A 72,089-nucleotide genomic window follows, 5' to 3' on the forward strand; every position below is an offset into this window, starting at 1 on the left:
ACCACCATATTGATTTCCAAAGTGGCAGTACAAGTTTGCATTCCCACCAGAAATGGAGGAGTGATACCCTTACTCCATATCCTCACCAGCATAAGCTTTCATTGGTGTTTTTGATTTTAGCCACTCTGACAGTATGTGTAAGATGGTATCCCAGAGTTGTTTTGATTTGCATTTCCCTGATGGCTAAGGATGTTGAACAATTCCTTAAGTGCCTTTCAGCCCTTTGAGATTTCTCTATTGAGAATTCTCTAAGTCTGTACCCCATTTTTAAATCAGATTGTTTGGTATTATGACATCTAGTTTCTTGTGTTCTTTGAAAGTCATAGGCAAATGTATGGAACTAGAAGAAACCATCCCAAGTAAGGTAACCCAGACACAGAAAGACAAACACAGTATGTACTCACTCATAAGTAGATATTACACATAAAGCAAAAGATAGCCAGCCTATAGACCACAACCCCAGAGAAACCAGGAAACAAGGAGGATCCTAAGAGAGACATAGATGGATTCCCCTTGCAAGGAGAATAGACAGGATCTCCTGAGTAAAATGGGAGCTGGGAGTGTGGGGAGGGGGAGGGTGGAAGGGGAGTGGGGAAGGGAAGAAGGGAAGGGGGAGTAGAAGAACATGAGGGATAGGGAAGGTCTAGTTGGGGGAAGGACAGAGAGGGAGAACAAGGAAAGATATACCTTTACAGAGCGAGCCATTGTGGAATTAATGAGAAACCAGGCACTGGGGAAATTTCCAGGAATCCACAAGGATAACCCCAGCTAAGAATCTAAACAGTAGTGGAGAGGTTACTTTTACTTCCCGTCCCCTATAATCAGACTGATGACTGCCTTAAATGCTATCCTAGAGCCTTCATCCAGTAAGGGATGGAAGAAGAAGTAGAGATTCACAGCTAAACACTGATCCAAATTCCTGTATTCGTTGTAGAGAGGTTGGAGTGATAATATGAGCAAAGCAGGCAGGACCATGTTGGGGAAACCCACAGAAACAGCTGACCTGAGCTAGTGGGAACACACTGTCTCTAGACTGGGAAACATTCATAAAACTGAACTGGGTCCCCTGAATGTGGGTGACAGTTGTGGGGCTTGGACAGTTTATGGGACCACTGGCAGTGGAACCAGGATTTATCCCTAGTGCATGAACTTCCTCTTTTGGAGCCCATTCCCTATGGAGGGATACCTTGCTCAGCCTAGATACAGTGGGGGAGGGTCTTAGTCCTGCCCCAAATGATGTGACAGACTTTGATGATACCCTATGGGAGGTCTCACTGTCTCTGAGGAGTGGATGGGGGATGGGGTGGGGAGAGGATGGGAGAAGTAGGAAGGAGGGAGAGGGAACTGGGATTAGCATGTAAAATGAGGTTGTTTTATTTTAAAAATAAAAAAGAACCCTGGCTATAATCCATTTATAATCATTGTGAAAAAAAACTTAGACCTAATGTAAAAGTTCCAATCATTCCTAAACCATGTTTTGAATGCTAAATGTCCCCCGCTGCTTGGTTCCCACCTGGCAGTTACTTTCGGACATTCTGGAAACATTAGGAGGTACAGCCTAGCTGGATGAAGTAGGTAATTGGGATATACCATTGGGGGTTATAGCTGGGTTTTCTCTGCTTCCTGTTCATCGTAAGATAAACAGTCTCATTCACATTTCCTGCTGCCAAGATGTTCTTCTTCATTATGGTCATAGAATCAAGGACCAGAGAATTGAACCCTTTGAAATTATGAACTTTCTCCTTTATGTAGTTCTCTCTCGTGTGTTTTGGTCATAGCTACACAAGTAATGAATACACTACCCTTGTGAGGGCATGAACTTGCATTTGGAGAATTTAGGAAAGTATCTGTCTTACATGGGTTCCTTAAAATACCTATGTTCTAGTATCTTTGGTACAGGAAGGTACTGTGTATGCTACCAGAAGATAAAAGTAAACACCAACCCCTCCACAAACCCTTTTATCTACAATGGTGTACTCTCTGCAAAATATGCTAAGGCAACTGTGGCACAAAGCTTGTGGCATTAACCAACCAATAACTGATTTGACTTAAGGCATACTCAATGAAATGGAATCCATATTTGACATTGCTTGGGTGACCAAGAACCAGAGACTCGATAGCCAAGAGATATAGGGGGAAACCAAATACTGTTTTGCTAAAGGAATGTAACAATAAAATGACTCCTAAGGACATTCTGCTATACTCACAGTTTAGTGCCTTCTGCAGCCATCATCAGAGAAGCTTCCTCCTACAGCAGATAGGAACAAATGTAGAGACCCACAGATAGATATTATGCAGATAGTGAGAGATCTTGGAACACTCAGCCCTAAATGGGATGTCTTTCCATCAAATCTCTTCCTGCAGGGCTCAGGGAACTCTGTGTTAGAAGAGGTAGAAAGATTGTAAGAGCCAGTAGGGATGGAGGACGCCAAGGGAACAAGACCTACTAAAAAGCACATATGAACTCAAAGAGACTGGGATAGCATGCGCAGGGCAGGTTATACACAGGTTTAAGCTATATGGGGTCTTGGCATTGAGACAGAAAGTAGACATGACCTCCTATCCCCACTGCTAGAAGCCTTGCCTGATTATAGAGGATTGTCAGTTCAGGCTTTGTATCCCTAGTTACTAGGAGTCTTTGCTAGGGTCAGTCTTAAAGATCCCAGGGAGTTTCCACTGCACTAGGTTTCCACATCACCCCACAAATGCTCCCAATTCCAGTAGTCTTTCTAAGTACTCCTCCATCTATGCATCTCCTCTCCCTGCCTGATCCCTCCTGTTTCTATCCTCACCTGCCTCCAGTCCACTAACAAAATCTATTCTATTTCCCCTTCCCAAGGAGATCCATGTGTCCTCCCTTTGAGCCCTCCTTGTTACTCAGTCTCTCTGAGTCTGTGGGCTATAGCATGGTTATCCTTTACAGCTAACATCAACTTATAAGTGAGTACATACCATGTTTGTCTTTCTGGGTCTGGGTTACCTTGCTCAGGATTATTTTTTCTAGTTCTGTCCATTTGCCTACAAAATTGAAGATGTCATTTTTTAAACATCTGTGTAATAACCCATCGTGTGAATGTACTACATTCTTCAGTTAAGGGACATCAATGTTGTTTCCAGGGTTTTGGCTATTATGAGTAAAGCCACTACGAACATAGCTGATCAAGTGTCCTTGTGATAGAACAGAGCATCTTTTGGGTATATGCCCAAGAGTGGTGTGGCTGATAGACCAATTCCTAATTTTCTGAGGATTTCCATCATGGCTGTACAAGTTTGCACTCCCACCCACAGTGGATGAGTGTTCCCCTTGAGTTCATTCCAGCATGAACTGTCACTTGTGTTTTTGATCTTAGCTATTCTGATAGGTATAAGAATCAAAGTAGTTTTGATTTGCATTTTCCTGGTGGCTAAGGATGTTGAACACTTCGTTAAGTGTCTGTCTATCATCTATCTATCTATCTATCTATCTATCTATCTATCTATCTATCTATCATTTTTTCTCAGGTATTGCATCCTGTCTGCAGTTTTCCCTCCCTCCTCTTCTCCTAGTTCCTCCCCCAGACATCCTATTTCCCTCAGTTCTCTTCAGAAAGGTACAGGCCTTCCAGGGATATCAACCACACATGGCATGTCAAGTTATAATAAAACTAAGCACATTCTTGATATTAAGGCTGGATGAGGCAGCCCAGTAGGAGGAAAAGGGTCCCAAAAGTAGGTAAAAGAGTCAGAGGCAGCCCCTGCTCCCACTGTTAGTAATTCCACAGGAACCCTAAACTACACAACCATCATGTATATACAGAGGATGCAGGTCATGTCCATATAGGCTCTCTGATTGTTGGTTGTGTCTCTGGAAATGGCTATGGGCCTTGGTTAGTTGATTTTGTAGGCCATTCTTGTAGTGTCTTGACCCCTCTGGCTCCCACCATCCTTCCTCCCCTCATCCACAGGATTCCCTGAGCTCTGTCTAATGTTTGGATGTTGGTCTCTGCATCTGTTCCCATCAGTTGCTGGAGGAAGCGTCTCTGACGATGATTATGCTAGGCTCCAGTCTACAAGTGCAGTAGGATATCATTTCACTGACATTTTTTTCTGATCAAGTTTTGTTAACATGTCTGTTTTCATGCTAATACCATGCTGTTTTTTTTTTTTATTAGAGATCTGTAGTACAACTTGAAATCAGGGATGGTGATAACCTCCAGAAATTCATTTACTGCACAGGATTGTGTTAGCTATCCTGGGATTTTTGTTTTATTCATATGAAGTTGAGTGTCATCCTTTCAAGGTCTGTAAAGAATTGCATTGGAATTTTTATGGGGATTGAACTGAATCTGTAGATTGGTTTTGGTAGGATAGCCATGTTTACTATGTTGATCCTTCCAATCCATGAGCATGGGAGTTCTTTTCATCTTCTTCATTTTCTTTCTTCAAAGACTTGAAGGATTTTATCATGCAAGTCTTTTTTTCACTTGCTTGGTTAGAGTTATTCCAAAATAGTTTATATTATTTTAAGCTATTGTGAAGATTGTTGTTTCCCTTATTTCTTTTTTAGTCTGTTTGTCATTTGTATATAGGAGGGCTATTGATTTTTATTTTTAGTTCATCTTGTAGCCAGCCACTTTGTTGAAGGTGTGTATCAGTTGTAGGTGTTCTTTGCTAGAACTTTTGGGGTCACTTATGTATTCTATCATATCATCTGCAAATAGTGATATTTTGGCTTCTTTCCTTCCAATTTGTATCCCCTTAATCTCCTTCAGTTAGTTGTCTTATTGCTTCTGCTAGAACTCCAAGTACTATATTGAATAGATATGGAGAGAGTGGACAGGTTTGTCTTGTTCCTGATTTTAATGAACTTGCTTTGAGTTTCTCTCCATTTAATTTGATATTGGCTATAGGCTTGCTGTATATTGTCTTTATTATGTTAAGTATGTCCCTTTTATCTCCAATCTTTATAAGACTTTTATCATGAAGGGGTGTTGGACTTTGTCAAAGACTTTTTCAGTGTCTAATGAGATGATCATGTGGATTATTTTCTTTAGTTTGCTTATGTGGTAGATTACATTAACTGATTTTCATATGTAGAACTATGTTTGCTTCTATGGGATGAAGCCTACTGGGTCATATAGATGATCTTTTTGATGTATTCTTGTATTCAGTTTGCAAGAATTTTATTGAGTATTTTTATATCTATGTTTATGAGGGAGATTAGTCTGTAATTCTCTTTATTGTGGAATCTTTGTGTGGTTTTGGTATCAGGGTAACTGTAGCCTCATAAAAAGAATTTGGCAATATTCCTTCTGTTTCTATTTTGGGGAATAATTTGAGGAGTATTGGCATTAGCTCTTCTGTGAAATTCTGAACTGAAACCATCTGGCCCTAGGATTTTTTTGTTTACCTTCATTTTTTCCTCTTTCTCTCTCTCTCTCTTTCTCTCTCTCTCTTTCTTTCTTTCTTTCGTTCTTTCATTCTTTCTCAATTTTGGGTTTGGAGATTTTTGATGACGCTTCTATTTCCTTAGGGGTTATAGTTCTATTTAAATTATTTTATCTGATCTTGATTGAACTTTGGTAAGTGGTATCTACCAAGAAAATTAGCCATTTCTTTTAGATTTTCCAATTTTGTGGAGTACAAATTTTTTAAAAGTATGAGCTAGTGACTCTTTGGATTTCTTCCGTGTATGTTGTTTATGTCCCCATTTTCATTTCTGATTTTAATTTGGATATCCTCCCTCCATCTTTTAGCTAGTTTGGATAAGGATTTGTCTATCTTGTTGATTTTCTCAAAGAAACAACTCTTTGTTTCATTGATTTTTTGTATTGTTCTCTTTGTTTCTGTTTTATTGATTTCAGCCTTCAGTTTGATCATTTCCTTCTATCTACTCTTGGGTGAGCTTGCTTCTTTTTATCCTAGAGCTTTTAGGTGTGCTGTTAAGTTGGTAGTATGAGATCTCTCCAATTTATGTATGCAGGCACTTAGTGCTATGAACTTTTCTCTTAGAACTACTTTCATTGTATCCCATAAGTTTGTGTATGTTTTGCATTCATTTTCATTGAATTCTGGAAAGTTTTCAACTTCCATCTTTATTTCTGCCTTTAAACAATAGCCATTCAGTAGAGAGTTTTTCAGTTTTCAGGTTTTCAGTTGTTTCTCATGTTGAAATCCAGTTTTAATCCATGGTGGTCTGATAGGATTCAGGGTGTTATTTCAATTTTCTTGTGTCTTTTGAGACTGCCTTTGTGACTCAATATGTGGTCAATTTTGGGGAATGTTCCATGAAGTGCTGAGAAGAAGGTATATTCTTTTGTGTTTGTGCAAAATGTTCCATAGATGTCTGTTAGTTTCATTTGTTTCAAAGTGCCTGTTACTCCAGTATTTCTTTTTCATTTTTGCCTGGGTGACCTGTCCACTGGTGAGACTGGGGTTTTGAAATCTCCCACTATAAATGTGTGAAGGTCGATGTGTGATTTAAGCTTTACTAGTGTTTCTTTACAAGTATGAGTGCTCTTGCACTTGGGGCATAGATGTTAAAAATTGAAAGGTCATCTTGTTGGTTATTTCCTTTGATGTGTATGAAATGTCTTTCCCTGCCTCTTTTTTAAAATTATTTTTGTTTGAAGTCTATTTTGTTAGATATTAGAATGGCTGCAACAACTTGTTTCTTAGGTCCCTTTGCTTGGAAAATATTTTTCAAACCCTTTACTCTGAGATAATGTCTATCTTTGATGTTGAAGTGTGTTTCTTGTATGCAGCAGAAGGATGGATCCTGTTTTTGCATCCATTCTGTTAGTCTGTGTCTTTTTATTGGGGAATTGAGTCCATCGATATTGAGAGATATCAATGATGAATGATTGTTAATTCCTGTTATTTTGTCTTGGTAGTGGTTTTGGTAGTGGAGTTGTGTGTATGCTTCCCTTATTTTGGTTTTGCTATTGTGAGATTATTTCCTGTGTTTTCATGGATATAGTTAACCTCCTTAAGGTTGGAGTTTGCCTTCTATTACCTTCTGTATGTTAGCATGAGTTTTCTGTCACAGCAGGGTCCTGCTGTCCTTCTCTGTCCCCCAGAAGCACACAGATGCTATATTAATTATGAAACTGTTGGCCACTAGCTTCTTATTGGCTAGCTAGGTCTAAATTATTAACCCATTTCTAATAATCAAGTATTTCCACGTGGTCTTTTCTTGCTACAGAAAGGGTCCAGACCTGTTACTCCTCTTCCGTTTTACATGGTGACTGATGCTGCCTATGTTTCCCAGAATCCTCCACCTCTCCGAGTCCCACCTATCTTGCTACCTTACTGGCCAACAGTGCTTTATTCATTAACCAATAAGAAAAACATATTTACAGAATGACATTTCCCATCATCTGTAGGACTATCATGGATGGATAGATACTGTTGAAAATTGACAGTTATCATAGAGTATTTTGTTTTCTCCATCAATGGTGATTGAAAGATTTGCTGAGTATAGTATTCTAGGCTGTGATCTCTTTGGGTCTGCAGGACATTTGTTCAGGCCCTTCTGGTTTTCAGCATCTCTATAGAGAAGTCAGGTGTAATATTAATAGGTCTGACATTACATGTTACTTGGCATTTTCCCCTTGCAGCTTTTGATATTCTCTTTCTTTAGTGTTTTGATTATTATGTTTTGAGGGGATTTTCTTCTTTTGGTCCAATTGGTTTTGTGTTCTGTAATCTTAGTGTACATTTATAGACATATCCTTCTTTAGGTTAGGAAAATTTTTTTCTATGGTTTTGTTGAAAAAGTCTATTCTTTTAAATAGATTTCATATCAGTTATATATTCACAACAAAATTGAGCATAGTAGAGAATTCTCATATACTCACTGTTTCCTCATGTGCACAGTTGTCATCTCTATTATCATCATCAGCCCACATGAGGATGCCATGTTTGTTATAACTGATTAATCTACATGGACACATCACATCATTATCAACAAGAGTCTGAAGTCTTGAAGTCTGCATTAAGTCCTGCATTAAGGTTCACTTTGTTATGTGGACTCAGACACATATAATCAATCTCTCTCTCTCTCTCTCTCTCTCTCTCTCTCTCTCTCTCTCTCTCTCTCTCTCTCTCTCTCTCTCTCTCTCCCTCTCTAAATTCCTCTTATTTGCCTATTCTTCTGTCCTCTGCTTCCCAATCCCTGGAAACCAGTGATATTTTTTAAAAATACTGCCTCCATAGTTTTGCCTTTTCAACAATGTTATATGTTTGCAATCATATAATATGTATCCTTTTCAGATTGACTTTATTTACTTAGTTAATATGCACTGAAAAGTCTCCATGTCTTTTTATTGTTTAATAGTTCATTTGCTTTTAGCATAAACATCCCATCAATTGGATGTTTTTGCTTTATTCATTCTTTTACTAAAGATCATCTTGGCAGCTTCCAAGTTCTGAAATTATGAATAAAGCTGCTATAAACATCTGTATACAGGTTTTCATGTGTACATAAGTTTTCAAGTCTTTTGGAAAAGGATCAAGGAATAGAATTTCTGGATCATATTATAGGGTGCTTAGTGGTGTAATAAACTGCCCAAGTGCTTGTACATTTTTACATCTTTGGCAGCAATGAGTGAGAGTCTCTGTTGTTCTGTATCCTGTCCAGGATTTGGTATTGCCAGTTTGTTGAATTCAGCTACTCTAATTGGTAAGCAATGATATTCACTGCTTTAGTTAGCAATTCCCCGTGACATGTTATATTAAATATTTTTTTCATATACTCATTTCATTCATGTGTCTCCTTTGGTGAGGTGTCTGTTGATGTTTATGCTTACTTTTTAATCAAGTTATTTAGTTTCTTATTGTTGAGTCTTAAGAATTCTTTATATATTCTCTTGATAGTATCTTTTGTAAACCCCAAATTTAAATTTGAATTAAACCAATTTTCAGCTATCACCATACCCACTTACCCAAGTGTGGTATTTGAATGAGATGTCTCTCATAGTCTCCAGTATTTGAATACTTGATCTTCAGTTCTTGGAAGTGTTTGGGAAGGTTTAGTAGTGTAGTATAACTGGAGACAGTATGCCACTTGGAGTAAACTTTGGAGTTTCAAAATCCATGTACCATTTTCAGTTCTCTCTTTGCTTCCTCTCCATGGTTCAAGATGTGAGCTCTCAGCTGTAGTTGCCATGCTTGCCCAATGCCGTGCTTCCCCACTGTGGTGGTAATGGACTCTTATCCCAAATAAATACTTCTTTTTATAAGTTGTTTTGGGCATGATGGTTTATCATAGCAATAGAAAATTAACTAAGGTCATCTAGAGTTGCATGGTTTTGTATTTTACATTTAGTTCTATGACTTACTTAGAGTTGATTTTATGAATATGAATATATATAATATTACTCTTATCATTACTTTTTACATACTTTCACCACACACACACACACACACACACACACACACACACACACACACACACACATTTTGTACTGATGTGGTGGGCATTTGTTTTTTTCCCCCTCTGTGTTTTGATATTCTAAGCACTGCTTCATCCTTGTCCACATCTTCTTATGAATGTGTACAGGTGTCTATCTAAGGGAAGAGACTGGAAGTAGAACTGCTGCTTCACTGTATAGTTTCAGATTGCCTTTCAATTCCAATTCATCTTGGCAGAGTGAGTTCTGTCCAAAGTGACTGAACCAAATTGCTCCCATAGGCAGAGGTTGAGAGTATCTGTTTTTTCCTGACCTAATCAGCTTTTGATGTTGTTTAACTTTAACTTTGCCAGTCTTATGGTTGAAAAATAGCATCACATAAAATTACTTTCCTCTGACTATTGGCAAGGATGAATATATTTTTACATGACTATTGACTTTTCAATATTTCATTTTCAGGTGGGTATTTTTTATCCATTGCTTATTTTTTCTTGTTGAGTTGTTTGTCTTCCTATGATTAATTTGAAGGGGGTCTTATACTAAATATTAATATTTGACAGGTATGTTTATTGCAAAAACTTTCTTCTAGACTCTCTGTTGTCTTTTAAAATTGTGGTATTTTTTTTCTATATGGAAATTTTTACTGGTGCTGTAGTCACATAAATTTCCCCAGTGTTGTGTTCTGATATTTGATTAACCCCTGACTTTTGTATCAGATGGAAGTCACTGGTTCTAGACTGGAGAAAGTATTCTTCAGAATTCCTTTAGAAAGGTAGGGCATCTTCTTTCAATTAGACAGGGTGGTCTTTGATTTCTGCTGGTTGGGTAGCTCAAACATTTTCATCTGTGTGACCCTGGGTAAGTCTGTTAATCTTTGCAGACTCAATTTCTCTATTTGTAATAAAGCATAGTGCTTGTTTTGTGAGCAAGTGTGAAGACCTGAGATGGTACTTATAAAGATCTTGGTACATGTTTGGTGCTCACTTATAGTAATCATTTTATTTCTGGCTATGATAATGTTTTTTTTTCTCAGGGATGTAATGTTTGTGAATGGGTGGCTAAAGCTGATGGGGGTGAGGAATTGAGAAATTGCAGTCATTCTTGAATAACTAAGGTGGGAGGGAGATGAGATTTTTGGCACCTTCAGAGGCAGTCAGGAGAGGTGTTGGAGATGACAACAAAATTATTAAAACACCCATGCTAGACCAACTAGACTGTTGCTTTAAAGAAAATGATGAGCAATGGACTTGGCAAAGAGTGTGGGAACACAGAGAAGGAATTCATGCACAAAAGATCCATTGTCTGAAAGCAAACAAACTGAGGATATCTTCAGGTAGAGATGGAACAGGTTATCACATGGGAATAACTTAATGCAGGCAGATAGATAGCTGTCTAGAAACAAAGCTGGGAGCTGAAAAATAAGAGCACAAAGGGATGGAAGCTGTGGCACACCTGGGAACTAATAGGTACAGTTTAAGCCTCTATGTCTGGAACTAGGAAACCCTGCATTATTTTTCAGTTTGAAACATAGTGGTAGTCACTTTGTTTGTTCAGGATGAAGTTCGTCAATTCAGATGTAGTACACAAAATCAAAGAAAATGTAATAGGCTTTGGGGAATGTGGCCATAAGGCACCTTGGTCACCTGTGTATAGACCCATTGTACTTGAAGGAGAGATCATAGGCCAGCCACTTAGGACTCACTTGGGAATTTAGAGACTCTTGGGTTCCACCCTACACTCACTGGATCAGGATCTGCATTTCATGACACCCTCCCCAGGTGATTTGAATACCTTCTCAAATTTGAAAATTGTTTATCCAACCCCTAAAATAACCAAATAAGATTTGGGGAAAGGAGAAATTGATTAGAAGATTTATATATTATAATTCTCAAAACCAAATACATGCAATTATGCTCTCTAAAATATTTTTTACTCTTGGACTTTAAATAGTTATATCCTGACCTATTGTTCCTTTAGCTTGGTGAGGTCATAACCTTATGGTTTGAGATTACTTTGTTGTTTTGTTTTCATGAGTCAGGGTTTTGCCCCATAGCCCGGCATAGTAAAGAACTTACCCTGTGGCTTAGGCTACCCTCAACATCATAACCATCCTGTTTCAGCCTCCCAAGTACTGGGGCTATAGTCATAAGCCACTGTGCCTGTCTGGTTTAGCATTGATTTTAATACTTAAATAACCAAACTATTTCTTACCTTAGATAATCCAGAAATCCTACTTCAATTTTTCCATAGGGCAAAAGGCTTATCAATATTAGCAAGCACTATCTTTAATTCTTTTGTCTCCAGTGAGACTCATGCTTAATTATCAATCTTCTGAGTGAGAAAAAAGAATTTTTTATTAGATATTAACTGAGATAATTAAATCTACTCATTTGAAGCATTCTGATCACTTGGGATCACCTCAATTGTCATCTCTTAACATTAAAGAAACTTTTAGAGTTTTCTTTTCATCTTCATAGTTCCACAGAAAAGTGCCTGGCTGAAAATTCATTTTATTCCAGTTGCCACACTTTTGGACAAAACTAAAACTTTACTTGGCTCATTATCAGCTCAGAGAGCATTCTTGAAGTGTGGTCCCTGGCCCAGTAGCACAGTCATCTACAATGCAAATGCCTTAGCTAAAACTAGAGGAATCAGAACCACAGTCTGTATGACAGGCCTTCCAGATAATTCTCACTCATTATAAAGTTTGAAGTTTTTCTAGAACCAGGTCTTCTATCCTATGCTGACCTCGAATTTCTAACAACTATGAAGGAACCAACTTTGCTCCACAGCATGTTTCCTTGGTGATATTCTGCCTTGACATAGGTCCAAAATAATTGGCATTAAGTCACTTTGGCCCAAAACCTCTGAAATCATGAGCCAAACGAGGTGTTTTCTCTTTTTAGTTGATTACCTTAGGTCTGTTGTCACAGTAGTGGAAAACAAACTAACACATTTTGTTAGAAAAGATTTTGTTGTATTCTTTTGTTTTGAGGGTAGGTTTAAATCATGTTTAATTCAAACAGGCTGAATACTGTTCAGTTTCCCTTTTAGGAGATGAAGACAAGTATTGAATGTTTAAAGACATTCTAAATAAAAGCGATGACATCATGAAATATGCCGACAAATGGATGGAACTAGAAAAAAAGATCATCCTGAGTGAGGTAACCTAGACCTAGAAAGACAAACATGGTTTATATACACTTATAAGTAGATATTGGCTGTTAAGTAAGGGACAACCATGTTATAGCCCACAAACTCAGAGAAGCTAAGTAACAAGGAGGGCTCAAGGGGGATGCATGAATCTCATTGTGAAGGGGAAGTAGAATAGATATTGACAGTGGATGGAGAGAGGGGTCTAGATAGGGGGTGGGGATGGGAGCAGGAGGGACCAGGTGGGAAGAGGAGGGAGGGACAGAGTACTGGGAAAGAAAAGTGGACTGGGGGCCATCTCTGGGAAGAGCTAGAAACCTAGTGTAGTGGAAACTCTCAGGAATCTATGAGGGTGACCCTAGCTAAGACTCCTAGCAACGGTAGATAAAGAGTCTGATCTGGTCATCTCCAGGCAAGACTTCTAATAGAAGGATTGGGCCACAAACCCAGGCATAAAACCTGTGACCTATAATTTGTCCTGCCTGGAAGGTGTGCTAGGGTAAAGGTGACGTAGAACTTATGGGAGTGGCCAACCAATGACTGCTCCAGCTTGAGACCCATAGCATGAGAGGAAGCTAAAACTGATACTGCCTGGACCCAGAGGTGGAGTATCCAAAAGACCTAGGGTAGAGCCAAAGATGGCTGGCAAAAAAATCAATGAAATTATTCCAAATGATATTCTTCTATACTCATAAGATTGGTGCCTAGCCCAACGGTCATTAGAGAGGCTTCACCCAGCAACTTATGGAAACAGATGCTAAGACACACAGACAAACATTAGGTGGAGCTTGGGGAATTCTGTGGAAGGGGAGGAGGAAGGATTGTAGGAGCCAGAGGGTTTATGGACACCATAAGAATACAACCCACAGAATCAACTGACCCAGTCTCAAAGGGGCTCACAGAGACTGAACTGATAACCAGGGAGCTTGCATGGGACTGAACTACAACCTCTGCATATATGTGTAGCTTGGTCTTCCTGTGGGACTCCTAACAGTGAGAGCAAGGAGTGTCTCTGACTCTGTTGCCTACTTTTGGGAACCTTTCCTCCTTCTGGGCTACCTTGTCTACCCTTAATAGGAGAGGAAGTCTCACTGCAACTTGATATGCCACAGCTTGTTGATATCCATGGGAGGCATGCCCTTTTCTGAAGACAAATGGAAGAGGAGGAGTGGATGGGAGTAGGGTGGATGGAGGTGGAGGAAGGGACTAGGAGGAGAGGATGGAGGGGAAATTGTGGTAGGGGTATAAAAACAAAAATATATTAATAAATAAAAACGATTCTAAATAAAGCCTTATTCTTCAAATAAGTTTTACGTTTTGGTTATCTGGCAGATGACCTCAGGTAGCACTGTATTTTTCATAACAATGATGGGTTAATGAATGAGTCCTGTACACAGAGGTAAAAAGCAAATTATATAGGCAGCACATGGAAACAGTCATCAAGCAATTATGTAAAGTGCTTAATTTATTACTTAAAATTAGTATTTACAGAAATACTTAAAATATAGTTGTAGAGGTGGATGGATTCTGGTATAGTCAAGGCTTTGTGGGGCGTTATGTTTTGTTTTCCTATGCAGAGACATGAAAAGATGATCCGTTTACTGTCATATTTTACTTCATATTTTTTGGACAGATGAGGATCAGGAATAAAAACTTAAAAATATAAGAGAACATTATCACCTGGGTTCGGGGAAATGGAATATGGTCATTGCTATCCCTTTCTAAGTTTAGCATGAAAACTTTACCCCATGTTTCTAAAAGCCAGGGCATGTGGGCTCTTACTGGGGACTCATTGTATGACTTTAAGAAATCTCTTTCCCCATTGATAGAATGATGAGGACTAGGTACAATGTAAGAATAGACTAGATTTCATGAAATGAGACTAGATCTATGATGAGATGGGGAGAAGAGGAGGGGTAAGGAGGACATGAGGGAGCAGGAAGGTTGAGTTGGGGGAAGAATAGAGGAGCGCAAGATAAGCAATACCATAATACAGGGAGCCATTATAGGTTTAAAGAGAGATTAGGCACTAGGGAAATGTCTGGAGATCTACAAGAATGACACCAACTAACAATCTAAGCAACAGAAGAGAGGCTACCTTAAATGCCCTCCCCTGATAATGAGAATGATGACTAACTTATATGCCATCCTATAGCCTTCATCCAGCAGCTGGTGGAAGTAAAAGCAGACACCCACAGTTAACACTGGAGTGAACTGGAATCCAGTTGCAGAGAAGGAGAAGTGATGAGCAAAGGGTTCAAGACCAGGATGGTGAATCCCACAGAAACAGCTGGCCTAAACAAGGGAGAGCTCTTGGTCCCCAGACTGATAACTGTGAAACCAGCACGGGACTGATCCAGACCCCATGAATGTAGGTGTCAGTGAGGAGGCCTCGGAAATCTATGGGGCCTCTTGAAGTAGACCAGTACATATCCCTAGCTTAGAAATGGACTTTGGAGCCGGGAGGTGGTGGCGCATGCCTTTAATCCCAGCCCTCTGGAGGCAGAGGCAGGCGGATCTCTGTGAGTTCGAGACTAGCCTGGTCTACAAGAGCTAGTTCCAGGACAGCCTCCAAAACCACAGAGAAACCCTGTCTTGAAAAACAAAAAACAAAACAAAACAAAACAAAAAACAACAACAACAACAAAAAAAAGGACTTTGGAGTGATACTCCCTGAGCCTAGACACATGGTGGAAGGCCGAGGCCCTATCCCAAAGGATATGACTGACTCTATGGATGTCTTCACCCTCCCTGGGGAGCAGAAAGGGTATGGGATAGGTAGGGTGTTAGTTGGGAGGGGTCAGGGGAGGAGGGGAGGGAGAGGGAACTGGGATTAACATGTAAAACAATCTTACTTCTAATTGAAATAAAAAAGACTAGATCTATGTTCTGTGTTCTGTATAAGATTATAACTTATATTTGGGTCAGACTAGGGAAAATATAATTGGTTCTCTTCAGGGCTGGAATTCTGTACATGATGCCTATGATTCCATCTTAGCCACCATCTGCCATCATCATATTTAATGGCTTTATTTTTTCTAACTCTTAGTCTTAAGCATGTCCATTCTTTTTAGAAGTAAGGTCTCATTCAATAACCCAGGCTAGCCTGGAACTTGAGAATCTCCTGCCTTAGCTGCTCAAGCGTTGGGTTTCAGAACTGTCCCATCATATCTGGTTACATAGCTTTCTGACCACTACCCTCTATATTTTCAGCTTACTTCTTTAAATATTCCCATTCCTAAAGCTTTGTAACTACATTAGAACCACGTTTACCACATTCCATTATCACCTCCTACTAAACCTTGGTTAGAATCCATGGTGCACTATTACAGTTTTTCTGTTGCTTAAACCTTCAGTTCTCTCACTTCCTCTTCTTCTACCACAATGACTTAGTTAAACTTAAAAATCGTCTCCCCTGGGCCTGGAGAGATGGCCTTAGCAGTTAAGAGCTCTTGTTGCCTTTCTAGAGGGTCTGAGTTCAGTTCTCAACACTTGTAGCTGGGGGTTCCCGACTGCCTGTAACTCTAGCTGCATGGGGTCTGAACCCTCTTCTGGACTCTTCAAGCACCTGAGCTCACACATGCACACCACCTCACAGTAGGTACATATAATGATAAAATAAAAAAGGAAATCTCTAATGGAAAAAAGTGTTTTCCCAGAAACCCAGTTTGCTCTCACGTTGCTACCTGCTTTCTGCTTCACTTTGAGAAAATATCACTGACCATCTTCCCTGTACTTCCTAACTTGCTTTTTCTGCATGTCTCGTGTTCTCTCATTCTTTCTTACACTGTCTCCTATAACTCCTACTACTTTAATGACTCCATGTGATCTTACCTTATTATGTTTGCAGCTTTGGCCATAAATAACCAGTCACTACTTAATACGCTCCTCTCACTTGATTGTGAGGATACCATCATTTCTGCTTTCTTTCTCATTTTGTTGGCTGCTCTTTCTAATCATTAGTTTGGGTGTATTCTATTCTTTTTTTCTTTAAATTAGAAACAATCTTGTTTTACAAGTCAATCCTAGTTACCTCTTCCTCCTCTCCTGCCCCCCACTGAACCCCTATCCCATCCCCTTTCTGCTCCCCAGAGAGAGTGAGGCCTTCCATGGCAGATCTTCAAAGTTTGTCATATCATTTATAGCAAAGCCTAAGCACTCCCCCATGTGTCTAGGCTGAGAGAGTATCCCTCTGTGTGGAATGGGCTCCCAAAGTCCATTCTTATACTAGGGATAAATACTGATTCACTACTAGAGGCCCCATAGATTTCCGAGGTCTCCTCACTGACACCCATATTCATGGGGTCTGGATCAGTCCCATGCTGGTTTCCCAGTGATCAGTCTGGGAGCCAAGAGCTCCCCCTTTTTCAGCTCAGCTGTTTCTGTGGGATTCACCAGCCTGGTCTGGATCCCTTTGCTCATTACTCCTCCCTCTCTACAGCTGGATTCCAGGAGTTCAGCTCAGTGTTTAGGTATGGGTGTCTCTTTAAACCTACAATGGCTTCCTCTATTATGGTATCTCTTTTCTTGCTCTCCTCTATTCTTTCCCTAACTCAATCTTCCTGCTCCCTCCTGTACTCTTCTCCCCTCCTCTTCTCCCCTTCTCTTTCTCTTAACTCCCGCTCCCCTCCCCCATGCTCCCAATTTGCTCAGGAGATCTTGTCCCTTTCCCCTTCTCCAGGGGACCCTGTATGTCTCTCTTAGGGTCATCCTTGTGTCCTAGCTTCTCTGGCGGTGTGGATTGTAGGATGGTAAGCCTTTGCTCTATGTATGATATACATATGTGAGTGAGTACATATCTTGTTTGTCTTTTTGTGACTAGGTTACCTTACTCAGGATAGTTCCTAGTTCCATCCATTTGCCTGCAAATTTCAAGATTCCATTTTTTTTTCTGCTGAGTAGTACTCCGTTGTGTAAATGTACTACATTTTCTCTATCCATTCTTCAGTTGAGGGGCATCTAGGTTGCTTCCATGTTCTGGCTATTACAAATAATATTGCTATGAACAGGGTTGAACAGTTGTCCTTGTATGAATGTGGATCCTTTGGGTATATGCTTAAGAGTGGAATTGCTGGATCTGGTGGTAGATTGATTCACATTTTCCTGAAGAACTGCCATACTGATTTCCAAAGTGGCTGTAAGAGTTGGCACTCACACCAGCAGTGGAGGAGTGTTCCCCTTTCTCCACATCCTCTCCAGCATAAACTGTCATTGGTTTGATTTTAGCCATTCTGACAGGAGCAAAATGGTATCTCAGAGTTGTTTTGATTTGCATTTTTCATGTTTAGTTTGTTCCTGTTATCCCTGATCTCTCCAAGACATTTATCATGAAGGAGTATTGGATTTTTTCAAAGGCCTTTTCAGCATCTAGTGAGATTATCATGTGGTTTTTCTTTTTCAGTTTGTTTATACGGTGGATTACATTGATGGGTTTTTTTGTATGTTGAACCATTCCTGCATCCCTTGGATGAAGCTTACTTGATCATGATGGATGGTTTTCTGATGTGTTCTTGGATTAGATTTGCCAGTATTTTATTGAGTATTTCTGCATCAGTGTTTACGAGGGATATTCGTCTGTAGTTCTCTTTCTTGGTTGTGTCTTTGTTTAGAATGGGTACCAAGGTAATTATAATGTCATAAAAAGAGTTAGACAATGACCCTTCTGCTTCTATTGTATGGAACCCTTTGAGAAGTATTGGTATTAGCTGTTCTTTGAATTTCTGGTAGAATTCTGTACTGAAACCATCTGGCCCTGAGCTTCTTTTTGGTTGTGAGACTTTTGATGACTGTTTCTATTTCATTAGGGGTTATAGGTCTCTTCAAATTGCTTATCTGTTACTGATTAAATTTTGGTAAGTGATATCTATCCAGAAAATTGTTCGTTTCCTTTAAATTTCAAATTTTGTGGAGTACGTACAGGTTTTCATAGTACAACCTGAAGATTCTCTGGATTTCCTCAGTATCCATTGTTATTTCCCCATTTTCATTTCTTATATTGTTAATTTGCATGTTCTCTCTCTGCCTTTTGGTTAGTTTGGATAAAGGTTTGTCTAACTTATCAATTTTCTCAAACAACCACCTCTTTGTTGCATTGATTCATTGTATTGCTTTCTTTGTTTCGACTTTATTGATTTTAGCCCTCAATTTGATTATTTCCTGGCATCTACTCCTCTGGGCTGAGTTTGCTTCTTTTTGTTCTAAAGCTTTCATTTGTGCTGTTAATTCTCTAGCATGACTATTCTCCAGTTTTTTCATGTTGACACCTAGTGCTATGAACTTTCCTCTTAGTACTGTTCTCAAAGTGTCCCATAAGTTTGGGTATATTGTGTCTTCATTCTCATTGAATTCTAGTAAGTCTTTAATTTCTTATTTTTTCTTATGTGTCCCAGGAATGGTGCAATTGCACACTATTCAATTTCCATGAGTTTGTAGAGTTTCTACAATTTGTGTTGTTGTTGAGTTCTAACTTTAAAGCATGGTGGTCTGATAAGATACAGGGGATTGTTTTTAATTTTTTTAACCTGTTGAGGTTTGTTATGTTGCTGGGTATGTGGTCAATTTTAGAGAAGGTTCCATGTGGCACTGAGAAGAAGGTATATTCTTTGGATGGAATATTCTATAGATGTTTGTTGAATACAATTGGCTCATAACTTCTGTTAGTTTCTTTGTTAAGTTTCTGTCTGTTGGTCCTGTCTAGTGGTGAGAGTGGGGTGTTGAAGTCTACCACTATAAGTGTATGAGGTTTTATGTGTGATTTGAGTTTTAGTAATGTGTCTTTTATGAATCTGGACACCTTTGTATTTGGGGCATAGATGTTCAGAATTGAGATTCATTTTGATGGATTTTTACTGTTATGAATATGAAATAACCTTCTTCTCTTTTGATTGATTTTAGTTTGAAGTCTAATTTGTTCAATATTAGGATTGCTATACTAGCTTGTTTCTTGGGTCCATTTGATCTCTTCAAAACCTTTATCATGAAGGGGTGTTGGATTTTGTCAAAGGCTTTTTCAGCATCTAGTGAGATGATCATGTGGTAACATGTATTTATTTAGAAATGATGTATAGAAAGTCATGGTAGTAGTTTTAATACTAGAAATCTCTCCCAAATTACATACATGTGTATGTACACACACCCACTCACACACACAAACACACATATACCCCTCTCTTTATTTTTATTTCCACTTCTCCATTTGGATTAATACTACCTAAAACAGCCTGAATGATTTTTATATGCCAGCTGTTTTCTCAATCTTCATCTGTTTGTTTAGCTATTGCATGCCCTACAAGCCCCTCAAATTTAATGAGTCTAAAACAGACTCTGTTGTTTATCTCCACCCAAGGTAACCCCTGCCTCATTTCCTACTTGAGTGAATGGTGAATGGCAGCACCATTCTCTCAGTTGTCCATGTCTCGAACTTCAGAGTCATCCTAACTCTACTTTCTGTAATACCAGCATCGTATCCTGCTATCTTTAGTTGCAGAACACATTCCCCATTCAAACAACCTAATCACCTTTAGCACCAAGCCCTGTTTCAAGGCCCCATCAGATTGCCTGGAATCAGGTTCCCCTTCCACTTCTCTTCTTTCACTGCTGCCTCTTCAGTAAAACCTGGTTACAGCCAGTCATTAAAAACAGGTCATCCTTGGGCGTTGGTGGTGCACGCCTATAATCCATGCACTCGGGAGGCAGAGGCAAAAGGATCTCTAAATTCTAGGCCAGCCTGGTCTACAGAGTGAGTGCCTGGAGAGGCTCCAAAGCTACACAGAGAAACCCTGTGTCAAACAAACAAACAAACAAACAAACAAACAAACAAACAAGCAAACAAACAAATATCCATGCTGTGTATGTTCTTCTTCTGCTCAGAATCTTCTAACAACTTCCCAGCTTACTCAGTTTTGACTGTGACCTACAAGACACTAAATGGCAGACTCCTAGTTGATTCTCTCCCTTTGTCTCCTCCTCCTCCTCACCTTATTATTATGTTCTATTACACCAGTTTCCTGATATCCTTGGAGTTCCCTCCCTAGTTAGGACTCAATCTAAACTTCTATCCTTTCTTATTTGGGAAACAAATGGCCATATATGTCATGTGTCATTGTGTTTAATTAAAATTGGCATTTGACAGTTATTCACTGGAAGAGTCTTATGATTGTTTTGAAGTAACAATCAAAGTCACATCTTTTTAATTAGTTTATACCACCTTCTGTGTAAACACTCATTGCATAAAAATCAAATACAAAAACAGATTAAATATGAAATCATAGCAAAGGCTTTGTCATTCTACTATTAAACTCAATAATGATTTGGATGTTAGCTAATTATACAATCTATCATATTAAATTAATGTCAATCATTTTAATATTTTAGTGGATCTTTAGTTTTGTTTTCGTTTAATTTATAGATCAGTTTTAGTTAAATAGCTGCTTAAGAGTAGTAGATTTTATCTTTAGTTTTAATGTTTGTGACTAAATAATATTATATTACAATAGAAACAATAATACAACACTAGAATCTGCAAGAAATGGAAGAATACATTTTTCATGGTCATATAGTTTTCACAATAAGACTTCTTTTAAGGGAGAAAATGGAGGAAAAGTGTTGTAAGGAATCTGTCCTACCAGCCAGCTCCCAAATAATGACAGGGAGACATTTAATTATGAAAACTCTGTCTTTAGCTTAGACTTGTCTCAACTGGCTTTTATAACTTAAATTAACCCATTTATATTAATCTACATTCTGCTAAGTGGCATTTCCTCTCTTTCATCTTGCACCTTCTGTTTCCTCTGAGTCTGGCTTCTCTTCAGCACCTAGATTGCTCCTCTTCTTTTCTCTGTCTGGAGGTCCCACCTGTACCTTCTGCCTAGCCATTGGACGTTCAGCTTATTACTACACCATTCATAGTAAAGTACCTTCACATAGTGTGCAAGTATCCCACAACAGAGTGTGTCTTAGTTTGAGTTACTATTGCAATGATGAAATACCATGACCAAAGCAAGGTGGGGAAGAAAGGGTTTGTTAGGCTTATACTTCCATATCACTAGTCATCATGGAAGGAAGTTAGGACAGGAACTCAAGAAGGGCAGGAACCTGGAACTGATGCTCAGGCCATGGATGGGAGCCACTTACTGGCTTGTTCCTCATGGCTTGTGTAGCCTGCTTTCCTATAAAACCCAGGATCACAAGCTCAGGGGTGACCCCACTCTCAATGGTCTGGGTTCTTCCCCATCAATCACTAATTAAGAAAATGCTTCACAGGCTTGCCTATATCCTCAGTCAAGAGATCCTTCTCTCAGATGACTATAGCTTGGGTCACATTGACATAAAACTATCTGGCACAGTATAAGAGGGTTAAATATTTCAGATCAAAGATAAAAAATTAAGAAAACTCTTAGCAGTACATTTAACAAGTAATAAAGAAAACTACATAGAATATAGTGAAATTAAAAATGTTTCTCGCTTAAGAATATATTAAACATTTAAAGTGAGCAGAGGAATTTATATTAATTTTCCAACTGTCTATCCCCCCATTTCATTAAATACTTTCCAAATAGGACAAAAGGAGGTTGAAGATAAAACTCAATAACATGGACAATATTGATACTATTTTCCTACAATAAAGCCAAATGTATTTTGGTCTTTTTTAATCTTTGTAGGATGTAGTTTTCATAAAAGGATATGAATATCTGATGAAACCAAATAAAACCACAAGACCTCTCTAAACCTTGCCTGTCTGAAAAGAGAGATTTGAAATTTTGTAAACTTCTGAAGTTTCCTCATAATGTGAATTCACTTAAATATCTAGAAGAATGAATAAGTTTTCTAAAATATATTTGAAATCTAGTAGTTAATGTAGTTAATCAAATTATCTGTTTGGTATTGTTGATAAAGAAGTTACAATAGATAGAATTGTAAGGTTCTTGTCCCTTTGATGAGCATTTATTTTCTCCTAGGTGTTTACTCAAATACTAATCTAGATGATGCTGTGAAGAGATTTTTGCAGGTGTGATTAAGGTTGACTAGAAGAATATACAAGTGGGAGATACTTCATGGGAGACCTTAAGAAGGAATGAGTTTCCTTTGACTGACAGAAAAAGAGAATGTCAGGGAGACACATTCTAGCTAACCCAGAAGAATGCAGATATCCATGAAAGGTGCTTTTGGGTAGTTTCCAGAAGATGAGATCAGCCCTCCCCCGCCCCAAAAAATTATTAGCAGGAAAATTGAGGCCAACCTGACAATGACAAAAGACTGAATTCCAGAAAGGATTCTCTAAGAGGATCCCAGGCTCAGATGAGAACTGTAGCCTCCACTGACACTGACATCACCCCAGTGAGATGCTGAATATATAATCCAGGCACATTGTACCCAGACACCAATATGTAAAACTGTGAGGGAATGAATATTTACTGTTTTAAGTCACTGAATTTATGATTATTTATATAGCAACAGAAAACAAAAACCAAAGATGTTTCTCTGTTTGAAATCTCCTTTTGAGCTGTTGGTCAGGGGAGTCCAAGAGATTCCCCAAACAATATAGGTTAGTGCCATTGCCCTTGGTTGCCTTCCAGAAGTTGAAGGTAAGTACCTATTGCTGAAGATGTCATGGATATTGGACACAGGACTCAGAGAAATAGAGCTGAATTTGTTTGAAAATCCTCCACCCAAAGTACTAGCTTTCAAAGTACCAGAACACATCCTACAAGCTTCCAAGCTAAGGAAGCAACCAATAGCCTTACTCAACCCCCATGCCTATGAATCATAACAATAACCAGCATGACACAATAACCCTAAGGGTGTAATAGTGGCACACATACCTTAGTAGTAACCAAACCTCTTTAACTAGACTTAAGATTCACTTAAAAGGAGGGAAATCATGCCTGGTACAGGAGACATAGGCAAACACTCTGGGTTAGTGAAGTCATGGATCTTGTGGTAGAGCCTACAACCATGTTTTTAATAAACTAATACAATCCCTAACTATATTCTAAATATTTGTTTAACACACAGATAAGTGCGGCTCAAACCTCTCATCAAGGAAGCTTCTCTTTGCAGTAGTTGGAGACTGCTAGAGAAAACAAACCTGATCAAAATGCAGGGAGAACTGGCTGTGGAGTGCCCAGGCCAAGGTGATACATCTTCAGTTCAATTTCTGTATTAAAGGTCCAGCGAACACGGTAGAAGGGAAGGCAGGAAGATTTTAAGAGCCAGAGCAACACTAAACAGACCCAGCAGGATTTATGTAACAATAGTGATTAAAGAAAGAGACCATGGATTTGAGAGAGATTGAGGGTAGGATATTGAGGGGAAGGGGAGAGGCTATAATTATATTTCAATTAAAAATAAAATAAATAAAATGTTTTCTTTTCTACCAACTGTGTTGAAATCACGTATAAACTTTCAATATTAGTTTTTAGAACAAATATGAGTAGAAGTAAAAAATTATTTGTGCATATCCCATGACCTTCACATTTAATTAAGTTAGTACTGTGCGATAAAAGACTTCAGAATGTCAAAGAAGACAAAGGAAATTATAGAAATCCAACATCGACATGGAAACTTCAACCTGGGGTGTCTAGTTGCTACAATTCCAGTCATAGACAGCTGGGAGGCATGGCTTAGTCTGGAGGAGCCTACCATGTCCTGTATTGAATTGCATAAAGCCTCCTGGAGAGAGGCTCATTTATAGGAAGTCAGTTTTAAATTACAGAAAGTGGGATCAATCAGCCCTGTGAACTTTGCATACAGTCTATTTGGGCACAGTGAAGGAAGAATTGGCATATTTTCTGTAGTGACAAAAATGCCTCTAAGTAGATAAAAATTGAAAGATGCCTTTGGTTTTACAGATTTATCTAGGATTGGCAAACTTCTACTGGGAAGGACCAAGTTTGCAGTTTTATGGGACTGTAAGGCCTGTGTTGCAATGACTCAGCTTTGCTGGCATCGTGGGAAATCAGCTGTAGTTAATACATACACAAACGGACAGAGACATATTGCAATATGAGTTTGAACTGGGAGTGGCATCTGAGGGAAAGAAGAAAGGGTAGAAATCTGATAGACGACATGGTAGTAGAACTCACAGGAACTGACAATTGGCTTTGGAGGGAAAGAGAAGATTATTTTGGACTTTTAAGTTGGGGAAATGTGGTGGGAACATAGCTGGAAGAGGAGTGTGGGTGTGTTGGGGGGCTAGAATTTATCTTCAGCCTATTTAGGCAGAATGCTTTTAGGAGGTAATGGCAGGAGGGAAGGAAGGGGGAGAGGGAGATTGGGAGATTGATTTGACCATGTGGGAGTTATCTCTATAGGGTCATGGGTGTAAGAGAGATCACCATGAAAGGTATGTAGAATATAAGCTAAACTGTAAGGCACTATACAAGTGTAAAATATTCCTGTTAAGTGTGATAAACAGAAGCATAAAAGGCAGTGGCAACTGTTTTATGTCTCAGAATACCTGCAAGCTCCCAGTGATTGCATTTTCATTCTATGATGGCCTTTTGACAGTTCTTTTTTCTTCCTCTGTGTACACCCTGAGATTAGAATGCATTAAACATTATCTATGTGATGGTATAATGCTTTATATGCCACCTCGGATACCCTCAACCCTTGTTTTTGGTAGACTCAGAAGTCTAAGAGGGCAGAAACAAAGGCACAGAGATGTAACTTTGATACCTTGGCTTGAAGTTTTATGTAAGTGAGAAATGAGGTAGCACCTGTAAGGGGTTTCAATGTTTAATCACTTAGATCAGGCAGGACTAAAGAGACCATATAGAGTGAGAGGTGAGTTATCCCTGACTCCTTTAGGAGATTTGTCCTGGGGAATTGCTCAGTTCTCCAGTCTCAAGGGGTAATAGTGCCACCCTGTAAACATGCTGGACCTACCTTTCCAGGGTGTTTTATCTTTTTCTGCTGAGTAAGGGATTTCCAAATGTAGTACCTTAAAAAGAAATTATTATATTTTCTCATTTTTGGGGTATGGAATTTAGTTACAGCTATCCTTCTGTCCTATGTAGTGTTGATGGAGGTCACTTGCTGATATTCAGTTGGTTAATAGGGTGTTATCACAAAATGTCATCAGTCAGGTGTTTTTGAACAGCAGTTGATTTCTGACAGTTCTAAAGGCAAGAAATTCCAAGGTCAAGTGTACTGACAAATTTGATGCTTGGAAGGCTCTGGCTTACTGGGTCCACACATGGTGGAAGGGGCTAGTTATTTTTCTGGGATTTCTTTTTTTTTAGATTTTTTATTTGAATTAGAAACAAGATTGTTTTACATGACAATCCCAGTTCCCTTCTCCCCTATCACCCCCCCCAACTAAACCCCTACCTATCACATATCCTTTCTGCTCCCCCTGGTGGGATCTCTTTTTATAAAGGCACTAATCCTAGTCATGAAGGCTCTTCCTTCATAGACTAAGTACCTCACAAAGGCCTCATATTCTAATGCATTCCCATTTGGTGAGAGGTTTATGCATAGCCAGGGGAATATTCAGACCATAACAGTGACTAACATTTTGATCAGACAGCTAGAAAGGCTGGACTCTATTGGAACTGCAGATCAGGCTACCTCTCTATGGCCTTTCTAGTATAGTAGCCTCAAAATACTAAGATTTCTTATATGATGAATGAAAGTGTGAGATCTAGTATATGTACAAAGTATGTGCTTCATGGAATTGTATAACTCAGCCTTGAAGTTGCAAATTATTTCTGCTATATTCTTTTGGCATGATATCTTCCCAGACTGAAGAGGAAGGAGCAGCTGTAAATGAGAATACCTACTGTCAAATAATTAGTGGGTGTGTTTTAAGGTAACCATACATGCTATTTAGCAGAAGGGTATGCCTCTTTTAGGACAGCTCAGGTGATAGATGATAGGAGAACCTGCCCTCCTAGTCTTAGCTTTTAGAAGGCAAACATTTAGGGGGTAAGAAAATTGATAACATTCCATTGGACTATGAATTGATAGTGTGGGAGTTGCTATCTACAGAGAGCTGATCTTAAAGCCAGGATTTGGATACAGGTAATTTATTTTAGAAGAGACCCTAGGAAATAAGAATGGGAGATTGGTGTTTTTGTTTTGAATTGCTATACCAAGATATCTGATGGTGGGGGAGGTTCAGTATTTTCTTAGTTTTCGAGGCTGACAGGTTCTAGATCTGGTGGCCTCATATGTTTAGCCACTTGTGAGGGCTTTCTGGACATATCACAACATGGCAGAGGGCATCATGGCAGTAATGTATCAAAGGGCAAGTGGTTCATGCAGAAGAGGGAATCGTGGGAGGTACTATACCAAATGAAACAACTCAATCTCATGGAAACTAACCACTGTTTAGAAAGAACTACATTAACTTCTTTGGAGGCTAATATCCCTAATAACTTAAAAGACCTTCCATTAAACCCCACCTACTGAGGGTCACTCAGGTTGTTATACTGAGGACCTTATTTTTGCGTGTGTGTGTTTATTCTTTTTTTCCTTTTCTTGAAAACAGATTTTTTTTTCTCATTTAACATCCTAAGTATGGCTTCCTCTTCCTCTACTCCTCCCAGTTCCTCACCACCTCCTCTCTCATCTGGATCCAACCCCTTTCTGCCTCTCATTAGAAAATAACAGGCTTCTAAGAAATAAAAACAAAACATAACAAAATAAAATATAAGACAAATAAAAACCATCACATCCAAGTTGAACAATGAAAACTAACAGAAGAAAAAGGCCCAAGAGAACACAAAAGAATCAGAGACCCACTTGTTTGCACACTCAGGAATCCCATAAAAAACACTAAACTGGAAGCCATAATATATATTCAAAAGACCTGTACAAGGATGGTCATACTTCTACTACATGAAACTTTGGAGATATATTAAAACTATATGGAAACTTTTACAATAGTCTTGATCAGGATTCTGTCAAAGCCCATTAGGGAAAGCTATTTCTCTGATCTGGGTAGAGACCTAATAGTCCAAGCTATTTGAAACATAGGGTTTATTTAGTTTGGCCAGTTAATCACTGGGTTCAGGGACCACACTCCAGGAAAGTGGATGCTTATTAAGCTACATTAAAGAGATAGGAGGAGTAATTACCCCTTTAATGAGATAATGTACTTATCCTTTATGTAATTGGTCCAGAGCTACCACGAAGTTCTACTGGCTCTTCTGTCCTTTCTGGGTCATAAATTTCCCTTTCCTTCTCTTCTGAATTTTTCTTTAGGGTGCTGGATAGAGCCTAACTATGCTTTCTCTGGTACTGTGGACATTCCCCATCCTTCTCTAAATCTTTCCTCCTGACATGTGGCTGGTTCTCTGCCTTGTGGTTGACCTCCATGGAAGCTTAACTCAAACAGCATAACTTTCTCTCATCTCCATCTTCCTCCTCCTGACAGCTGCCAATATTTACATCTTGCCTGCCTGAGGGTTTTCCTCTATTTTTGCTGTTTAAGATATATGCATATAGTGTGTTTTGATCAAATTCACTCACCATTAACTTCCCCTGATTACTTTTCTACCCTCCTACTTTTCTCTCCCAACTTCATGTGCTCTGTTTTTAAACTCACTGAATCCATTTGGTGCTGCCTGAATGTATATGGCTATAGGAGCATCTAATGGAGCATGGGTAGCCTCTCAAAGACCACATCCCTGAAGGAAACTGGCTTTTCCTCCTTTAGCAATCAGCAGCTGCCAATAGGTCCTTAGCTTGTGAGACACTCCTCCATCCATTCTGGGATTTTGGTTGGCTTGAATTAGTTCAACTTTTATGGATTAAGTCATAGCTGCTTTGAGTACATATATTCAACTGCTCTGTAATGTCCTGCAAATATTGTTTTTCTACACACACCTACTCCCTTTGGCTCTAACAAGCTTTGCTATTCTTCCTCTGCAATGATACATGAGCCTTGAGAGAAGGAAATGAGATAGAGGTGTCTCATTTTATATGTGTTGAACCCTTGTGAGTCTCTGTATTAATGACCATCTACTGAAAAAAGAAGTATCTCTGATGAGGGCTAGGGCTGCACCAATCTATGGGTATGAAGATAAGAACTAAGGAGCCAGTTTATTACTGTGTTCACTTAGCAGAGTAATAGTAGTAGGTTTCTCCCTAGGACCTATGACCTACTTTTTATTTTTAGCCTAGTTAGTACTACCAGGCATGGGTTTTGCTTTGTGGAACAGGCCTTAAAGCTAATCATATGGTGGTTGGTTACTCCATTGCACTATTGCACCAGTGGGCATACCTTGCCTGGTCCTTCATTATTATCACTCACAGAATTCCCAGATGGGTAAGACTGTTTACTACTTTTCTTCCTCAGTAGCATATATAGAACATTCTAGCACTATGCAAGCTAACCATCAGGAAAAGATTTCAGGTTTGTACTGCTGACAAACAGTTCTGAAAAGAGGTAGCCCATTTTTGGCACTGAGCTTTTTATCTGATAAGCTATGGTATTTGTGAGAGGCTTTGTTTCCCCATTATAGCATTATAGTGTAACCATATTTAAACTCTCTCTCTCTCTCTCTCTCATATATATATATATATGTTTACAAATACATATATACAGTTTCATGTTTCAATATGGCTTTTTCAAACTAATAACTTTAATATTAGTTATCCTTCCCTATTCTTCCTCCTCTATTGTGCTCACCTCTACTCCACCCTGGTTTTTCTTTTAAACTCTGATAAAATTGTCCCTGAGATTCTATTTGAATCCATTCTTCAATTATTTTGTTAATTAGACCAAGAACTCTGAGAGAGGACCCCAATTCTGTGGCAACTCTAGTGGGACAACCCCAAATTTCTGGTAATGAAACCATAGCGTGGGAAGAGTGAAGCTGGGAAGGAAGAAGAGACACTCCAAGGGTTCATTCTCATGTATGATGACTGCTTTGGGCTGTTGGGCTCAGTCCCAGTGGAAGCCATCAAGGACATATATGATTGTATCTCAGAACTATTGTTTTTGAGGACAGTACATAAACTCACCAATTCTAATTTCCAATTGACCACGAGATGTCTTATAGGATGTTGACTTCCTCTTGGCTTTATCTACACATGAATCTTGGTGGTATCCCATATTGTAACATTAGAAAGATCCTAATTCTGAAAGCCAGGAATATAGTGAGCTGAATCAAGGTGCCAACAAATTACATATATGCAACCAGTTGTTACAGCAATGGATGGAGTAAAACAACAGGTTAGGAAGATGTGAGATGGTCTTAATACTCATACACATATACTTGAACTTTCCATCTAACTAAGGCAAAGATACAGGCTTTAAAGCAAGGGGAACAAGAACAGAAGTGTAGAAAATGTAATTTGTTTTTGTTTCTATCCCCACCCACTTCATTGGGATTTTATAATGAGCTTTCATTTGCTAGGGGTACTCTGCACACATAGATTCTTCCCAAGTTAGGAAAAGAGAAAATTCTGGTTGTAAATTATAAAAATCTTGTCTTCTGAACTGCTTTGCTATCATCCTGAAAATGCTTACAGTGATCATTATTGCATTTCTGATTAAGAAAAAGTTTGCAAAGTTCTTACTTCCTGGCGTTGTTAGCAAACAGTACTGGCAAGGACCATGTCCTCAATTTAGAGAGGAAATCAGACTCAGTGACCAGTTCAGGTAACCCCACACCATAATGGGCAGTAAACTCCATTCTCCATGGTGGTTAAACTGGTAACTATAAGTTCTAGTCTTTAAAGTAGAATTAACACTAATCATAACTGGTCATATTTATTATTTTGTCTCCTTGACAATATTAGAAGGCAAATCGATAAACATGAAAAGAATAAGATCATTGTTCTTCTAGGGGCCAATTTCAAGGCTCTGAGCCAGAGAGATGATGAATTCACTCTATTCTAAGTGAACCTTTGTGTGAAATCCACATTTTTATGTAAAAGAAGGACAGTTCCTGTCTTTACAAAAGGCATCTCTAGGGAACTAATTTGCCTGTTGATTTCCCATGGAGTATCTCATTTGTGGTATCTTTTACTGAAAGTATGCACTGTGCAGTATACTATAACACTTATCAAAATGATTCTAAAACATGGGTATTTTATTTCAATAAAAGCTTTTGTGAAAGTTCGGTAGCGACTCAGAGAAGAGGACAGGCTGTTAATCTGAGAGATGGAAGTGCGTGAAATTGTAGACTTATTCCATCCGTTTTCATGTCCCCATCTTTCTATTTTAAGATGTATTTATCATTACTCTCTGTGTGCATGGATATATGGGGTGTCAGGTGGTGTGCACTCATGACTTGGTGTATATATAAGGGTGAGGACAACTTTTGAGACCCAGGTCTTCCGTTCATGTGGGTTATCATATCCAGCTTATCAGGCTTTCATGGCAAATGCTCTCACCCACTGAGCTGCCCTCCTCAACCTTTCTTGGCCCTCCGAGACAGTGATACATCTTGTATATCTACTCCTAAGTTTGCAGTGGAAAAGTTTCTGGGATGTTATCGTGCTAACATGTTAGCATGGTGTGTAGCTATTGGAAATAGAATATATGACAGTAGTGCCTTAAAGAAGCTGAGAGTTACTTTTCTTTACCACTTAGAAATCTAGAAGAAAGTGACTGCTGTTGTATTAAGAACCTATGTTCTTTCTCTATTTCTGCTGTATTTATTGTAACTGTGGACTTTTTGGTATCATATCTGAGTTCAAGGCAAAAAGATAAAGGGGAATTTCTTTCTTCTTCTGAGTTTCTATTTTGGGGTTAGAGGCAGGAAGTGACACATTTCCAGAAGATTATATTTTAGATCTCATTACTTAGAAATAGGTCACAGGCCCATGGCAGATCAGTACAGCCAAAGGACAGGAAAGGGCCACTTAGTTTAATGATTTATTTCCCAATGCTGGTGAAGGGATCTTTCTTCTCTAGAATCATATAATCTTTGACTATTTCTTGAACAAATCAGCATTTTTAAGTAGGGAAATAGGTGATAAGGAAGGGTGGGTGAATGCACAATTAGATTAAAAAAAAAAAACAAAAAACCAACTGTGTCCATTGGGTCAATGGGCCAGGAAACCTGGTTGTGACTTCAACTTTGATCACTTAACATTGTGAAGAATTGTATAAGTAACTTGAAATGGTCTGGCTACAGTGACCTTATGTATAAATTGAGGTCAGTGGGCATTAGGGCCAAGTTTCCTTCTAGATCCATGTTGTTCAGTGCAGTGATAATAACTTCTGAATGAATGTCCATGGCTGAACTAAACTGGTTTGTAGTTGAAACATATGCCCTAATGGTATTTTTCTGGCTCGGAGAATTGGCTGCTTATATTCTGATATAGTAAATTATGCACTGTGTTTCAAAGAAATTCCAAACTCCTTCCCCTCTTAAAGTTTTGTACACACACACACACACACACATACACACACACACACACAAATAAGCTCTAAATTCCTCATAATAAATTCTGTATCTGAATAGTACAACTTTCTCCCAAATAATTCTTAGTTTTTTTTGTTTGTTTGTTTTGTTTTGTTTTTTTGTTTTTTTGTTTTTTTTGTAGCTTTGGAGCCTATCCTGGCACTAGGTCTGAAGACCGGGCTGGCTTCGAACTCACAGAGATCTGAATGCCTCTGCCTCCCGAGTTCTGGGATTAAAGGCGTGTGCCACCAATGCCCAGCCTTAGTTTTTATTTTTTTTATTTAAATTAGAAGCAAGCTTCTTTTACATGTCAGTCTCAGTTCTCTCTCCCTCCCCTCCATCCCGTCCCCCACCAACTCCCTATCCCAACCCCTTTCTGCTCCCCAGGGAGGGTGAGGCCTTCCATGGGGGAATTTTAAAGTCTTTTATATCAGCCGGGCATTGATGGCGCACGCCTTTAATCCCAGCACTCGGGAGGCAGAGGCAGGTGGATCTCTGTGAGTTCGAGGCCAGCCTGGTTTCCAGAGAGAGTGCCAGGATAGGCTCCAAAGCTACACAGAGAAACCCTGTCTCAAAAAAGCAAAAAAAAAAAGTCTGTCATACCATTTGGTGCAGGGCCTAGACCCTCCCCAGTGTGTCTAAGTTGAGAGTATCCCTCCATGTGGAGAGGGCTCCCAAAGTTCATTTGTGTACTAGGGGTAAATACTGATTCAGTACTGGTGGGCCCATAGATTGTCCAGACCTCCAAACTGACTTCCTCCTTCAGGGGGTCTGGAACAGTCCTATGCTGGTTCCCCAGCTATCAGTCTGGGGTCCTTGAGCAACCCCTTCTTCAGGTCAGGTGTTTCTGTGGTTTCTCTAGCCTAGTCTTGACCCCTTTGCTCATCACTCCTCCATCTCTGCAACTGGATTCCAGAGTTCAGCTCAGTGTTTAGCTGTGGGTGTCTGTGTCTGCTTCCATCAGCTACTGGATGAAGACATATAAGGTAGTCATCAATCTCATTATCAGAGAAGGGCATTTAAGGTAGCCTCTCAACCATTGCTTAGATTATTAGTTGGGGTCAACCTTGTAGATCTCTGGATATTTCCCTAGTGCCAGAATTCTCTTTAATTCCACTCATAGGCTTAGTTTTTCTTAATAAAGTTGTTAAAGTTTTTCTTGGGGGGTTGGCATGAAGCTCCTTGTATTTACCAAGAAATTGTTATCAGCCCTCTGATTGATTCCTCAATATTAAGTGAAAGTTGTTACCTTTTAGGTATATAATTGCAATTAGCACTTTGATATCATACACACACACACACACACACACACACACACACACAGTAAACCAGTTTCTAATAAAGGTAAAATTCTGAAGGTACCAATTAGGTGGTATACTTACAACTAGCATCAATCCTGGCATTTTCTAATTACTCAGTAATTTTTTTAATATCAATGACTTATGATAAGTAACATAACTGAGTTTAGAAGAGAGACTAGGGTACAATATATCCTAAAAGTTATGGTTCATAGTTTTAATGTCCTTGATGTCATTAGAGAAAAAACTTACTTAAAACATAGGCTGGCTTATTTATTTCTGTATTAGTGGATAAACAAAGGGAAACCAGAAACAGTATAGTATTCCAAGTCATTCAATAAATACAACTAGAGTGCAAAACCATGAAAAAGAGGGACAATGATTCCTGTTCCCATGAAGCTCATTCCAATGGAGCAAGCACACACACACACACACACACACACACACACACACACACACACACACGAATGACTTTAAAGAGTGATAAATGCTATGAAGAAAATGAAGCAAGCAAGTTAATGTGATAGTGAGTGGATGGGTGGGCAAAACTAGATTGGGCAGCCATGCAAAGTTTCTCTGAAGAGGTAATTATAAGGACTTATAATGATTATTTTTTCCTTGCCATCACAAATACCTGACAAGAAAGCAACTTAAGGGAGGAAAGGTTTCTTTTTTAATTTAAGTTTATGAAATTAAAATATAATTACATCATTCCTCTTCCCTTTCCCCCCTCCAACCCTTACCAGAGAACCATCCCAACCTCATTCTTTCTCACATTCATGACCTTTTTAAAATTAACTGCTTACATTTTGAGGGGTATAGGATGCCAGGGAAGCAGACAGATACATGGTGGTGGGACCTTGTGGATGGGGCTTCTCAGGCCCTTATATCTTGACCAACAGGAAGCAAAGATGGGATAAGAATAAGACTGGACTATAAATCTCCAAGTCCAATCCCAATGATGTGCCACCTGTTAAAAATTCCATAACCTTTCCAGACACCACACCAGATGACCAAGTGTTCAAACACATAAACCTAAAGATAACATTTCACATCCAAACAAGATTCTAGTCCTGGCACCCACAGGCTCATGGCCATCTCATAATGCAAAAACACATTTTGTGTAATTGGAAAAAGCCCCCGTAGTCTTACATTTCCAATACTGTTCCAAACCCAAGGTTCAAAGTCCCTTCTATAGCCCAAGGCAATCTATTAACTGTGACCCACTGTAAAACAACAACAAAGGTTACATAGTTCTAATATATCATAGCACACAGTAAAACTTCCCATTTCAAAATGCAGGAACAGGATGATAGCAAGAAAAGACTGGATCAATGCAAGACAAAAACCCAGTAGACACTCCACACCTCCATATCTGGCATTTAGGCATTGTGATGATATCATTTACATCCCAGTTGACTTTAATAGTCTTGCTCCAGTTCTGTTCTCTGTGACAATTATGTCCTGTGTCTTGGGCCAGCTCTACTCAGTTTCCATAGCTATTATTGGCAAATGTCTCACTTTTCTGGTATCTCCAATATCCTGGAGTCTCCACAGAGATGCTACTTCACCCACAGCTTGCTCAGGAGCTCCAGGCAAGAAATCAGTCTTGCTTGCTATGTGTTGCCTGTGCTCAACATTTTTTGAACCTCAGTACAAGCCTGCATGGTCTTCTAATGCCTGAATCCTGCATATATGGAAAACTATTACTACATGGAAGATGTTGTCAAGTTTTGCTGCCAGCTTGAGGTGTAGATTTCATCCCACATGAACTTTTGAATTCAGCCTCACTGAAATTTTCAAGGCAAGACAGAAGTCAAATGAATATTCTTCTTCTTCTTCTTCTTCTTCTTCTTCTTCTTCTTCTTCTTCTTCTTCTTCTTCTTCTTCTTCTTCTTCTCTTCCTCCTCCTCCTCCTCCTCTTCCTCCTCCTCCTCCTTTTCCTCCTCCTCCTCCTCTTCCTACTCCTCCTCCTTCTTGTTAAACCAGAATATAACGTAAATGGCATCTAGTTTAATTCCTGACAAAAACTTAGGATCATCTGAATCCTCAACAGTGTGGCCATTACTGTTTATTTTCATCCTTCTGGTTTAGTTTCCTCCTACCAGAACCTCCCATTAATTTATGATTGCAATATTCCAGGGCTTCTTTGGGTAGAAACTCCAAACTTTAATACATTCCTCCTGTAAGCCAGTTCTATAGGCCCAAGAACCACACGGTCAAGTTTATCTTTGCATTTACCTCACTCTCAGAAACAGTTTTCTGTATTGGTTACTTGTTGCTCTGGCCAAATTCTTGACATGAAACAATTTAAGGGGTGAAAGGATTTATTTTGGTTCATGGTTTGAGATGATATAGTTCACAATGGCAAGGGAGCTTTTGGGTGGGAATCCTTCCTTACTTCCTCACATCTCAGTGGAACAAGAAGCAGAGATGAGACAGGAAGCAAGGCTGAGCTACAAGTCTTTAGGATTTCTCTCAGTGACCTAATTCCTACAGCAAAAGCCTAATGGTTCCACAACTTACCCAAATAGTACTATCAGGGTTCAATTACTAAATCTTATGGTGCACACTTTACATTCACTCCATACCAGGCAGGAAAAATTTTTCCTCTATGCTCTGATGGTTCAGTCATTAAGTCTAAATAATAAACTTAGAGTAGGCAGATTAACAGGAGATAAGAATGCATTTGATAGTGTGTGTATACACTGGAGCCCATTATATATATGAGCCTCCAAGAAGTATTAAAGCACTAAAACTCTGGTGCTGGGTTTGGGAGTTATGGGAGGTTAAAAAGAATTATATGGCAAATACAAGTAATCTTGGATTGTCCCTTAGTGAAATGTGTCAGTTTTTTTTTTTTTTTGGTGGGCATAGCAGCAACTTAAAACCTCCTTACTGGCTGGGCGTTGGTGGCACACACCTTTAATCCCAGCACTAGGGAGGCAGAGGCAGGCAGATCTCTGTGAGTTCGAGGCCAGTCTGGTCTCCAGAGCGAGTGCCAGGATAGGCTCCAAAGCTACACAGAGAAACCCTGTCTCAAAAAACCAAAAAATAAAAATACCCCCCCCCAAAAACCCTCCTTACTGTGTGGTGGAAGCCAATCTTTTCTAGTTGGTGGGATTCTGGGTGTGAGTGCATGAATGAGTATGTACGTGTGCAGAGATTTGTGAGACCTGAATTCATTTTGGAGGATCAGTTTCAGCAAATAAAGTAAAGTTGAGAAGAGGCCTGTCCTTCACTTGCTGCTTGATGTTCTTGTGCTGTTTGGGGATGGGATTGCCTGAATACTGTCCTTTCCACAAAGAAAATGAAAACAGGACAATGGTGGGTGGGAAACTGTAGATTGGGCAGTCTTTTTTGCTTTCTCTAAGAAGGCATAATTTGAGCCAAGCCCAGAATAGAAACAAACGTAGGGAGAACTAGTGGAATAGTGTTTAGCAAGGTGGAACAGGGAGTGCAAATTGTCATAGAAAAATAAGTGTGAGGTGCCAGAAAACAAGTAAGAAAGCCAGAGAGATTCCAGTGTAGTAAACAAGTTAGGGACAATGGAAAGAGGTTAGTTGGAGAGGTAACCAGGCAGTACCTGTATAGGTTATTATAGAGCCAGGGAATCCTTATTTTGACTTCAATGGAAATCTACTCAGATGTTTTTCAGGTTAACAATATGATGTGCCTTAAGTTTTTATAAGATCTCCCATCTGATGGACTACGAGGAGCAAAAGCAAAAACAAAGATATCAGTGTGAGAGTGCTGCAGTGGTTCAGTGAGATTATGATTCTTTACAAGCAGGGGAAGGGCAATTCTATTAAATGAATACCCACTCTAAAAGCAGAATAGTTATATTTCTTAGTGGATTATATCTAGCAGGAGGTGTCCTAGTTAGGGTTAATATTTGTTGTGATGAAACTCCATGACCAAGGCTACTTAGAGAGGAAAGGGTTTATTTGACTTACCCTTCCATGTCACTGTTCATCACAGAAGGAAGTCAGAACAGGAATTCTAACAGGACAGGAAACTGGAGGCATGATCTGTTGCAGAAGTCATAGAGGGGAGCTGCTTACTGGCTTGCTCCCCTGGCTTTCTCAGCTTGATTTCTTATAGAACCCAGGACCACCGGCCCAGGGATGACACCACCCATAATGGGCTGGGCCCTCCCTCATCGACCACTAATTAAGAAAATGTCCTGCAGGTTTGTCTATAGCATGCTTTTTTTTCTGGAGGCATTTTCTCAGTTGAGTCTTCCTCCTCTCTGATGACTCTAGCTTATGTCAGGTAACTAGTTAGCACAGGGGATACAGGAAGGAAAGGAATTCAGCTTGACCTTTGAAATTTAGGCTGATGCTACTAGGAGGAAGGAGATAACTTTTCTGAAGCTTAGAAGATGGGGGTGAGTAGTAGAGGAGTAGTCAAAGTGGGTACAGTGTCCAGGAGTTGGAAACTCTGAATGGGGAATGTTAGAGTTGAGGTCTGCTTTAAAGTAGGAACCTGGGGAAGGAATCTTCTGAGGAATGCAATGGTTAAAGCCAGTGGGGGGGGGGGTGTCTGTAATCCTTTCCAACCCTTCACCAACAGAATTCTGTAGCCTCTCTTCTTAAGTAGGCAGAGATAACCCTTCCAAAATAATCTCCCTGATCAGGAAAAGAATTGAGAACACACATATTTAAGACTTTTCATATGGGCTTCCCTAATCGCCTCTTCACCTTTTTGATCAGTGTAAGTACTTACATCATCAGAAAATCTAAGCAAATAGAGGCAGCTCTGGAGAGAAATGAGTTCTAGGGAACTCTGCAGGGTGATAGAGATTAACATGAAAGAAAAGGACTGTCCTCAACTAAGCACAATATAAACCACTTGGGGGAGGGCTGAAAGTCAGGGTTATGCCTTCGTTTTAATAAAGTGGAAAAATGTAAGCAGAAATTCATTTTAAATGTTTTTTATTTAGTAAAGCTGTTCAAATAAAAACTCTGCTTTAATTATAAATTGATCACAAAGGACTATAACTTTTCAGAATTTGGATTTTGAGTTTTCTGTTCTTGATGGGAGGAGATGGTGAGTTGGCCAGGTTTGACATCATGAGAGCTCCTAAAAGATAATTGAAGAGTTTAGTCCTATTTTGGTCTTAGGAAAATATGAGATAGTCTTTGAATCTCTCAGACTCTCAGTATGTTGCTAAGAATTCCGTTGGGGCACACTTCATTTCAGGCAAATTGGATAGCTGCTCTTTTCCTTCTAGGTTCTGGCTTAATGTGCCCTTGAGTGGAGGCTATCCATTGGATGACTTGATTGAGCATTTTAGTGCTCTCTTGACCTTTTGGCTGGCAGGTGAATGGCTGTGGAGTGGACACATGATCAGGCACTTAACATTGACTCAGTATCTAAAGAGGTCTTGAAATCTCATCTCCATGTAACAAGTACAGTCAGTCCTGGACCTACAATGCCTTGGCATTTACAGTTCTGACTTTAGTATGGTACAAAAGCCAAACTCATTCACCAGGAATCATACTTGGAAACTTTAATTTGGATGATCTCCTTGGTATTATGTAGTCTGTGTGTAATCTTTTTTTGGCATGCTGAGCATCTCTCCATCAGCCCGAGGATCATGAAGAGATACAAGCAATACTTTGTAGTGTGCTATGCTGCCAAGCTGTTCAGTGATATGTTAGGTATGCTAAATGAACTTTGGACTTGCTGTATTTCTTATTGATTATCTAAGTTGTGGCTAAAGCTAAGGCTTTGTATATACTAGGCTAGTACTTTACTATTGAGCTATATCCATTCTGTACACCATAGTATTGAAACTCAAAGTATAAATAAAAATATTAGTGAATATTATGTAGGCAAAGGGCATTGTTTCTTGCAATTTCTCTTATAGATATTCCTGCACATCCTGGGTCACCCTTTATGATTCATTTATTTTAAAATTCAGGTTGTGTTTCATTAAACAGTCTAAGAACTATTACTGTAGAGAATAGCCTCTGCCTTTAAGGGCTTCCAATAGAAGCATTTCAGCTCCATTAGCTACTGGTTGCAAAACTGTAAAGTGGGTATAAACATTGCTGCTGCCTCACAGGGTTGTGTCTGTTGAAAAGATTAAAGACTTGACTATAATACCTGACACACAGAAGTGTTCAATCAAAAACTGGAGAGATGGCTCAGTGTTTAAGAGTACTTGTTCTTGTAGAGGACTTGGGTTCAGTTCCCAGCACACAACATGACAATCTGTAACTGAAGTTTCAGGAGGTCTGATGAGGCACCAGGCATATATGTGGTGTACATACATACATACATGAAGGAAAAAACTTCCAAATAAAATAAAATGTTGAATAAATGAAAACTATTATATTTACATTTAAATGATTGATTTTTGTCAGATGTAATATTCAAAACATATAAAGAGCTCAATAAACTAGGTATTAACAAACAAAATAATCCAATTAAAATGGGGTGCAGATCTAAACAGAGAATTCTCAACAGATGAATCTCAAATGGTCAAGAAACACTTAAAGAAATGTTCAACACCTTAGCCATCAGGGAAATGAGAATCAAAATGACTCATAATCCATTTTACACTTGTCAGATTGGCTAAGATCAAAAACACAAGTGACGGCTCATGCTAGAGAGGATGTAGAGAAAGGTGAACACTCCTCCATTGCTGGTGGGAATGAAAACTTGTACAGCCACTTTGGAAATCAATATGGAGGTTTCTCAGAAAATTGGGAATCTATTTACCTCAAGACCATGCTATACAACTCTTGGTCATATACCCAAAGGATGCTCTATCCTATGGCAAGGACACTTGCTTAACTCTGTTCATAGCACCTTTATTCATAATAGCTAGAAACTGGAAACAACCTCAATGTCCCTCAACCAAAGAATGGATAAAGAAAATGTGATACATTTACACAATGGTTTACACACTCAGTTGTTAAAAAATGACATCATGAAATTTGCAGGCAAATGGATGGAGCTAGTAAAAGTCATCCTGAGTGAGATAACCCAGATCCAGAAAGACAAACATGGTATGTACTCATTTATAAGTGGATGTTAGCTGTAAAGTAAATGATAACCATGCTATAACCCACAGACCCAGAGAAGCTAAGTAACAAGAAAGTCTCAAGGGGGACACATGTATCTCCCTGGGAAGGGGAAATAAAATAGATTTTGTGGGTGGGCTGGGGGTAGGTGGGGGTGGGGACAGGAGGTATCAGGTGGGGAAAATGGAGGGAGAGAGCACTAGGAGAGACAATTGGAATCGAGGGTCAGCCTCTCTGGGAAAAGCTAGTAACCCAGTGCAATGGAAACTCCCCAAAATATACAACTAGCTAAGAATCCTAGTAATGGGGGATTACTAGGGGGATTACCATCCATCTTCGGTACTCAGGCAATGCCTCCAGTAGTGGGATTGGGACACCAACCTAGCCACAAAACCTTCAATCTACAATCTGTCCCACCTGCAAAATGTGCTTGGGTAAAGGTGGTGCAGAACTTGTGGGTGTGGCCAACCAATGAGTGGCCCAACTTGAGATCCCTGCCACAAGAGGGAGCCTACCCCCAACGCTGCCTGGAGGGTCAGGAACCAGAGGCTGGATATCCCAGAGACCTAGGATAGAACCAAACACAACTGACTAAAAAAAAAAAAAAATCAATGAAATGATTCCTAATGATACTTTGCTATATTCCTAGACAGGAGCTCTCTTAATTAGGGTTTCGATTGCTGTGAAGAGACACCATGGCCACAGAAACTCTTATAAGGGAAACATTTAACTGTGGTGATTGCTTTCAGTTTCAGAGTTTCAGTCCATTATCATCATGATGGGGAGCACAACATCATGCAGGTAGGCATGGTGCTGGAGTACTAGCTGAGAGTCTGACATCTTGCAGGCAACAGGAAGTTGACTGAGACACTGGGCAGTATCCTGATTATAGGAACCCTCAAAGTCTGCCCCCACAATCACACACTTCCTCCAACAAGGCCACCCCGACTCCCCCAAAACCACACCTAATAGTGCTACTCCCTATGAAATTATGGGGTCCAACTACCTTCAAACTACCACAGGAGCCTAGCATAATTGTCATCAGAGAGGATTCATCTAGCAACTGATAGGAGCAGATGCAGAGACTCACAGCCAAACATTAGGTAAACCCCAGGGAATCCTGTTGAAGACGGGGAGAAAGGATTTTAGGAGCCAGAGGAGTCAAGGACACCACAAGAAAACCCATAGAATCAACTAATCTGGGCTCATAAGTGTTCCCAGAGACTGAACCGACACCGACATAGGTTCTTTGCATATATATATATATATATATATATATATATATATGCAATATATATATATATTGCAGTTGTGTAGCTTGTTCTTCTTGAGGAACTCCTAAAAGAGGGATTATGGGCTGTCTCTGACTCTTTTGCCTGCTTTTGGGACCCTTTTCCTCCTGCCGGATTACCATGTCCAGCCTTCATATGAAGGGAGGTACCTAGTCTTATCGCAACTTGATATGCCATGTTTGGTTGCTATCCCTGGGAGGCCTGCCTTTTTCTGAAGGGAAAGGAAGAAGAGTGGATCTTGGGAAGAGGGGAGGGGCCTGTGAGGAGAGGAGGGAAGGGAAACTGTGGTTAGAATGTAATATAAGAGAGAAGAATAAACAACAACAAAATGACTAATTATTGGCCAGTGAGATGGTTCCATAGGTAAAGGTACTTGTTTTGAGTACACACACACACACACACACACACACACACACACACACACACACACACACACACACACAGCAATAATACTAATACTAGTAACTATATTTAAGCATTGGTTATTCAACTGCTGTGGGCATGTATGGCTGGAGAGCTATGATTAGCATGAGTCATAGGGACCTCTTCCTTTAAAGCCAGTGTAGTCTGATTGAGTTTTCCTTAATTGTTAATACTAAGTGGCATTCTTCTGTTTAGAAGGACTGTGATCCTTTTTTCAAAACACTTGCTTGAAAATTGAGATTTCCTCAATGGACACACAATTATTATGATTTCTAGACTAGAATACACTGTAATGTATTGTTTGTTTATTTCCCCCTTAAGAAATAATGAGATTGGGAGTAGTGAATGCAAAAATGGGATGGGGTTGCACCAGTGCAGATTCCTGAGATGGGAAGCACAGGGTTACACCCGTCTTGCTGTCTGTGTGGTCTCTCCATTTGCTGAAACGAACCATCTGCCCCTAGGAATTAATTCCTTTCCTCAGGCTGTGCTTCTGGTAAACTCATCTACACTGTGCTGCTCTGGATGGTTTAACACGATTAATAGTGATTTATTTAGGGGCGGCCTGTTCATTATCATGGTTGTATTTAATTTTTAACAGCTTTATTAATCCATAATTAACATACTATGAGTTCACTCATTTAAAATGCACAGTTCAGTGATTCTCAAAGCATTTTCAGAATTGAGAAACTATCAGCACAATCTACTTTTAGAACATTTCCACCACCCCCACTCCCTGCTAACAAAAAGATCACTTATGTCTATTTGCAACCTTCCTTTCCTCAGCCTCAGGCACTCAGTAATCTACTCTCTATTTTTATAAATTTGCTTCTTCTGGACATTTCCTCTAAGTAGAGTCATTCAATGTGTGGTCTCTTAAATCCAGCCATATTCAGTTAGCATATTTTTTTGAAGTTCAGCCATAGTGCACTATGTATTGAAATTTTATTCTTTTTTATGAGTTAATTGTAGGTGGATGTTTCTTTCACAACCCTGGCCATCAGTCCCAAATAACTGACACAGAGGCTTATATTAATTGCAAATGCTTGGTCAATAGCTCAGGCTTATTGATAACTAGCTGTTTCATTGTAAGTTAACCCATATTCCTTATTTATCCTCTGTTATGTGGCAGCACAGTTATTAACATGGCATGTTCATCTCCTGCTCTCTCTTCATCTGCTTGGAAACTCCAGACTCTACCCTTCCTCATCCCATCATTCTCAGTTTGGCTTTCCTGCCTAATTTTATATTGTTCAGTTATTGGCCAGTCAGCTTGTTTATTAAACCAATCATAGCGACATACATCCACATACTATACCGAAGGGTTATTCCACCGCAGTGGGTAGTTTTCTTTTTCTTTTCTTTTCTTTTCTTTTCTTTTCTTTTCTTTTCTTTATGTTTGTGTTTGAGATTATATTTTAATTACAACATTTTTCCTTTCCTTGTCTTTCTTCCAAGCCCTCCCACATACTCCTCACTGCTTTTGTTCAAATTTATGGCTTTTTTGTTCATTGTTTGTTATTGCATGCATATATGTATTTTTTTGTGTTACATTTTTTCTTATATTTTATTAGTTCAAATTAGGAACAAGCTTGCTTCACATGTCAATCCCTCTCCCTCCCCTCCTCCCAACTCTCCTCCCAACCCTCCACCTGCCCCCCACCCCATCCACCCTCCACTCCCCAGGCAGGGTGGGGCCCTTGACGGTGGCTCCCCAAAGTCCACCACATCATCCTGGGTTGGGCCTAGGCCCTCCCCCATGTGTCCAGGTCAAGAGTGCATCCCTTCACGTGGATGGGCTCTCAAAGTCCCAGGGAAGCATATATGTATTTGTATATATCTAAAAATTCCCCCAAATAACCTATTGAATCCACATACTACTACTTCTATGTATATTTTCAGTGCTGACCATTTGGCACTAAACAACCAATTAGTACCCACCTGGACAGGACTACCTGTCCTGGTAGATAGTTTTCTATTTTGTAGATGTACATTTTTTTTCAATTTTTATTTACACCTTTTTGCTGTTATGATTAATGGTGCTGTGAACATTTCTATCTAAATCTTTCTATGAATGTACTTGTAAATTTCTCTCTTGGCTAGATAGCTAGTAGCACTGAAGGGTCACATACTAAAATTGTGTTCAAACATTTAAGACTGTTGACTGTCTTCCAAAGCAGCTGTATTCTATTTTACAGTTGTATCAACAAAACACATAGATTAGTTTCTATCTATTGTTGCCAACACTTACTTTGAAAATATATTTCATGTCTTTTATTACGTGTGCATTGGTGTGCTGTGTGTGGGTGGTGTTGTCACACACACACATACACACACAGCTCTCCAGTGGAGGTTGAGAACAATTTTCAGGGGTCCGTTCACTCCTCCTACTGTGTGGGTCCCAGGAATCAAACTTAGGTCCTAAGTCTTGGCATGCACTGAATCATCTCCCCAGGCCTTAGATATTGTTTTGATGATGGTCATTCTTGTGGGAGTGAATGGTAGCTGGGTGTGGTTATAATTTGAATTTCATCACTAAAAAATAATGTTGACTTTTGTCCTCATGTATTTCTTTGGTGAAATGTCTTTTAAGTCTTTTGCCAAAATTTTAATTGGATTTTCTTTTTATTGTTAAATTGTATGACATATACTCTGAAACATAGTCTTTATTAAATGTATGATCTGCGAATATTTGATTTTAATATATGGCTTGTCTTTAACTTTTCTTAAAGGTGACTCTTCAAGAGAAGTTTTTAACTTGATAAGGTCCAATTTATTAAGTTTTTCTTTTATGGATTTTAATATGGCATGTAAGAACTCTTTGCCTAACTCAAGGTCATAAGAATTTTCTTTAGAAAGTTTAATACTTTCAGCCATTATGTTTTGGGATATGTTGTACAGTGGTGTTTTATTCTGTCTTTTACATCTTTTTTAGATGTTGAAAAATGTTCCAGTGCCATCTGTAGAGAAGATTATTATTTCCATATCAAATTTTCTGACAGTTTTGTAAACAACCAATTGACCCTGAATATGAACGCCTAGCTAGACTCTCGGTTCTGTGGGAGCAATTCCCATGCTTACCCTCGTGTCAGTACCACACTCTATTCATTACCGTAGCTTTGTAGTGAGTTTTGAAACCAGGAAGAATTTGTTCTCTCACAGTATTCACTTCAATTACTTTGACATTCTAGGTTCTTTGCATTTTTGAGTAAATGTTAGGATCAGACTCTCAATTTCAGCACCAAAAATGATACTTTGGTTTTTATAAGAATTATATTAAATTTACAGAACAGAACAACTTGGCAAGACTAGGTAAATTAATGATACTGAGTCTTCCAACTTTTAAAAATATACTGTCTCTCGATTTATCTGTATTTTATTTAATTTCTTGGTACATAGTTTTGCAACATAAAAATAAATCATTGAGTTTTTGTTACATTTATTCTTAAGTATTTTATTTTATTTCATGAGTTAAGAATGTAACAGTTTCTTCAATTTATTATCTAGTTGCTCAACAGTAGTACACAAAAATGCAGTTAATTTTTGTATTTTGATCTTATGTTGTGTAATTTTATTAATCATATTTGATATAGCTAAATGTATTTTAGTGGATTACTTGGGAATTTCTGTACAAAAGATCTTCTCATCTTTGAATAGAGAGAAAATGGTGGGGAAGGAACTCTATATTGTGCCTCTGTAAAAGCAATGAAAAAATGGCAAAAATTTGTTAGAATCCTCTCAAGAAGCTCACAAAATCTTATAACTACACACAAGAGTGCTCATTTAGAAAAAAATGAGTGAATGTTGGCAATTTAAGTTAGTTTTGTTTCACATATCACTACCCAACTTTCGTAACACCCATATTGGACATCATTTGCAAAGAACTGACAGGTGGCTTTTTGGAACAATCATCTCCAAAGTACGTTTTTTTTTGTTTGTTTGTTTGTTTCCTAACTCCAATCTCTTCTGTTGGGCATGTGTTAAACACTTGTAGACAAGTACAGATATTAGTTGTGGCAAACAATAGATAAACAAAAATGCTTGGGAGGAAAAGGGAAATTTTTGTAGTTTCATTGTGTTATTTCGAATATAGAAGGCCATATGCAAGTTCAGGGCAGTATGTATTATACCTCCTCAGGGAAGATCTCATAATGTCCTAAGCTTTCAACTCTGATGACCTTGATGTGCTAAATAAGCTATATGTAAAATCTAAATTGGAATTTAAACTGTCCAAGCACAGAAATCTTCCCAATAGTTCCCAATGTGCCTATAAGACCCTTTTGCAAAGATTAATCTTTTTTAAAAAAAAATCATTGTAGGGTTACAGTATAATTATATCATTTCCCTCCTTTCTTCCCTCCAAATCCCCTTGCTCTCTTTTAAATTCATGGCCTCTTTTTTCATTAGTTGTTGTCACACACATACATATATATTTCCTAAATACTTAGTAATGAGATTGTTGTTGTCGTTCCAAGAATGTAAAGAACTTTGACTAATAGATGGCTGGATCCAGAATAGAAATTCTATGATAAAACATGAAAAAGAGTGTATTCTTCATAAAATTGAATCAGTAAAATTGTTAATGAAACACAAAGTAGTGAATCACACATAGCCTGTAATTCCAGCAATCAGGAGGCAGAGACAAAAAGATTGTGAATTTGTGGACATCCTGGGTTACAGAGTGCTATCAAGTCTTAAAACTAAAACCAAACAGAAGCAAAAACAAGCAAACATAAAACACAGCCATCAATATCACCTAACTCTGGGAATGTGGGAGAATCTCATTTCTAGAGTTGCCATAATAAATACTCAAAATATCCAGCTGTTAACAGAAAATGATGAAGCAAGCAAAAATGTAAGAAAATTTGTTCTTCACAACAGGAGATAGATGGCCACAAATGGAAACTTTTCCTGGGAAATTCCCAACGTAGTTTCTAGATAGACTATAAAATAGTTGTGTGTAATTTTGAAGTATTTTCAAGGATATGAAGGAGATCACATGTAAGGAACTAAGAGGAAGTACAATAACAGTGTTTTACCATGTCCCTTAGAAAGATTTTCTCATACTGTCCTGTATTTGATGAGCTATTGCTATATTTTCCTTCAATTCTTTGAATGTGGGTCCCTTTAATTCTTTGAACTTACTTTAAAGTCTTTGTCTGGTAAGTCCATCACTCAGAGTTTTTCAAGTGTTTTTTATCGCTTGCAGTTATCCCTTTGGATTACATTGTTTTATTGTTTTTCTATTTCTCATAACTTTGTGTTGAAAACCTGACTTTTTGCCAGATTATAGCAATTATGGACTCTGATTCCCTCTGCTTTGCGAGTAATTTCTATTTTTGTTGCTGTTTAATAACTTATTTGAAAATGACTGGATAGCACCAACCTGTCTTCCCATCCGTGTTCATCCGCTGATGTCTCTACTCAATTAAAACAAGGTTCACATTCGTACTAGAAGCTTGGCTTTTTAGAGTCTGTCTGAGTTCGAAAAGCTTTGTTAGAGCCCATGTTTTTTTTTAGCAACTCCAGTCAGTAAGGATTTTATATGATGTTGATGGATCTATGTATGGTTTAGGAAATGACATGCGAAATTGAACACATCTGCTATAGCATTTAGTTTCTGTGCTGATGAAGTCTCACCTTTATTCAGTGGCAAGTTTCTCACTGAGGCTCTCTCCAGTCTTTCTTAAGCATAAGCATAGTTTTCTAGAGCCCCTAGAGATACATGGAAACTCACCAGTTCCCACACTGGTTGTCTTTTTTTCTTACTCTAGATTCCAGATCCTGCTGAATGTGTGTGTGTGTGTGTGTGTGTGTGTGTGTGTGTGTGTGTGTGTGTGTGTGTGTGTGTGTTTTGATATAATTCGCTGACTAATCTGGAATAAAAATTTCAAACTTGCTGTAGTTTTATTCATCTCTGATGGTATGCCTCCAAGATTACTATTGTTTGCAACAATGCTCCTGGGCAGAGGATTTTCTGCGTTCTATTCCAAATCATGTTGGCTCCCCCAGCAGTGGGATTGCTCATCCTTCAGGCCTGTCCTGCTTTAGGAGAACTGCAGCAAGCTTTTCCCATTTTTATTCAGAGTAAATAAGTTTTGTTGAATATATGCTTACCAACTTATTCTATCTCGTTGGTCAATGTCCAGAGTTCAGATTTTTTTTTTACTAGTTGTATTGCTGCTTTGAGGAGGTAAGGAGTTTTCAAAAACAAATGTCAACTTGCAGCAATATCAATTGACTCTTCTAGAAATTCTGCCTCAGTCGTGGCCTTCTGAGTCTGTACTTGCTTCAGATTATACCCAAATGAGTGCACTTCTCAGTACATGGCAGCTCATCTCCAGACTAGTGTCTCTCCATATTTGGTAAAGCAAGGCTAAAGCACAGTGTAGTAATATGCCTCCTTAATATCTCATTACTTTTTCAAAAGGAGCCTTAAAAATCTTGAGCATCCTGTATTAAGAAAGTAAGAGTAATCAATATCCCAGAAGCTTGCTATTCCATGTGTTGGTGAGAGTGAAGGCTGTTGGGCATGGCGGTTCCACATACCCGAGTAAAGACTGATTAGTTTTTGGATAGGGAATTGAAAGAAGCTTTTTCTTCTTAGATACAAGTATAGAAGATGAGAGGCTAGAAAATCATCTCTGTGTGTAGGACATGGACATCTTACAGGTAAACAGAACTACCAAGGGTTATGTGTCTCATTCTTTGTATATACTTACATATCTATAATTAGTTCAGTGTCTATCTATGGTACTACTTAGTGGTCTCTGTGGAACTGGCTATAATTATACTCATGAAGCTGATAGTCTTCATGAATGGCAATGATGACCCATGTAGCAACGTGAGGGATCTTTGTGCATCTGAGTATACTTCAGGGAGCCCTTGCTATTACCATTTCGTGAGGTGTGAGAGCCTCTACTATGCAAATGAATCTCTTTGATGTGCATTTTCCATTAATCAATGACTCTTGCACAGAACAAATGAAATTATTTTCTCCTTTACTAGTCTTAACTCACAGATTGTAGTGTTGATGAAAGTTGATTTTATTTTGAATGCTGCTTCCACTTTTATGTACTCTCTTTGTTTAGTTTACTAATTACCTGTGCAATAACATGCTGTCTAAATTGATCTGAAAGTATGATTCCAAATCAAAAAATCCAATAGTAAAACCACTTATCCTCCAAAGTGTGTATCTTATGAATGGGGGTGGGCATTTAACCAATTACCAAGCAGTAACTAGTGACTGATAGCAGAGTATTTGCCTGAAGGGAGCAGCAACTCATATCACCCCATTTTGAAAACCAGTAGATGTGTTTCCACTGTATCCTTCTGGTTTTAGCTGGTATTTTAAAGAGAGATGTGATTTTGCAGCTTTGGGGAGCACTTGTCTATTTCAGGCAATCATCAGAACCGAGAACTGGAAGAATTCAGGATAAGGTCTCGAGAGTTCTGTTCTAAAAAATATTGTAGAAAGCAAGAGTCTTTGGTTTTTCATGGCCAAGCTCAGTTCATTTTGTGAGCAAATGTCACACTAAAAGACAGAAATACAGCTCAGAGAACAAATAGCAAGGGAGGTCCAGGCAGCCATAACTTAGTACTTTAGTCATCTTTAATGGAAATGGAGCCTCTAGCCAAGCCTAATATATAATGTATCATAAAACATATGTCTGTCAGTCTCCCAGGTACGATAAATAGGGAAAACACAGACCTCAAAGGGAGGCTATGGCAGGCTATGCAGAGGGGCTCATATTACTTGGCTGGTTGTGGGGGTGGAAGGCTGTGTGGGAGGAATGATGTAATGTGTATTTTTAGTGTTTCTAAGAAATGACTGTCTCCATCCAGCCTAGTTCCTGTGTGGTGGGAGAAGGATGTGGAAGAAAGGGAGGGGCTGCATTTTACAGAACTGCATGGGGAAATTTAAAGGGAGTACTGGTTTTACAGGTGATTAAGCCATTCTTTTTTTCATTTGGAGTGTGGTGCAGCAGGAAAGATATTGGACACATTGAAATGGTAGCACTTTTTGCAGTGCTCCTTGGTGAAACTGGAGCCCAGGGTACCCATATAAGGATGGCAAGCTTTTGCCCAGTGTTCAAGAGCTCCAGGTACCCTTCCTTACCATTGAAACTTTCTGTGGTCCTAGGATGGTTTGCTTCACAGATAGACAACCTATTTGGCAGATTTTTGATACCCCTAGTGTAATTTCTATGACTTGTTTCCTAATTTGTGTAATGGGAAGAATAAATGGTCTATTTGGGAGCCAAGTGAAGGTCTGACAATTTCAACTCTAAGGAATGTGTTTTACAGCTCTTCACAGATCTGGACACTCATAACACCATCTTTGCTGTGTTCTTTCCACCTACATCCAGCCTCTCACTAGAAAATTCCACTGTAAATTTCAAGATTCCATTGTGTTTTTCCACTGAGAAGTACTCCATTGTGTAAATGTACATTTTGTCTATCCATTCTTCAGTTGAGGGGCATCTAGGTTGCTTCCAGGTTCTGGCTATTACAAATAATGCTGCTATGAACATAGATGAACAGAGGTCCTTGTGGTATGAATGTGCATCCTTTGGGTATATACCCAAGAGTGGAATTACTGGTGTCAGACTTTTATGATCTCTCATGGGAGACCTCACTCTCCCTGGCAAGTGGATGGGGTTAGGGATGGTAGTTGGTAGGAGGCATGGGAGGATGGGAAAGGGAACTAGGATTGGTATGTAAAGTAAGATTGCTTTTAATTTAAATAAAAATTTATTTAAAAATAAATAAAATTTCACCACCAAAAAAGAAAATCCCACTGAAATGATTTCCTACATTATACTCTTTCAATATGCCTTAACCTAGCTTCATTCATTTGCTATGAATTATCAGTCATTCTGGACCTTCCTACTGTTTTGCCTCTCTTGTGTCTTAGCCCATAGATGAGGTTGTACTCACACATACTCACATTTGTACATACCAGTGCTCATATACAGTCCCACACATAGTGAAAGAGTGGCTCTTCTTATGATGTATTTGGAACTTAAACTAGACCAGGATTTTTGTCACAAAAGGGGATGAAGTCAGCCTTTTATCCAACCTCAACAGCCTCATTTTTTTTATTCATGATGGTTTTTCCATACAAGTGCGACCAAATTTTCCAGTCCTACTTGGCATGCATCGATATGGATTAGTTCCCTGGAGACTGGAGGTAGGCTGCTATCAAGTTCGTGAGTAGGTACTTAAGTTCAACCTTACTTGCCAATTTTTCAGGATCAGTTATACAGCTGTTTCTGATGTTTTTATGTTACTGTCACTTATGAATATTTAAGCATGTTCATAGTTGCCCATTTTCTCAATGATTTAAAACTCCCTTTAGCATTTGAATTGTCTTTTCTTCAGGTGTCTCTGCTAATACTGTCTATGGGGATCTTACTTTAAGAGAATGCTTTTAACATTATGGCCATGACCTAGTGTAAGAAATTTTTGTATTCCTGAAATACACACAAATATGTAGATAGCTAAAAAATGCTTTTCTACCATTATTGGAACCCTTCCTATATTCCAGGCCATATGCATGCATATTAGTTTTGTTTCATCCCATTTTGAAAAGATGTACTTGACTAACTGAAACAAAATTATTTACTAAATCATTTTATCTTCTGAGTATTCAGGTAGTCTATAATCTTAGCTTCAACTGTGCCTTGATATGGCCAAAATACTGAGTTCTAACTGATAAAATATGATTAATGGTTAGGGATATAGTTCAGTCTGTAAGCACTTGCTTGGGAAGCATGCCAACTTGAGTTTGATCTCCAAAACTTATGCAGAAGGCTGGTGTGGTCTGGGCAGTGGTGCATGCTTTTAATTCTGGCACTTGGGAGGCTGGAGGATCTGTGAGTTTGAGGCCAGCCTGTTCTACAGAGTTAGTTCCAGAGCATACAGGACTACACAGAGAAGCTCTGTTTCAAACATTGAAAAAGCTGGTGTGGCAGCTTGTGTGTATAATCCCAGTAGTGAGGAGGCAGAGACAGGAAGATGCCTGAAGATCACTGGTCAGCTAGCCTATCCACTTGGGAAGCTCCAGGCTAACAAAAGGCCATGCCTCAAAAAACAAGGTTCCTTAGGAACAACACCTAAAGTTAACTCCAGGCCTCCATGTGTCCCCATATACACATGTAACTGCAGTCATGCATGTGCCCACACCCACACATACACATATACTCTCACCCTCCACAATATTCGACCAGAATTGATATATTCCAATTTCAAATTTGACCCATAAAACCATTCCATGTGAGAACTAACAGGGTGTTGCTTAGGCTACTGGTTTGAGATAGACAAATATCATGGTTATGCTGTGAACTGAATGCTTGTATATCTCCCAAGTTAATATATTGACATTCTAACTTCTGATGTGAATGTATTGGGAAATGGGACCTTTAGGAAGTTGTGAGGTCATGAGGATAGAGCCCTTATTAGTGGGATTAGTTTTCCAATAGAAGAGACTCCAGAGAGCTCTTTCACCTCCCCTGCCATGTGAGGTTATAACAAGAAGTTGTCTTTCTATAATCTGGAGCAAGACCCTCCATAGAAACTAACCATGTTGATACCCTGATCTCACCAAAACTGTAAGATTGTTCATAAGCTACTGAGTCTATAGTGTTTTGGTGTAGCAGCCTGAACTGACTGAGACATTTGGAAAACTAAGAAGTGTCCCCCAGATGGAGCGAGCCTGAATGGCAGCCCCTGAATCTTTTGTTTAAAACACGCATTTTGAATTTAATGTGGGAGACCTATTTGTTTCTATTGTTTGCACATTGGGTGTTTATTACAGTAGCTAACATTATCCTAATGAAGTAACTCTCAGCAAATCAACAAATTAGTTGACTGGTTTTATATGTCTACTGTTTTTAAAGTTTACCAGATAGTGTCATCTCTTAGCATTCACCATGTTGTTTTTGTTCCCCCACACCCACCATACCCAAAGCAACACTGAAGAATCCAAAGTCCTATTTAGCACAGATTGCAAGACTTCAGTTGTCAGAATATATCTATGACAAGTATTTGGTCCTACATTTGCAGGCCACTGGCACTTAACCTAATTGTCTTGTGCTCCTAGAATAGCATTTCTAAAAATCGCCATGGTAGGCTATGATAGAGAGGATTCTGACTTGATTATTGCCTTTTGCTTTCCATCTGTCCACTTCTTTCCTGTCCTGCTATGGAGGATATGGACAACACTTACTCTCTAAGCCTAAAGTTTTTACAGATGGTTCTAATGTATGACCAAAGTTGATAATCATTTCCAAATCCTGCAAGTAGACCTGCACTTTTCAAAGTCCTGTGTTTGTCATTTACCAGGGAATCTTGCTGAAATGTAGATCCTATTTCCCTGGGTCATAGCTGGGCTGATGGGAGATGTCCTTCTGTATATATGTTTCTCTTATTGGTTGATGAATAAAACACTGATTGGCCAGTAGCCAGGCAGAAAATATAGGCAGGGCTATGAGACAAGGAGAACTCTGGGGAGAAAGAGAGACACCATGCTGCTGAAGGAGTAACATGCTGGATTATGGGTAAGCCAGAGCCTTGTGGCAATACATAGTTTAATAGAATGGGTTAATAATTAAGAGAGAGCTAGCTAGTAAGAAGCTTGAGCCATTGTCCAAGCAGTTTATAAATTATTATAAGTCTCTGTGTGTTTATTTGGGGCTGAAGTGTGGCAGGGCGAGGCTAGACAGAAACTTCATCTTCACTGGGCCTTGATTTGGGAGCTTCCAACATATTCTTAGGTAGTGTCTTACTGTCTTTAGTCATACTTTGGATAGCAAGGAACCTAGTGACCCATTCAGATTGTTGCTCATTATCTGGTTGTTACAGGTTCTAAACTGGCAAAATAAAACATGTGCCCCTCATATTTAGTGGTGATCTAACTCTGCTCCCCAAGACAAGTACCACAAGAGTTCATAACTACCCAGACAAGAGCACAAGAATTCACATCTATCTTCAGACAAGAGAGATGCTCTTTTTAGAATTTGATGATTTGAGTACTTTAATTCCTGGGTATTCATATTAGCATATTGGTTGCATTGTACTCTGTGATAAAAGATGACAAAGTGAGTAATTTAGAAACAATAGACATTTATTTTTCATAGTTTTAGGGGCTGGAATGTCTGAATTAAGACACTCCAGGACTGATATCCCTTGAGAGCTGTTTTCTGCTTCCATTATGGTGCCTTGTTACTGTGTCTTCTTAGAGAAATAGCACTTTACACTCCCATGACAGACTCTTGCTCTGAGGACTAAGTTTAAACATGGATTTTGGAGGAGACATCAATGTAAAAACCACAGTGCTGATGATCATTTTTGAAGAGTCCTTGTTCTGCTAGCATTCATTTTTCTGTATAATTGTACCTAAACCTTTCTGAAAATTTTCGCTGGAAAATTTCTGTCCTTAACAGATGATCTACATTCCTAAGTACTTTGTGCTATACTTTTATTGAAGGCTTCTTACATTTACTGGCTCTGGAAGAAATCTTGCAACTTACCTTACCCACAAGCTTACAATTGCAGATACTGAAGGAACAGTACCTAGTGTTGAAGTCCAGTTTTCAAAATGTTAAAAAAAAAAGCCTCTTGTAAAGATACAGAATGAACACGTGTGAAAGTTTTTATTCATTAATTAATGAGGGTGCTAGAAAGATAGTAATGGTAATTGAAAGGGCAGATGTTTATACACAGTCAAAGGAATACCGAAGTGAACTTGCTAATAGACATAGAATTGGTGTTTTATTGGGACCCTAAAACTAACAGGAAGGGTTATCTTTTCTACTGGACAAAATATACAGTAGTCTTGGCTCTAATCAAGTCAGCAGTAACAAAGACAAAGATAAGTGGATTCTCCAGTTCAAGCAAATAATTCTTAGGCAAGACTGGTTCCATGACATTGGAAGGGCATAAACTCATTCTCTTGCTCTAGTTCTCAGTTTGTAACACCGGCTAGTTCTTGAGCTACCATCAGGCTTCTAGTGTTCTTTTAAACTTCTTGTTCTTGGAAGATTAACAGTGATATCACTTTTGACATTTTTAAAGCCCCCTTAATGCAAATACACCATCATATCAGCTGGCAGTCATAGGGGCACTAATGATATTCTTATCTTCCCCTAAAAAAGTACATGTAAATGTGAGACCCATATATACATATGCTTTTTCACTTAAGAAACTGTTGTTTATGCGGAGAGATGGCTAGGCAGTTAAGAACACTTTCTACTCTTACAGAAAGCCCAGATCCAGTTCCCAAAACCCACATGGAGTGGTGGGAGCAGCTTCCTGTAAGTCCAGTTCCACAGAATTTAATGTCCCTCTCTGGTATCCATGGGCACTAAGCATACACATGGTATACATACATATATGTAGTCACTCACACATACACATAAAATAAAAAACAAATCTTTCAAAAAGACTTTTCTTTATTATTAAAAACCATTTTCACCACAGCTGACCTTAGCATCTTAGCCCAACATGATGTGATTCCAGAACTCTAATTTGCCTGATGAAAGCTCCTGTTTATCTTATGGAAATCTCATCCTATCTTGGCTAAACTGGTCATTACTTTTTTCTATATTTCCTTGATGTAAGCGACGAATCCTCAAATGCCATGCACATGGCAGGAACTGCTAGAATACATGGGCTGTGGAACAGTTTAAATGGTCCTTAATCCAATCTACAGATTCAATGCAATCCCTATCAAAATACCAGCACAATTATTCACAGACCTTGAAAGAATAATAATCAAATTTATATGAAAAAAAAAGATCCAGGATAGCCAAAACAATCCCATACAATAAAGGAATTTCTGGAGGCATCACCATCCCTGACTTCAAGCTCTATTATAGAGCTATAGTCCTGAAAACAGCTTGGTATTGGCACAAACATAAACAGGTAGACCAATGGAATCGAATTGAAAACCCTGATATTAACCCACACACCTACGAACACCTATTTTTGACAAAGAAGCTAAAATTATATAACGGAAAAAAGGAAAGCATCTTCAACAAATGGTGCTGGCATAACTGAATGCTGACATGTAAAAGACTGCAAATATATCCACATCTATTGCCATGAACAAAACTTAAGTCTAAATGGATCAAAGACCTCAACATAAATCCAGCCACACTGAAACTCTTAGAAGAGAAAGTTGGGCCGGGCGTTGGTGGCACACGTCTTTAATCCCAGCACTCGGGAGGCAGAGGCAGGCAGATCTCTGTGAGTTTGAGGCCAGCCTGATCTTCAGAGCGAGTGCCAGGACAGGCTCCAAAGCTACATAGAGAAACCCTGTCTCGAAAAACCAAAATGAAAAAAAAAAAAGAGAGAAAGTTGGAAGTGCCCTTGAACGAATTGGTAAAGGAGACTGCTTCCTGAGCATAACACCAGTAGCACAGACACTGAGATCAACAATTAATGAATGGAACCTCCTGAAACTGAGAAGTTTCTGTAAGACAAGGACACAGTCAGCAAGACAAAACAGCAGCCCACAGAATGGGAAAAGGTCTTCACCAACCCCTCATCTGACAGAGGGCTGATTTCCAAAATTTATAAAGAACTCAAGAAACTAGTCACCAAAACACCAAATAATCCAATTAAAAAGTGGGTTACAGAACTAAATAGAGAATTCTCAATAGATGACTCTAAAATGTCTGAAAGACGCTTAAGAAAGTGCTCAACATCCTTAGCCATGAGGGAAATGCAAATCAAAACCACTCTGAGATACCATCTTACACCTGTCAGAATGACTAAAATCAAAAACACCAATGACAGTTTATGCTGGAGAGGATGTGGAGAAAGAGGAACACTCCTCCACTGCTGGTGGGAGTGCCAACTCGTACGGCCACTTTGGAAATCAGTATAGAGGTTTCTCAGGAAAATGGGAATCAGTCTACCACAAGATCCAGCAATTCCACTCTTAGGCATATACCCAAAAGATGCACATTCATACAACAAGGACTTCGGTTCAACTATGTTTGTAGCAGCATTATTTGTAAAAGCCAGAACCTGGAAGCAACCTAGATGCCCCTCAATTGAAGAATGGATAGAGAAAATGTGGTACATTTACATAATGGAGTACTACTCATCGGGGGGGGGGGACCAATGGAATCTTGAAATTGGAAGCCAAATGGATGGAACTAGAAGAAACCATCCTGAGAGAGGCAAATCAGTCACAAAAAGACAAACATGGTATGTACTCACATATGAATTTTATACATAGAGCAAAGTATTACCAGCCTACAATCCATACCACCAGAGAAGATAGGAAACAAGGAGGACCCTAAGAGAGACATACATGGTCCCCTGGAGAAGGGGAAAGGGAAAAGGTCTCCTAAGCAAATTGGGGGCATGGGGGGAGGGGAGGCAGAGTTATGAGAAAGAGAAGGGGAGAAGAGGAGGTGGATCTTTGAGTTGGGGGAAGAATAGATGAGAGCAAGAAAAGAGATGGCAAAGTAGAGGTTTAAAGAGAAATCTGGCACTAGGAAAATGTCCAGAGATCTACAAGGATGACACCAACTAACAATCTAAGCAATGGTGGAGAGGCTACTTTAAATGCTCTTCCCCTGTAATGAGATCGATGGCTGCCTTATATGCCATGCTGGAGCCTTCATCCAGTAGCTGATGGAAGCAGAAGCAGACACCCAAAGCTAAATACTAAACTGAACTTCTGGAATCCAGTTACAGAGAGGGAGGAGTGATGAGCAAAGGGTTCAAGATCAGGCTGAAGAAACCCAGCAAAACAGATGAGCTGAACAAGGGAGAGCTCTTGGACCCCAGATTGATAGCTGGGAAATCAGCATAGGACCAACCTAGACCCCCTGATCATGGGTGTCAGTTAGGAGGCCTGGGGCCTCTGGCAGTGGATCAGTATTTATCCCTAGTATACAAACGGACTTACGGAGCCTATTCTACATAGAGGGATACTCTCTCAGCCTAGACACATGGGGGAGGGTCTAGGCCCTGCTCCAAATGACATGACAGACTTTGAGTATCCCCATGGAAGACCTCACTCTCCCTGGGGAGCAGAAAGGTGATGGGATAGGGGCTGGCTTGGGGGTAGGGGATGAGGGTAGGGAGAGGGAACTGTGATTGACGTGTAAAAGAAGCTTGTTTCTAATTTAAATAAAAAAAGAAAAAATGTTCCTTAATCATTTGCTGACCAATAAGTATGTTCTTCTGGTTATGAGCGATACCAGGAAAACTTATAGTTTATTATATGGCATGTGCCAAGCCTTAATAACTAAGCAATGCAATGGGAACAAGACCCATATATATATATATATATATATATATATATATATATATATTATTGGTCACATGTCTTCATTATTTTTTTCTGCTGAGAGATGGATGCTCAGACCCACAATGCTTTCAAGACCATGATCAACAATATTTGCCAAGACACATCCTGAAGCTGAGGAGCAACCCTTCCTGGCACTGTCTGTAGTTTGTCACTTGACCCTTCTGGCCATAGCTGATTGATGGAAGCTAGGGTTAGAAACTCCATTGTGGTTGGCAATGCTCTTACTTTTAGAAATGTAGACTCAAAACAGAGAAAGACAACATTAAAGAGATGTTGGTACTAGCTTCTGAATAACTATGCATTTTTTTTTCTTTTCATACTGTACTACCTTTGAGTGTACAAAGATTTTTCAGCCATGTCACATAGACATCATTTCACACCCATCTCTGTTTGGCAACTAGTCCTTTGTCTCTCACTTCAGCAACAATGAGGAGACTGTTTATAAATAGAAATACATGGTTTATTGAATTTGCCAATAATGAAAATGCTAGAGAGCTATGTGTCAATATATTGCCACTTTTACACAAACCACATCAGAAGAAACAGGTGACTTTCTCCTTGCTGATCACATGAATTCTTCCCAGATTGATAATATACATGAGCAGAAACATTTCTCTAGTGTTATAGTTTAATTTTAAATGTCTTTCAAGGGCCCATGTCTTGAATGTTTGGTTCCCAGACTGTACCATAATTGGCATGTTGTAGAACTTTTAGTATGTAGTTAGGGCCTACTGGAAGGAAGTTATGTCATTGGGGACATTCCCATAAAAGAGATATTGGCACCTTGAACCCTCCTTGTCTTTATGTCTTTTTGCTTCCCAGACATCATGTGGTAAGTAGCTTTGTGTTAGCATGTGTTCACTGCCATAATAGTCTGCCTTATTACAGGTCCCAGGACAATGAAGTCAATGGGCCATGACTGAAACCTCATAAGCAAAAGTAAATTTATTTATTTATTTTAAATGAAAAATGCATTTATTTTACATAACGACTGCAGTTTCCCCTCCCTCCTTTCCCAGTCCCCCACCCTACTTTCCATCTACTCCTCTCCTACTCCATTCCTCTTCTGTCTCCATTCAGAAAGGGGCAGGCTTCTAATAGTAAAAATGGCAATCTTACCAACTCTCCCTTTTTAAACAATGAAGAAAATGGGAACTGAACTGGCTTAAGTGAAGGGAATTTGTCACTCATTTGCTGTGACTGTGAATAAATTATGTAAATTCTCTGAACGTGGATTTTATCTAGGAGAAATAAAAGGAGATGAACTAGACACGCTTTAAATGGAGGGGCAATTTTAGTCAGTGGCTCCAAAACTCTGTGGGACATCCTTGTACAGAAATGTATAAGGTCTCTGTTTTATCTGATAGGTGTGTGACCATCTCATCCAATATAAAGCATAGAGCTGAAGTATGACTCCTGAACCTGGGTTCTGAAAGACAATGTAGTTTCTGCCTTGAATTTTGGAACCATGGTGCTGGATCTTTCTGCAGGTATAGAAGAACTTTGACTCTACTCTGATGGCTTTACTGTGATGAAATCCAAACAACACCTAGACACAATGTGCTTGTGTTATACTTGAATCTTATGTAAACCCTTTGCCAACAGCTAGTATCAGCTGTACATGGCTTGATGTTTTGCATGTATACACAAAAATCTATCTTTCAGACAACTTCCAGTCCTGTTGACACCTGCCAACAACATGGGAGATCCCAAAGTGAGAATGGATTCATCAAGATTTTCCAAAATTCTTCACCCAGACACTTTGTTTAGATTAGCATGAAAATAGTAAAGTATTTTTTCATGTTGGTAAGTTTTGAGGTTTATTATATGGCTACAACAATGGAAAATGTTATCCTCACACCTCAATGCTGCTTCATGTCTCAGTCTACTTTTCTGCCTATGTATCTCATTCTTGCTTCCATCCAGAATTACTGGGGCCTCATGGATGAATCTTTCACTGTCTATGGCTTTGTAGAGATCAAAAAGCACGTAAGAAGGGACCAATAAGCATGACTACCTCATGCTTACTACAGCCACCTCAGACAATTACCAAACACTTAGCAAGAAACTATATACTTTGAGCTTTGTAAAATTCAGGAAGCATAGTTCAATCTGACTGATGAGCAATATTTATAATATCTAGGACTCCATGAAGGGGCATTTTCATGGAGGAGACAAATGATAAAAAATATACAAATAAACATGGCACTACATTGGCAATGGGTGTTTGTGGAGTGCAGTGATTGTACAGAGGATGACAGGCTAATTATGAGGCTAAGGCAATGACCAGGTGAGAGAGTAAGAGTAAGAATACAAAATGAGTCAGAATGGAGAGAAGGTGCTCCTCCACCGGCCTGACCCCTACTAAGGTGAATGTACTCCCGCTCCTGTCCTATTGCTACCCAACTTCCCATTCACACCCGATCTCTCTAGGCCTGCGCCTGCTTAGAGTGGACCCACCCAGGCAGGGAGGAGCTCCCTGAGTGTGGGAACACCTCACTCTTCCTTCCTCTTTCTTCCACCGCCGGCCCGACCCTTACCAAGTGAGGAGACTACCAGGAGAGGCAAGACCATCCAGAGCTGCAGACATTGAAGTCTTGGCCTACACACCACCGGGTGACAAGAGGAGATAGAGAGACCCCACCTGCACCAACTGGAAGAAGACATGAGAAGAAGACTGAATAAAAACACACTCAACAACAGAAAGACCAATATGACACCACCAGAATCTAGGGACTCCACACCAGCAAGATCTGAAAAGCCCAACACAGAGGATGAAGAAGAGATGGACCTCAAAAATTATCTTAGAAAGATGATAGAGACATTTAAAGAGGAAACAAGAAAATCCCCTAAAGAAATAGAAGAAAAAAAACAAGCAAAAAATTACATGAAGTGAAGGAAAAGACAAACCAAAAAATTCAAGAAATAAACAAATCACTTAAAGAATCTAAAGAAAACCAAGAAAAAACAACCAAACAAGTGAAGGAAGCACTCGAAACAGTTCAATGCATGAAAGCTGAAATAGAAACAGTAAAGGGAATACAGGCCAGGTGTTGGTGGCACACGCCTTTACTCCCAGCACTCGGGAGGCAGAGGCAGGTGGATCTCTGTGAGTTCAAGGCCAGCCGGGTCTCCAGAGTGAGTGCCAGGATAGGCTCCAAAGCTACACAGAGAAACCCTGTCTCGAAAAACCAACAAAATAAAAATAAAAAGGAAACAGAATGAGGTGATGCTGGGATTAGAAAGGCTGGATAAATGATCAGGATCTAAGGCTGTGAGTATAATCAATAGAATTCAAGAAATGGAAGAGAGAATCTCAGTTGTTGAAGACTTTCTAGAGGATATACAGTCATCGACCAAAGAAAATCTCAAGTCCAACTGAAAGATTTTAGTTTGCCGAGAGAAAACGTTTCCCACAGGCCTTGGCCCAGGATAAGGAAGTTGGCCCCAACCCGAGGGAAGACAGACAATCCTTTTTGGGTCACACCTGGCCAACAGACAATCCGGGACTTTCTAGGGTACTTTCTGTGGTTTTTCCTTTGTAGAAAAGCAGGTCACACCTGGGTGACCACTCTAACATGAGATCATACTTTATAATCAATCACTTTGTGCCCCTTGCCTGTATACTGATCTGTGCTTTTTTCCTATATAAGGAGCTTGCACACCATGCAGGGGTGTGCAGCTTTCCCGGTATTGCTGATACCCGAATGTGCATTCGTTTAGTAAACCCTCTTGCTTTTGCAGCTCTTGGTCTGGTTTCTGAGTCTTGGGGGCTCCTCGGGATCCTGAGGCCCTTAGGGGTCTGGGGGTCTTTCACAACAAATCCCTAACACAAAATATCCAGGAAATATGGGACACCGTGAAAAGGCTGAACCTAAGAATAATAGGTATAGAAGAAGGTGAAGAAATACAGCTCAAAGTACAGAAAACATATTCAACAAAATCATATAAAAAAACTTCCCCAACCTACAGAAGGATATGCCTATGAAAGTACAAGAAGGTTACAGAACACCAAACAGACTGGACCACAAAAAGAAGTCTCTTCAACACATAATAATCAAAACACCAAACCTACAGAATAAAGAGAAAATATTAAGAGTAGCAAAGGAAAAAGGCCAAGTAACATATAAAGGCAGATCTATCAGAATCACTCCCAACTTCTCAATGGAAACTTTGAAAGCTGGAAGGTCCTGGATAGATATCCTACAAATGCTAAGGGAGCATGGATGCCAACCCAGAATACTGTACCCAGCAAAACTTTCAATCACTATAGATGGAGAAAACAAGATATTCCATGACAAAACCAGACTTAAAAATACATATGCACAAATCCAGCACTACAGAAAGTTCTTGAAGGAAAACTCCAACCCAACGAAGATAACTACACTCACAAAAACATAGACAATAGGTAATGCAATTTTACCAAACACAAAAAAGAAACAGGAGGGTGAAATCCACACACAATGACACCACCAACAATAAATCCAAAACAAACAAGAACCAACAATCAATGGACATTAATATCCCTCAATATTAATAGTCTTAACCTGCCCATAAAAAGATCTACAAGGATGACACAACCTGACAATCTAGGCAATGGTGGAGAGGATAGCCTAAATGCCCTTCTCCTATGATGAGACTGATGACTACTTTTTATGCCATCCTAGCTCCCTCATCCAGTGGCTGATGGAAGCAGAGGCAGACACCAACAGATATACACTGAACTGAACTCTGGAACCAGGTTGCAGAGAGGGAGGAATGAAGATCAAAGGGGTCGGTACCAGGCTGGTGAAACCCACAGAAACAGCTGGCCTGAACAAGGGGGAGCACATCAACCCCAGACTGCTGTCTGGGAGGCCAGTACAGGACTGATCCAGACCCCTGAACATGGATGCCAATGAGGAGGCCTCTGCACTCTAGGGGCCCCTGGTAGTGGATTAGTATTTTCCCTGGTGTAGGAAGGGACTTTGAGAGCCCATCCCATGTTTCGGCCTGGACATATGGGGAGGGCCTAGTCCCAGCCCAGGATGATGTGGTGGACTTTGGGGAGCCCCAGTTGAGGGCCCTACCCAGCCTGAGGAGTGGAGGGTGGATGGGGTGGGGGCAGGTGGGACGTTAGGGGGAGGGTTGGGGGGAGGTGAGTGAGAGAGAGAAGGGATTGATATGTGAAGCAAGCTTGTTCCTAATTTGAACTAATAAAAAAATACAAAAAATAAGAATGGAGAGAAGGCTGGATGGAGAACAAAGCCAATATGAGCAGTAGGCTAGGCTCAGCATTTCATTGATACTGCTGCTCTTAGTTGGCTCTTCTATGTTATTTTTTCATTTTTTTCATTTTTATAATTGTAATTAGATCAATTTAAAATTAGAAACAAGCTTCTTTTAAATGTCAATCCCAGTTCCCTCTCCCTTCCTTCCTCCCCTGTGCCCCCATCCCCCTATTCAAACCACCTTTTGCTCCCCAGGGAGGGCAAGGCCTTCCACGGGGATCTTCAGAGTTATTTCTAGACCTTTTAACTCTGTTGGTTATTAAAACTCACCTTTGAGAAATATTCAGTCATTCAAATGCAAGTGGCAGCAGTCAATAATAGATGTCCATCAACAGATGAATGGATATTGAAAATTTGATCTTTCCTACACACACACACACACACACACACACACACACACACACACACAGAGAGAGAGAGAGAGAGAGAGAGAGAGAGAGAGAGAGAGAGAGAGAGAGAGAGAGAGAGAGATAATTTTATTCTGTTGTAAATAAAGATAACATATGTAAGCTGAAGCAAATTAGACATGAAAAGTATATTAAGCAAGGTAACGCACATTCAAGAAGACAAAAATCTCTTGTGCTCTCTTTTATATGTGGATTCTAGATTATGTTTATATGTTTGCATTATATGAGTGGGGGTGACTGCAGATATAAGCTGTGAAACTAGAGACCATAAAAGGGAAAAAGACATGTTATGGAAGGTGTTGGGACGGCAATAGGGCATAGATGACAGGCAAGTGTCTTAGTTACTTTTCTATTGAAGTGGGAAGTAAAACACCATGATCAAGGCAAATTCTAGAAGAAAGAGCTTATTAGGGGATGTAAGCTTCAGAGGGTGAGTTCATGACCATCATGGTGGGAGCATGACAGCAGGCAGGCAGTTACACTCCTGGAGCAATAGGTAAGGGCTCACATCTTGAAACAAACCATGAAGCCAAAAGAGAGAAACTAACTGGGAATATCATAGGCTTTTGAAACCTCAAATCCTACCTGCAGTGACACACAGTCAACAAGGAGATACTTCATAATCCTTCTCAAACAGTTTCACCATCTGGGAACCAAGCATTTAAATATTTGAAAATATGGGGGTTACTCTCTCATTCAAACCACCACAGAGGCTACAGGGTGTGGAAGAGAACAACGCAGGGTAGGGAGATGAGGATGAAGTGGGATGGAGGATAATCAACAATAAAGAATTTATTTGAAAACCTCATAGAGAAATCTAATGTGGTGTTTGGTAATTAAATATTTTTGACAAAGATTTAATATGATGGCTTATCTGTAATTAATCTAATATGTTAATCAGAGAAATGAAACATTAAGGATTAGGCTGAAAGAAATTGACAGGAAGGTATTGGCTATGACTCAAGTCTGAGTTAAAAGAGGCCAAATGCAGCCATCTACAAGAAGAGCATCCAAGATCTCTTCATATTTCTCTTCCATCTTTCTTTGGCTTTCTCCCATGTTGTGTTTGTAGCTCTGTATCAGTCTTCTCTTTTTCAGGTTAAATGGCCCTTTCTGCTTCTCTGAGAACATGGATCAAACATAGCAGCCCCACAGGTACCCTTGGCTGCTAAGTCTTCATCACAAGTCCATCAACTTTAGTTAACAACTGACTCAGCCATATCCCATTTCTAAATGTCAAGAAAGGCACTCACACTCCACTTGGATCCAAGTCTTCCCCAGAATCCTGAACTATGGGCACCTCAGGGGGGCTCTTTGCCAGTCAACAGAAAGGGGCCTGACAGATCCCTGAAGAGCAGAGCCCTGCATGATGGCAATGGTGATCACCTCTGTCACACTAGAGGAAACTCGCTTTAGGGCACTCAAGGACACTCATTCTATCTGACATCATTATACAAGGGATTGGGCATCAGTAACCATTCTGGACACTGTTGGCAGCCATTGCTAGGAATGTCCTCCCTTTGGCAACAAGGTGGTAAAGGATTTAAAAATGATCTGTGACAGTTGGTGGGTTGTCTTTAGGTTTTTAAGTCTCAGGTAACTGTATCTGTCAGTTAATTAGCTTCTGGGAAAGTTTTCTTATACAGTGTTTCCTGTGTTGGAGAGGTGGGCATTTAAGCACAGTGACGCTTTTGTTTCAATTTTAACTTGCCCCCTTTTCCCAGAAGTTAAGGTGGATGCCTCCCCTATTAACTCTTAACCTCTGATGATTAGTGGGTAGGTAGGATATTAGCCATCATTGAGTTCCTATAGTGTGCCAGGCACTGTGCCAAAGCATTGCTGCCAGCCTTCTCCTTTGACTGCATAACAGAGATGTAACTCACCTAAGAGAGGTCCTATAGGGGTGAGTTTGTAACCAACCATACAACATCTAAAAACCAAGACTCTGATCTTGGTTTTTCTCTACATCAGAATCATCATTCTCATTATTAGAACATGAAATGCAGTGAGTAGGTTATTGGATCATTGTTTCATTTGTTTGAATGGACATAGCACAATTGTAGTAGAAAATAATCTCTCCCTGCAACATTTAGGTATTTATCTGCAGGAGTCGTGTATGTATGGGGGATTATTTATGGGGAGGTCCTTTTTGGAGAACAATGACCTCAAATGAGAGTCTTTAAACTTCATTTTTTGAACCTAGAAATCTTCTGTATCCCCTTCCTCCTTTGTTTATCTTGCAACAAGGTCTTGTCATGTAACCCAGGCAGGCTGGCCTTGAACTCTGGACCCCTATTCTCTCCCCATCCTCAGTACTTAGGTTACAAACATGGTTATCATGTCCATCTATGAATCTAGACTTTCTTCTAATAAATCTTTAATATTTTAGGATTTTGTCTCTTGAATTGAAAGAATTCCTTTAATTGGTGTCAAACAGCCAACTGTATAGTAGTGTGTACCTTCTTGTGTTAAATGAACATCATTTAGTGGTTATAATGGAATTGTTGGTTACTTATGAACTTTCCCAGGTTGGTTCCTAGTTTTCCCCTCCCCAGCAGGAAGCCTGACAGGAGGAAGATGAGCAGGAGGTACTCATGTCTGTCTTTAACTCAAAACTGAAAGCTGTAAATGACCGGAAACTGTGTGCCTATTGTATCAAAATTGCTAACATCTATTAGACAAATCCGTTCAAAGACACAAAGTACCTCGTATGTTTTCTAAATGGTTTTAAGTGTTATTATCATTATTGTTCTAGCTTTAGAAGAAGGGGATTCTAGCCTCACAAGTTATGCAAATTGCTCTTGAGAGACATAATAGGTCAGAGCTTAAGAGATCTGAGGGTTTAAGCCCTAATAGTTGTTAGATATGAATTTAGCCTCAGTTTTCTCATTTGCAAAACAGTCATGATCAAAGTGGTCTCTTTTACAGGGTCTTAAGGCTTGCCTACTCTGACAATTCTATAGGACTGTTTAATTCTTCTAAGAGGTAGGCATTACACTTGAACTTAGGGCTTCTGGGTTCACATTGCCTTCTATGAGAGTTTTGATTAAAGAATGAAGATTGACTGAATCAAGGAAAATGTCTGGGGTTAGAATTAGCTCTTAAGTACTGCTGATAGGTGGCAGCCCCTTGCCTTATATATAAACACACATATACTTCTTTCCAGAACATGCACCTGCATATTTAAGAAGAATTCTATCTGGATAGAACAAGAGAAATCACACCATGATATAGAATGTATATATTTTAAACAGATGTTAGTTTTGCTAGGCAGTCCTTTTGTTGATGCTTGTTTTGCTTCATAAATCAACTTTATTGAAGTATAATTTACATACAATGAAATGTACCCATTTATGTTTGATGAGTTTTGACAAATGCACACATCTGTGAAACCACCGTGATAATCAAGTAACAGCAATCTCATCAGCTTGGAGAATCTCAGGTTTTTATTTTCCAATTCCCTTACTGATGGTTCAAGGTAGCCACTAATCTTTCTATCACCATCAACTCCATCTGCCTGGATTTCATATAAATTAGGCATGCAGTCTATACTCCATTGTGCCTGGTTCCTTTTGCTTAGAATGGTTCTGGGTGTGTATCCATGCCATTTCTCTTTTTGTATTGTTATGCAGCATTTTCATTTCACTGTATGGAGGGACATATGTGGATCTATTCATACCGATCAGCCATCATTCAGTAACTGTAAGGAGCAGACAGTATTGTCTTAGACCTAGAAACTGGGACCACCCTCCCTGGCTTCTGTATGTTGCATAACCTTTTTCTGGTCCCTTTCCCTGACACATCCTTCCTATGAGATAAAACAGGGATGTGGCTTTTTGCCACCCTTACCTGGGTACTCAAAACCCAAGGAGCCCTTGCTCAAATGGCTCTGAGTCAATTTCAAGAGCCGGTATAACCCTTTCCTTGGACCAACCTCTTGAGGGATGATTCCACTCTACCACCAGACTTGGCAGTGGTGGACAGAGAGTGGGGAAGCAGGAGGAGCTAGAGACATATAAAAAGTGCCCAAACTTTGAATGGGCAGACTGGGCTACCAATAATTATGCATGAGGTCTTGTTATAGGAAAAGAAGACGGCGTCTGCTGTAGGCTGTGGCCTTGAGATATATTCATTCCCCCTTCCACAAGTGATACCACCGGCATGCAACATCAGAATAGGAATAGATATAAGGAAGCAAGGGACTTTCATAAAGAAATAAAATTGTAAATAAACACCTCTCCAACGTGCACAATTTTCAAGGTTACAGACCAGAGCATTTTAGAATAGTGGTGTTGGTTTTAGATTTCATGTTCTCTCATTCTTTAATTTCATAGACTCAAACCTGAGGCATATGGAAGTCAGGCGACTTCTCTAAAGACGTAGCTAGGATGTAAGATCTTTCCATTTCAAGGTCAGAGTTATTTTGGTATACACAATAGCAATGGTTTCAAATATTTTTGTTTATATAACCCCTAAGATATTTTTGGTTAAAATTTGAACCTCTTTCATGTATTTTGAAATAGACTTTGAACTTTTAATTATAAAGTTAAATTATAGAAAAGATTTAATTTTCAGCACATGAAAAATATTGTCATCTAAATGTAAAACCACTACAAGTAACATTATATGGACTCAACAGGTAATATTTAGGTAATATATATATATATATATATATATATGTGTGTGTGTGTGTGTGTGTGTGTGTGTGTGTGTGTGTGTGTGTGTGCATGCAATAACAATTAATGAAAAACAGGCCATGAATTTGAAGAACAGGAACACATGGAATGAATGGAAGGGAGAAAGACTGTATTAATGTACAATCTCAAAAATTAAAAAAGTGTTATGTCACCACTAGAAATGGAGTCTAAATACTTATTTGCTATCCATTCACATCCACTTAGAAAAACACATGTACAAGATTATATGTGTGTGTGTGTGTGTGTGTACCTAGACAGAAACACACATACACACACATGCATACATGCATATCTATGTATTAGTTGAAATTATATAGTGCCATTTTCTGTGGCATTTCATTTGTTTTGTAAAGAAATATTTATTAAATGATTATTATGTGCAGATTATATGTTCTATTTGCTTCTCTAGTAAGCAAAAACGCAGCATAATCCCTGTACTCATGGAATTACTTTATGTCAAGAGGAACATTTACAATAAAGAACAAATAAGTGAAATTTATATAATCTTAGGTTTTTAGAAGTACTAACAAGAGAAAAAGATCAGGGTAAGAAGATACACAGGCTAGCAGGTGATGCTGACACTTTAGATGACATGCCTTTCCTGAAAAGACAACTTTTGTATTCAAATTTGAAGAAAGGGAAGGACTTACTTGTTTACACACAAGAGTAGGAAAATATTAGTTAGAGGGCACAGTCGGCTAGTGTAGGCACCCCGTGGATCAAGTGTACCCATCAAGTTTGGGAGATGACAAGAAGATTGGTGTATCTTGAGTCGGAAGGAAAGTCTGGGTCCTGCAGATGGGTTCAGAGATCATGGGTAGACAGATCATAAAATATTCTTGGTGGATATTTTAAGGACTTTTAGCTTTTACCTGAGTGGTTACAGAAGGTTTTGATGGAATTTTTGATTTGACTTAAACTTTCATGAAATCTTTATAGTGTCATGACAAAAACGAACTGTAAGAAGGCATGAACAAAGCAGACAGAGCTGTTAGTGTGATGATTAATTTTATGTGTCTGCTTGACTGAGTTAAGGGATATGCAGAAAGTTGGTGGAGCATTATTTCTTGGTGTGTCTCTAAGGGTGTTTCTGGAGATTAGCCTTTGAGTCAGTAGATGCAGTAAAGAAGAATCTCCTTCACCAAAGTGGGCATTGCCTAATTACCCAGTGGCAGAGGACAGACAGGAATAGAGAAAAAAGGGCAGAGGTCAATGAGATTTTTCTTTCTTTGTTCATGGGTATTGGTACTCAAAGTTCTTGGGTCTTTGGATTTGAACCAGAAATTATATGATCAGCTTCTCTGTTTCAGGCTTTGGGGCTTTGAATAGCTCCAGCTTCTCTGGGTCACCGGCTTGCAGATGTTTCTGCCTCTATGGTTGTGTAACCTGGTTCATACATAAATGTATGTGTGTGTGTTCATATGTGTTTACGTATATATAATTTCACTTCTCTCTCTCTCTCTCTCTCTCTCTCTCTCTCTCTCTCTCTCTCTCTCTCTCTGTCACCCCCACAACACACATATGCTCCCCCTCTTTCCACTGATATTTTTTCTGAGGATTTCTATTACAGATGGGCTTCTAGGTATCTGTTTTTACTTTCATATCTCTGATTCACTTTTCCCATGGCAGGCTAGTCTACATGGATTTTTAACAGCAAGCTTTTGTCCTCTGGCTTCCAATGAGTTCAACCAATGAGGAACAACAGTTGGAAAGGAAAGAGGGATGATACTTCAAGTTGCCTATGTGTCTCTACCTAAGGCCACAACTCCAGCAAGGATGTCTTCCTCTTTTCAGTTTCAGATGACTGTTTTTCTTTTGTTGCAAGATGTGGTGTTCCCCACCTGCTTTACATCTCAGAGTCATTTTCACAAGCTGTCCATACCTTCATGAACACAATTATTTGGGTAAACTATTTCATTATTCCTTCAGTGACCACTTTTGTTTTGTTTTGTTTGGGTTGGTGTTTTTGCTTTTTTCTTACAGGATTTCTCTGTGTAACAGTCCTGGATGTCCTGGAACTTGCTCTGTCAATAAGGCTGGCCTCAAACTCACTGCAATCTGCCTGACTCTGCCTCCTGAGTGCTGGGACTAAAGGTGTGTGCCACCACTGCCCGATGCCATCTGTTTCTTATAATGACATGGGATCCTTTGATTCTTTATTGCTAATCACCAAACCTGAATGGCTACAAGCAACCACAATAATTTATTTCCCTATGCTCTAACAATATAGGCAATGCTTTGTGGGAATAACTTCCACGTGGCAATAGCTAGGGTTGCTGGAACTGAAGGATTTGCTTCCAAGATGGCTTACTCATATGACTGGGAAGTTGATGCTGGCTGTCATCCGGGCTCTTGGCTAGGGCTACTGGAAGTTGGCTTTGATTTGCCTCCAAGTGGGATGTTAGGACTCTTACACAGCATGGAGGTTGGGTTCCAAGAGGCAGGAAGCAGAAGCTGCCAGTCTCCTTAAAGCTTAGATCTGTAACTGGCACAGTATCACATCTATGTGCTAATGGCTAAGCCATTCAGAGGCCAAGCCTAGAATCTAGGGAGCTGGGAGCACCAAAATGAAGTTTTAGCCATCTTCAATACACCACACCATCAGAGATTGGAAGTTGTTGCCATAATGCAGGTGAGAGATAATTTTAGCCTGAACCAGGATGGTAGCAAGAGGGACAATAAGAAAAATTGTTATATTTTAAAGTGAGCTGGTAAAGTTTGTTGATTGGCTATGAAATATAAGACAGAACAAGAGAAGTTGTGATAATCTGTTTCTTCTAAGAGGCATAGTCTCAGAAATGGAATTAAATAAGTAAGCATTTTATTGTTACTATTTCCTGCCCCCCCACAAAATACAGAGGGAACTAGGGAAAGCTGGGAGAGCCATGAGACTTTCTAGTCTAAGTAAGGTTTTAAAAAGTTTTTGGAGAATTCTTCAACTAAATATAGTTCAAGGTTTTGATAAAAGCAAAAAATGAAATGTAATGTGACTTACACAAAGATGTATTACTCAGTGATTAGAGTACTTTGTTTTGTTAACATTAGTACTCTGGAAGTTCCCTTCTTTTTGGTGCTTCACATTTATACTGGTTGGCACAGTGCAACTAAGAAGGTTCCTGAAGGATAAATGGTGGATGGTTCTCCCCACACCCAGTGAAATAGAAGAGAGTAGTAACTACAAGAAGAGAGGTAGAAAAGGTGGGGCTGACTCTCTGTTACAGGTGTGTCCCTAATTGTAGATGATAAATTATGGTCAATAAGAATGTAAGCATTAAGAAAAATCTCTTCACAATGAAGTCATAATTACTATATTATTGGTACTCAAGGAATCAGAGCAATACAAATGTGTGGAATTTTGATACCTCAAATTTTATTAAACATGAAATTAAATCTTCATGTTTAGGAAGATTTTAGGAAAGAGAT

The sequence above is a fragment of the Cricetulus griseus genome, chromosome X (genome assembly GCF_003668045.3).
Source record: "Cricetulus griseus strain 17A/GY chromosome X, alternate assembly CriGri-PICRH-1.0, whole genome shotgun sequence".
Lineage (NCBI taxonomy): Eukaryota > Metazoa > Chordata > Mammalia > Rodentia > Cricetidae > Cricetulus > Cricetulus griseus.